Here is a 72089-nt window from a genome sequence, read left to right as displayed (position 1 = left end):
CCTCAATTGTAGATGGTTTTAGAATGGATATCATTAAAATTGCTGTCATTCTATTCTACTGCGCATCATTGATATCCCTGATCTATTGTAAAACATTTAATGACACTTCCTATCTTGCGGGACAACTGAAAAACATTCCGCCTGACGTTCTTCCGAGATTAAACCAAAACGAATTCGTTAATGTTTCCATAACGGCGTTTATTGCTTCAATATTGGACTATAACGAAGTCTCCGGGACACTGCAAGCAGTCGTGACTTACTATTTGACTTGGACAGACGAAATGAGAAGATGGAATAGCTCTGCATATGGGAATGTTAGTTCAATAAATTTACCGATAACAAGCACTTGGATTCCAGAAATAAGCGTGAACAACATGGTTCGTCAAAAAACAATTTTAATGTATCATAATGATATGGAAATACGAAAAGCATATGTTAGCTATAAATCAGACGGCTCCGCAGTTTTTTTATTAGGTGGTGCACAAAAACTTTCATGTTCTTCTGATGTGAAGTATTTTCCGTTTGATTCACACGCATGCTCTATTGAACTGACTACAACGCACGCATTCGACAACGTTATTATTACATCAGCAATAAAAACCATTGACTTGACATACGGTGTGCCGAACCCTAAATGGAGCATAACAGAAAATGTTGTACAAAGCAATGTTTATGTCTATTCATCTAAAGTAAGCTTTAACATTACATTATCAAGAAATCCGAGTTTTCTATTCTTGAACTTAGTTCTCCCTATTGTTCTCCTTAGTTTTGCCAATTTACTGGTGTTTTGTATTCCTGCTGCGTCTGGTGAACGTGGTTCATTGGCGTTTACTATTCTACTCACCTTCGTTGTTTTCATAACTCTAGTTACGGACATTCTTCCAGCATGCAAACCAATTTCATATTTCAATATCTTTCTTGAAGTTCAACTCTTTTGCAGTGTTTTAATAACATTTTGTGCAGTTTGGAGCATCTCTGCACCATAAATTTGTGGAATATGATTCACAAGAAATTTGTCCACGATTCTTACTGCAAATGAGTTGTGCGTATCGTTATTTATGTTCTAAAAACCAACGGAAAGTCGACAACAACCGCATCCTGCCCCCTAGAGGGTTCACAGAAGAACATAGCAATGACACATGTTTAGACAAAAGCGATCAGTTGGAAAAGGAGCAGCAACTACACGAAGATAACAAGAATGAAAGTAAATTTACTACGGACATCCAACAATACTGTTTGAAATTTATAGATTCAATTTGCTTTAGTCTATTCCTTATTATTTTGTGTATACAACTAATTGTTCATGGTATTGTTTTCTCGTATCGACCATAATCACAAATTGAATCCCAGGGGACCTATACAAATTGCTGAATTCCCAAACATCTAGGTAATATATGCGAATACATGTATATTTGTTTGATTCATGTATACTAAATGCTGTATCGACTTTTTGTTTTTATTTATATGAATAACATGAATAAATCACTGCAAGACTACATCATGTCAAATTAACGTATACGAACATAATAGAGAAATGTCAAAGTACAAACACTAAAAACGAAATAAAAGTCAAATTTTTAAATTATAAAGAAAAATCTATGTAATGTTTTTTCTCTCGAAATAATCTGTATCTATATATATAGCAAATTGGAAAAAAAAAAATGAAAAAAAAGATACTTTTATATAAGTTTTTAAATATATTACAAATTATAAGTAACAAACTTAGATTAAGTGAAAATTAGCAGGTCTTTTGTGTTGCACTAAAATTGCAACCATAAGAACAGCTTTTATAAGATACAAAATATATTATCTGACCATCACCAAAAAGAAAGTATAAAGCATAACTTCCTTCATAAATCAGTGAGTAGTGCTACGGGTAGGCGATTGATTAATGAATTTTAAACTTTATATTAAGCATATATACAATTTTCAACTTTTTAAAAACATATTGTATGCATTCTTCTTGTCTTCTATGCTTAAGTTACATATTGTTTGCATTCTTCTTGTCTTTTATGTTTAAGTTACACATTGTATGCATTCCTCTGGTCTTTTATGCTTAAGCTACTATATTCCGATTATTTTGTCACAAACAATAACTAATTAAATAATTTAAATGTTCATGTCAATAAAATTTAATTAACTTGAAGATTGCGTTAATCAACTTTATTCACTCCCTCGTTTCATTGCTCCGAAAATACAATTTGTCTTAACTATATATCGTAGAATAAAACAAAGACAGTATAGGTTGGTGCGTTCGCTACAAGATCACATTGCAAAGGGGGTTATGTAAATATATATCTATATATAAATTATACTAGTTTCTATACAAATGGGTAAAGCTTCAGATGGTGTATATGTGCCAATTCATACTGTAAAAATATGCTTCAAGAACTGATGAAGAGATTTTTTGTTTTAATAAGACCTCCCAGGAATAGCACAACGGCATTTTAACAACGTTTAATGACAACAATTATATTTTACAAACTAATTGTCATATTTCTTGTTTTTAGCAGCAGCTTTCGAACATTTCTACTTAATTTGTTAGGAGCTGATTACACAACCTTCAACGAAAAATCTCCATGATTCCTGAATTATTCAAAACCTTTCCAGTAGCATCAGTCTGTTGTAGTACATATATCTATAAAAAAAAACGCCGGAATAATAAATGATAACGTTTAAGTAGAAACACGTTTCGGAAGAGGGTTTGATTGACTCCTTATACTAAGTATACTTATAAAATCATAATACGATCAGATATCAGTATAGATCGAAACTAACTTTGATCAGTATCAGTACAAAATCTTTATATGAAACCATACGTCCTTATGCACATAATTCATATACTAGAGAGGATAGTTCTATCTAAAGGAGTATAGTCCTCCTCAAAATATTTATATGTGACCATATGTTTTCATGAAAATTATCCATAAACTAGAGAGTAGTCTTCTATAAAGGAGTACAGACTGTCAGTCCTCCTCGAAATATTTATATGTGACAAAACGTCTTCATGCAGGTTATCTATATACTAGAGAGTACAGTCATCCTAATAAGGAGTACATTTCTGCTTAAAAATTATATGTGAACCATGCGTCTTAATGCAATTTAGTCATACACTAGAGAGTACAGTCCTTTCTTTTGGAGTGCAGTCCTCCTTTAAATATCTCTATGAGTAACCATGTGTCTTCATGATAATTATTCATATTCTAGAGAGTACAGTCCTTTCTTTTGGAGTGCAGTCCTCCTTTAAATATCTCTTTTTAAATTCTACTTAAAACATTTATATGTAACTACCCTTCTTCAGGCAAATTAGCCATATACTAGACAGTACAGTCCTCTCTACAGGAGTACAGTTATACTTAGAATATCTGTATTATTTAATCATTCGTCATTATGCAAGTTATTTATGTACTGGAGTTCTCCTTCAAATATTGATGCATGACCAAGCGTCTTCATGCAAAATATCCATCTAAACAAGAAAGTACAGTTCTTTATTAAGAATCAAAGTTCTCCTTAAAATATTTATATGTACATATGTAACCATACGTTTTCAAACAAATAATCCATATACCAGAGAGTAAAATACTCCTTTAAATGTTGATATCACTAAGTTACAATGTTTTCATAAAATAAATCATTATATTATAGCGTCAATTCTGAAAACTATTACCCCAAAGGAAGCACATTTCGGTACTTACAACGTATCTTTAGCTTAACAATAAATAAACAATATGGTTAGTAGTTTTGTTGATAAGATTAACTAGTGGTACAAACCAATTTAAATCAAAAGACAAATTTGACAAATGCACATGCAACAACGTCAGGTGTCCGATAAGGAAAAAATGTAAATTTCAAGTATTTGATAACTGAATTAATTCTCCAAGAAACCCCTAAATTAGTGAATTAATCCGGATATATATACACACGATGTTACCTGCTGGTCAAATTTTAGCCTTCGTTTTTCTATATATTTTTTAACATGATGTTTCTCTAAAATTAACCTAGATTTACTACTGCTTGACATAGCTGCAGATAATATAATGACACAGTGAGGGGGGTTCTGATAATTCAAAAATACGTTTGTTTGGTTGTCGATGATTCTGTAAAACTGCATTGTCTATTGCTGATCTTATATTTTAAAATATATAACTGTCTGTTGTAAGAATAAATTTGCTATTTTTCAATGTATCTTTCCAAAAATAAATGGACTTTTAAGTCTGATTTCAACCGAACAATAGGTTTTGGTTTATTCTGTATCAACATGATCACTTAAAATAAGTAAAGTATAATAAACTTGCTCAATAATTGTCTCAAGGGTTTGGAAACGTCCATGTGGTATCTTGTCTTCTCTAAAGCTGGGCTGAAACGGGACAGTACTAGGCAATGTGTTCTGACAAGCTGTTGAACGATGCTCTGGGATCGGCGTTGAATGGGTTGACGGAGGTTTGATCCTCGTCATCAGCAATATCAGTGTTTATATACTCTCTACCCATCTACCAACCATGTTTGTCTGCTTTCTTTAAGGGGGTCCTATAGCTATATGTAATGAAGTCAGCTTTTAGTTTTTCCTTTTTAATTATATATGATGGAGATGCATAGTTTTTATACAGCGAAGAACATTTGTTGTGTTATACTAAAGAATTTCACCAACAGCGTTGAACTCAGTAAATTCACCATACGTAGCTATAGAACCAGCTCATCCAGTATAAGGGTTACTGTTAGGATGAAAATGGCTTTCTGTATCTGACATATCCAAGAATAGTATACCAAACTAAACTAGTCTGTGTTATCTTGTAACGAACGTCGCATTGGTCAAACACAGCTCAAATCTGCCTTATATTCTGACTGTCAAAATCGTCCGTGCAGAAAGGAATCCAATTGGTAATACCCCATCTCATTTAAATATAGAAAGACCGTTATATACAAAACATAGGACCGTAAAGAAATGTATTAAAATGAATACAAAAAAAAAAATAATTCTGTAATAAATTCATCCAGTTTATTGAATAAGACTTATCACATCATTTGTACATAAATGAGCAACATGCCAGATGCTTTTTGTAGTACAGGATCTGATTATCCTTCCGGATCATCTGTGATTACCCCTGTGTTTGATGGTGTTCGTGTTGCTTCATCTTTAGTTTTCTAAGTTGAATATTTATCAATCTAGTTTTTCTACTGTCGTTTTTTAGCGATGACATTTTCGATTTTGTTTTGTTTTGTTTTGTTTTAAGTTTTAATATTCTTTTGATGTCTTTTGCCTCTGATTTATAGGTTACAAAAACCACAATTATTCTTACCCTTTGCTACAATGCATTTTTTGGTAAAAGTCAAATTAAATTAAAAATTTGCACCGCTTCAACATGTTCAAACATGAAATAAATGAAACTGCTTATAGATCATTATTGTTGTAATAAAATGTGCTTCTAGAACAATCCATCAGTGCTTTTCCTTTTGAGAGCCCTATTAATATGTCAATGGTAGGATTTGAATCTCGTATAAATGACTAAGGCTCATTTGAGGGGTAGTCTGAGGGGCCCTGATCCCGAAATCCCGGGCTTAAAAAACATGAAATCCCGAGAAGCATATTTTAACGAAATTCATATCCCGACATCCCCAAATTAAAAAAAAAAAAATCCCACATCCCGTAAAGATCAATCCCGAGCTTAAAAACACCCAAATCCCGACGTCCCGAATAAGCCCTGCCTCCCTTTAATCTCTACCCTACTTTCATTTTGGCCAAATCACTACTTTCACTTTCAACAATAAATTTGTTTGCCCCATTTATGGGAATAATGTTTTCTAGTCTTTTCGTCCGTTCATTTGTTCTTTCGCCCTTCTGTCCGGCTTCAGGTTAAAGGTTTCACTTTCAACAATAAATTTGTATGCCCCTTTTTAGGAATTATGTTTTCTAGTCTGTTCGTCCGTCCGTCTGTCCCGCTTTAGGTGAAAGTATTTGTCGAGGTATTTTCTGATGAAGTTGAAGTCCAACCAACTCGAATCTTAGTAAATATGTTCCCTATGTTATGATCTTTCTAATTTTAATGCCAAATTAGAGATTTTACCCCATTTCACGGCACACTAAATGATAGTGCCGATGTGGTATCCGTATACTATGGACACATTCTTGTTTCCACATGTTTTATTTATTTCAATATATATGCAACTGGTATGACCCCTTAGATAGTAAATATTTCAGAAAAAAGTAGACAGAATACAGAGTCTCTGTATATTATAGTAGTATAATCGTAGTTTACAGGGGGATAAACGCGAAAACATAATTGTCTCTAAGGATGTATAATAATTGTGGTTCTTGTGATCTAAAAACCATGATATGGAGAACGCTCTGATTGGCTTATTTGTTTTGCTATAGCATACGATTGGTTGTTCTTGTGCATGTTTAAAACCGGAAGTCTGATCTATGACTAAAAGTCAGTCTGATAACGGAAACAATATCCGGACACATATTTTATCGTTTTTCTCCCAAAATAACTTAATCTGAATAATCATAAGAATGGAAGACAAATGCGACTATGCATGTTACCTAAAGAACACAGAGACATGATGATTGATTTCTTGTGGAAGGAAGAGAAGCGACACACAAAATGAGGTCTTCTCGTTTAACAGTATAGATGTGTCCAATTTTCATATAAATTTGATTTTTTTGAAATAATGTCTTATAAAAAAGAATTAAAGCTTTATAATTTGACATGCTGATAATTAATTAAGGTTAATATTTAAATTTCTTATTGTGTGAATTTTAGAACAACATTAAGAATGTTCACCATTTGCGAGTATGGGTTTGAAAAACAATCATGATAGTCCGCCGAAAGGGGACGATAAATGGCTGATACGTGTTGAGCAATATCTCATGCACGTAAAAGACACCCTTGTCAATTTCTTTAAAGGGCAGGCTTTTATACCAATACAAGGCAGCACAAGCACCAGAAAAAAACTAATTAGATGTAGAAAGATGTGGTATGAGTGCCAATGAGACAACTCTCCGCCCAAGTCACAATTAGTAAAGGTGAACCATTATATGTCAACATACTTTCTTCAAAACGGAGCCTTCGCTCACACCGAACGGAAAGTTATAAAAGGCCCAACAAATAACTAGTGTAAAACCATTCAAACGAGAAAACCAACGATCTCATCTATAAAACAAACGAGACATGAATTTATTGCTAGGAACTATATCATGGTTAATGTCAACAGTAATGTATTCATACACAGCGACATTTTATGCTGGGTTTTAATTTCTTTTTGTTTTAAAGTAGACAAAAAAAAATCCAGAGTCATCAAAATAAAAAAAAAGATCGGCTGTTCTTGATGTTGATGCAACCATCAGGCATACTAACATATATAGCCATGCAGTAGTTAAACATGTTAAAGGGGGTTAATATAGAGAAGAAAGGGAAACAATGACATTTTGCAAGTTTAAATGTAAGATTGAAAAGATATTGATTTGCGACTATTTCAAAATTTTATTCTTTTTCAATGTTTTTAAACTTCGTTAATTATTTTTAACGTTACTAATGTTTATTTTAAGTCTTTTGTAGACGAAACACGAATCTGGCGTATAAAACTTTTTAACCTGTAATCTATGGAAAACTTATTAATTCATATATTGTAACAACATGTATCATTATATTGCAGACCGCATGTGTTGCGTTTCATTTCTCATTCAGTATACACATTTAGCGTGTATGATTTTTGTTAACTTAATATGTTTGATGTAGAATTTGACGATTTTTATGGTTGATAATCAAAGTATTTTCAAAGTTTAATCAACAAACTATATAATGACTATGATAGAACTTGAACATTTTAAAATCACAACACAAAGAAGCAGAGCTGTTGAAGGTTTTGAAAATGGATTTTGTAAAAATAGTTTTCATTGTATTCTACATCGCACAATTTATATCCATGATCTGTTGTCAAAATTTTGATAATATTTCCGATCTGAAGAGACAACTGCAAAAGGTTGAACCTGATCTTCACCCAAGATTTGATCAAAACGAAATTGTCAATGTTTCAATATTTGCGTTTCTTTCTTCAATACTGGACTTTGATGAAGTTTCTGGGACACTACAAGTTGTAACATCTTTCATGCTGACGTGGATGGACGAACTAAGACAATGGAATAGCTCTGAATATGGGAATGTCACGTCAGTGAATTTACCGATTACGATCACATGGATTCCAAAAATTCTGGTTGCTAATACGGTTCGTCAAAATAGTATATTTATGTATCATAATGAAATGGAAATAAGGAAATCGTATGTCAACTATAAATTAGGCGGTATGGCAGTTTTCCAAGTAAGTGGTGTACAAGAGCTTTCCTGTTCGTCTAATGTTAAATATTTCCCAATAGACTCACATGCATGTTCCATTCAATTAGGTACAGCACAAGTATTCGATTACACTATTCTTAAACCGGTAATGAAAACGATTGATTTGACATACGGCGTATCAAACCCAAAATGGAGCATAACAGAAAACTTTGTAGAAAGCGATGTTAATGAGTATACCTCGAAGGTTAGCTTTAACATAACATTATCAAGAAATCCTAGTTTTTTATTCTTGAACTTAGTTGTTCCTATAATTCTCCTAAGTTTTGCAAATTTACTTGTGTTTTGTATACCTGCTGCGTCTGGCGAACGTGGTTCATTGGCGTTTACTATTCTTCTCACCTTCGTTGTTTTCATAACTCTTGTAACGGACATACTTCCAGCATGTCAACCAATTTTATATTTCAATATTTTTCTTGCAGTACAACTGTTTTGTAGTGTTTTAATTACTTTTTGCGCAGTTTGGAGCATCATGTTGCATCACAAGTTTGCTGATAATGATACACAAGACAAATTTCCAAATTTGTTACTACAAATGAGTTGTGCGTATCGTAAATCATGTTCTAAACATCATCGGAAAGACAATAAAAACCAAGTTGTGCCTCCAAGAGGGATCATACATGTAGCAGAAAAATGCAATAACACATATGTAGAAAAAAACGTTCATTTGCAAAAGGATCAGGACCTGCATTCAGATATCAAGAGTGGCAATAAATCAACAAAGGACACCCATCAATACTGTTTACAATTTATTGATTTAATTTGTTTTAGACTTTTTCTTTTTATTCTGTGTATACAAATGATGGTTTATTGTATTATTTTTTCATATAAACCTTGATGAAAAAAAATCCCACAAAACGATAAAATGTTTCAAATATTCGGATATTCAACTATCTATAATATAAAGATTGTTAATGATATAGCAATAAACTTCTTTTCGCCTTAAAATTCACATTTCTGTCAACATGAAAAATATCTATCGGAAAATGTATAATGAAAGTAAATTTCTTTTATAAAAAAAACATTGAAATAAATTGGGAAAATACTATTATTGACAATGCAATTGAAAGTATACGTAATTTCACCAATCATAGATTATAGATTGATCTTAAAGTGCTGATTGAAAAAGGGATAAACCTTAAAATTTCAAGACGTAATAGTTTTTGTCATTCTGCAATACAGATTAAAAATGAGAAGGTTTTCATTTGAATTGTTCCGGATCCTCAACTATGAGAACATTTTTTTTTATTGAAAAAACTAATTGTAGGTTATACAAATTGACTTGAAAGGTTGTTCAATGATGTTTTCTGACAATCAGTCAAAACGAAAGAATAAAAGGTATTTTGACTGTTCTTTTTTTTTAATTTAACCGATAGCATTACATGCATTACTCATGTTTATGATTTGAAGCTTGTTTAAATTCATTTTATGCTTTTGTCTTTTCTTTTAGACATACTTTCTTAATTAGGATTTGTTAATTTTGTCACAAATCATAGCTGTTCTGTTGATTTGATTGTCAGTAAAATCAAACTAAGATGAAGATTGAATCAATTTACTTAAAACGAATGCAGATCAAAAGATTTTTGCAGTAGTAAATTTAATCAGTTTAGTGACGTTCGTGTGCTCACCTTTTAGTTTCTTTTATGTGTTTTGTGTTTTTTTGTTTGGCTTTCCATCGTTCTTTGTATTTAGTCATGGCACTGTCAGTTTGTTTTGACGTTTGATTTTGAATTTCCTTTTAGTGTTTTCCCCTTGTTCTACATATATTAAAACTACGAAATCATATCCTTATAAGATCTTGATATGTTTTTTTTCTCTTTCAAATATCGTTTGTAAATTATGTTGTGGATGTTATTCCAAGCCGACATTGTATTTATCATAAAGTTGTAGTCCATTTAGGCTTCTATCAACACTCAGTTGACACAAACAATATCAACTAGAATGTTTCACTTTTGAAAAAGCCAATATAGGAAATGGAAATGAAACACGATCAATGTTTAGTATTGCTATTCCAATATGTAAAGTTAAACACGTGATCAATGAATTATTGCTGGTCTTTTGTAGTTTAATTTCTTGACCTGACTGCATTGTTTCTCCCAAGTTTGACTTGGTTTAGGACCCATTTGACTTAGATCTTGACTTTAGCAGAATTATATAACTTTTTTTTAATTTTCTTTACGTCGGGCACTAAAATTTAAAGTTCATCATACAATTGTTCGCACACTCTCAAGTTTTCATAAAAATCGTTTTGCATTAGAAAGCTGGTGATTGCCTCTGCACACGTTTAATTGATCGTTGACATGTTCTGGTAATTTCGATGTATTGTTTTTATACTGTGGATTCACTTATTTTCGTGGATACCAATTTTCGTAGATTGAACAAACTTTAACTTTCGTGGACATTTGATTTAGTGGTTCAGACATAATCAGCACACAAATCTATGGAAAATTTGTAATTCGTTGAAAATTAAATTCGTGGTTCACCTGTACCAACGAAATTCACCAAAATTGGTATCCAACGAAAAATAATGAATCCCTATTAGTCTATTTAAACACATAAACCCTCTTTTGTAGATACTAGATATTTTATTTTTTTTTTGTTTAAATTTGTATTTTTTCTTAAAACTGTTATGCAGAGCTCATCCATATTTTAACTGTACGTAAATAATTGCTTGAATTGTAGTTACTTTCAGTTCTACAGTGGAAATTTCACAAAACATGTCATTGAGTATTAGCAGCTTAAAAACATCCTTGCCTGTATAAGAGTACAAGTCACATCCAGTTTCTTATTAATAAATGTTTGATAAAAAATGTGATTGTGTTTGAATGACCTAATTAAAATGTTAACAATTCAGAAATATAAATATCTCCACAAAAATTCAAGACTAATTTCCAACCGTCTAAATCAAGAGAATAATTTCTCAGGTTATTTTTATTAACATAAAAAACGAGTGCAACGTACTGATGTTACACCATTGTTCGTGTCTCTGTGTATTCTCGATTAATTATCGTCGTGCAGCTATTTCGACAGTACACCAAAACGCTATTTGAATAACTGATATCATCGCATTTCTTGATCATAGAAAATCCTTTCATTATTTCGAATTTATACCCGAGCATTAGATCTCATGTGCTTTAATATACACAATTTTCCTTTTCCTAATAATTTCAAATTCTTGTAATTGATTTGTATTGTTTATCTCTTAAGTGTTAAAAGTAAAACGAGAGGTAATCTGAACATTGGATTTTTTGTTGTTTAATGGTTATGTGGTAAGGATCGCGGTGAGCGTGGTGCGATCGTGGTCTAGTGGGACCGGGTCTTAACGTGGATATACGGCAACTGTTGATTCATTATCATTCATCCTTTGTTAGTCTTGTACTATTTTAATTTTAGTTTCTTGTGTACAATTTGGAAATTAGTATGGCGTTGATTATCACTGAACTAGTACATATTTGTTTAGGGGCCAGCTGAAGGACGCCTCCGGGTGCGGGAATTTCTCGCTACATTAAAGACCTGTTGGTGACCTTCTGCTGTTGTTTTTTTTCTATGGTCGGGTTGTTGTCTCTTTTGCACATTCCCCATTTCCATTCTCAATTTTATCGAATGCCAGTTATTTGTGAATTTATTAGGTACCGGGAAACTGCTAATTAAAATCTCAAATGAGTTGAGACTTTTTCATAGGTTTGTATGCAGACTTTGTTAAAACCACTTCAAATAACTTATAAGGGAAATCGATGAAATTTGTCGATGATAACAATGATAATAAATATTGCATTCGTTTCCTTTGTTTTTATGTCAACATGTAGCTGTTAGAAGTACTTTATTCTATCACTTACAACAATCTGATATACTTTTTGTAAATAGTATTAATTAAGTACTGCTTAAAGTATATTCTCAAAATCTTTTTTATAGGTTTGTATGCAGACTTTGTTAAAACCACTTCAAATAACTTATAAGGGAAATCGATGAAATTTGTCGATGATAACAATGATAATAAATATTGCATTCGTTTCCTTTGTTTTTATGTCAACATGTAGCTGTTAGAAGTACTTAATTCTATCACTTACAACAATCTGATATACTTTTTGTAAATAGTATTAATTAAGTACTGCTTAAAGTATATTCTCAAAATCAATCTTTCACCAATTTTGTTTTATCAACACATGTACATGTACGGAATCTGATGATTTACACAATAAACATTCAATGATATGTTTTATACATCAATAGTTAGTCTTGTTTATAAAATAAAACTCTTAATTTGATTTTATTGAAGAATGATATCCCTATTATCATCACTTGAACCATCTAAATTACTTAATAGTTTTGTATTGAAGTAATCATACTATCTAAAGATAGACAGCAAATAATTCGAGTTTGCTAGGATTTTATCGAACCTTTGAACAGATTAAAAAGGAAAGTATTTTAGTTAGAATAAATAAAGAATTCTTCACAATGAATGGCATTTGAAATACTAGACAAGATATATAATAGATAGAATTAATCTGTTATAACATTTTACATTTATGAAAAGTCAACGTTTGGAGAATGCTGTTGTAGGAAACACAAATCTGATTGGATGTTCTGTGTTACTTTGGTTGTAGGTGAAAATGTCAATAATTGCGGTACAGCAGTCACCATTACGTTATAATCTAAATCACTATAAAAACAAACAAATATGTCAACAAAGAAAAACAAAAATGCATAAAGACAAAGCTTTTAACCAAAAAAGAAAGACAAGAATACAAAAAGCGCAATAACACAATGAATGTATGTACAAGGACCGAGCCACGTATGATAGATATAAACAGTAAACACAATAATTTCCAGACAAATGAAAGAACACTATAACACGTTAACATGATGATAAACAAGGTCGGCACTCAGAATCTATACTACAAGACTATTATGTATTATTTGAAAAATGATACAGAATATTTATCAATGATGTATTGGTTTACGCCGATGAACCTTTTTTTAATAAGAAGATAACTTCATGACATAAACCTGTTCATCAACTTTTTGCTCCGACACTGGTAGCAGCTGCACGCTCTTGAATACAGAATGAGTTGGGAAATAAATATTCAATATGCTGGTGAAATCGGTATATTGCGAATAAGATGTGTGGAATCAGTAATTTCAAAATTAAAATCGTTTCGTTTGTCATGTACTCTTGTACTTGGATGACCGCTAATGTCAAATTCGAGGTTTAAGTCTAAAAACCGAGACAGAGGAAGTCATGCGTGTTGTTTCTTTAATATTGTAGATCTGGTGGGTATATATTGATGGAACCCAGTAAGAAAAGTTTCGATTGTTAATAGAAAGAATATCAGCAATATCATGATTATACCTGAATGTGAAATTAAATCCGGCTTCTTTGATTTTCTTGTTTTTTTACAAGAGTCTGAAGAAACTCGGACTCATTCGAAAATAAGAAGATGTCGGTAAGGAGAGGCGCACAGTTTGTTTCCATAGGAAAGCCGACAATTTGTTGAAAAAGTCTACCTCCATGTTTAACAAGTATATTGTCAATAAGAATCTCCAGCATACTCATCACTTGTTTCTCTGTGTAGCATGCTTACCTTTTTGTTCTACAGAACATGCCCTACGGTATCCCAGTCCCCCCCCAAAAAAAATTTTTTTTTTATAGCGTATTCTACCATTTTTTTGTTGAAATTTTTTCGACGATTTTTCAATTTCACATGGGGAATGGTGGTGTACAGGAATGAACAAAATCTAAAGTAGGACAATTTTCAGAGAAGGATCGCGATTGGAATATATCCAGGAGGTTTTTTTTATATAGAGTCAACAAATGATTAATACCACTACGCGAGTAAACATATTCAAAGTATATTTGAAGACCCTCTTTTACTGCGGACAGATTTTTTTGTCAATCGAATGGACAATTCCTTCGTCGAACATGCATATAGATGAGCCGTTGTTTGTATGTAATTTGGTTAAGCTAAGATGTCAATTGCAAACAAGGTAAATTCTCCAATTTACGTTTCAATGCTGTTCAATGCAATGTTCATTGACGCCATGAAGGACTTACGATTCGCCAAAATCTCATTCTTATCAAATGATAAATTTTAGTATGTGAGATTACCTGAGTGCTCATTAATTCTTAATTCCTTTACCAGATACCCGTAGTAGTACGATTCACATACACAGACCATAATGTTTGAAGCTTTGTCGGCAGGAACACAACACTTTATCGTGAAGAGATGATAGACATTTCACATTTTCCTTGTCTCTGAAACGGACTTTTGTCGATCATTCACTCAGTTTTTCAACTTATGAATTCGATGTTTTATCAGACAAGTTCTATTAAAAATAGACTTCACCAACAATATCATGAAATATAAAGAAACATTCGGAAACGGTTTAAACCGAATTTATTAACACAACGTTACATGTAGTAGAGATGCGCATGGACACTAAACAAATATATAATGTCTTTATTATAAAAAGAAATTAAACTCTTGAATTGGTAATTTGAGCTGTTGCTAGAAAGGGAATTTGGGGTTTAAAACTTCCTAGCGTAATAACTATAAGTCTGGTATATTTCACCCATTGATCTAGCTCTATTAAGTAAAATACATTGGAATGTAGGGTTCTCAATGCTCCTCATCTTCTCACTAGATTTTGACTGTTATATTCGAGCGTCATCGATGAGTCCTTTATAGACGAAATGTCCATTTGGAGAACGAAATAATAATTCTGGTATCGTTTTTTTTTATAAACATCCGAGTTTGATATAGGATATTTAAATTGAAAAAGGAAATGAATGAATGGAGTCATTTTACCCCGTAAAGTTACCAACTTAACTGGTCTTAAGTTTACAAAAGGAACAATTTATGATTGTCGGCATAATAGACAGACTAGCATTTTCTTGTCTCAATTTTCAAGGAACTATTGCAATGAATCATTGAAATAAATCATGTATGATTTGCTTGAAGAAATCCGAGTGTTCATAGACACATACTATTATAACTAGGTCACAATGTGTTTATCGGATTAATTTACCAGATTTTTAATTTATGATATATAATTTTATATATCTGATAGAAATGCATTCCTGTTGTTAAGTCATGTATATTTGTAAAAGGTTTACATATCTAATTAGTGATTTTCCAAAAGCCCCACCAATATTGAAGGTGAGCTTAACATGTTTAAAAAAAGGCTTTTCTGATATTGTACAAAAGCAGTAAAACGGCTACTGATTTTACAATTTGCTACAGATTTCAAAGATTTTACAAAATCCCTGCTTTCACAAATAAAATGTATAAATATACGCTCGGTATGACCGTAAGTTACACTAAATTGTCATGTTATAAACATTTACGTCTTCATGACAAAATATAGTTTGTAGATGTATCAAATAATTGTAAAGAAAGATTGAATTCTTAAACTGCCTTGACAGTTTGTTTTAATTCGGTTGGATACACATGATACACATTTACATATTCATTTATAACAACAAAGACAATTATCGTTGGTATGTTTACATTTTAGTTTTTAACTTTACTGAAATTAGAATGTTCGGTTAGTCTTTGCAATTTTTGCGGGGTTGCAGCGTTTAATTTCGGTTCCAAATATTATCAGTATACATGGTTTGTTTAAGGCGTGTTGTTTGTTATAGGTTATGCCGTTAATGCTTTTACAAATGTGGAATGCACCAATCACTAAAATCAAAACGTCATTGAACCTTCTTTCTTGTATCCTTCCAGTGGGAAAGCCAGTGACATTGAAGAGCTACTTCCGGTAGTCCCGCGGGAAAGGGGACATAATCTAAAAATTTTGAGGTGGCGCTGTAACCAGCGTGTAAACAAAAACGTAGCCTGTGCTTCAGACAATAAATCTATTAAAACAACTTATCATCCATCAGTATTTGAGTTTAATTTTTCATTAGAATAGATTTTGTCACACGACTGCCAAATTCGGTATTCAATTAAGTGCTCCGTTACTGAAATATGATAATCCAAAAGACTACCTCCGTTGATTTCCAAAAAACCGCGGGTAATCCCCACGACTACCAACAACTGACACAAATGCATCCTAAAGCTTTTCATTGGTCGAGATATAAATAAATGTGACCTAGAAACATATGGGCACATGACTATGTACAGGATTCCCCGTCACTCTGAGTCTTGTTTACATAATAAATACTTCAACCGGAGGTCAATTTTCAACATTTTCCAGACGTTTTGGGAGTTATTTCGGTGCAAAATCAAGCAAATTATGTCATATTTTACAGATTTTAAGCACAAAATTGATTGAGACAACGAAGGGTGATGATGTTTTCAGGATTTTAAATATATTTTTCTTAAAACGTTGAGTGGTTGAAGGCTTTACAACGTCATTTGTTGATGTTTACAATTTGCTCAAACTCCTCGTATCACATTTTCTGTAGTTATTTAATTATGCTGCTGATGTATAACAGATTTATGGGCGAGATTTATGTATTACATTGAAACTGATTTAATCTATGAACGAATTTGTCCATATAAATAACTTCCATTGTCTGGAAGTAGACCTACCCCCCTTTTTTCAACAAAAAAAAATTCAGTTAGTCAAAAGTTGTTGTCTGAATAAGCATGCAAAAGTGCAAAGTGTAAGCACTCAGCTAGTCTTTGTTTTAAGCCAATTTTTAGGGTAATGGTTACAGTCATTCTTTGATTCTGTAAATTATTATAAATCTGAAATGTTTCAACTTGTCAATTTTAAAAAGTACATGTACCAATCAACAAGAATTGCCTGCCTAAACACTCACACATGTTTATAAATGTCTGTCCTTATCATGCTTATCAAGCAAACTGATGTACACTGTGACTAACTATTCATGTTTGAGTGTTTCTGGGCCCTGGGGCATATTTAACTCTTGAGAACTTGAGATTAACATTCAATAGGAATGCCCAATGCCTAGTACATCAAATTCTTAATACATGTTAGAGCTACATGTATATGACCATTTAAAGCATTAACAAAATGCTATATCACTTCCAAGGTCTGGTATATGAATGTCTCACTCTGATTTTGGTGATCCTGTTTTGTTGCATTGATATAACTGCTTGACCCATATTTTTATTTTACACCAGTTTACAAGAAAACAAATCTTGGACACAGGATCTATTCTTTATTAAGAATCATACCATTCCTATATCTGTGTGCTGATTATTCTGCAATAGAATACCCTTTCACACATTTTACTCCATTCTAAAAGCACACAATTGCAATAATTTGCAAAATCATGTGTTTACATATCTAGGAAAAGGGTACATAGACATCTCATTCATAATACTACACAAGGAGCAGGATCTGCTTACTCTTCCAGAGCACCTGAGCTCAATTATATGTTGTGGGTTCAAGTTGATCAGTTTTCTTTTTTCTAATTTGTATATTAGTTTAAACTTTTCATCAAAAAGTCTGAAAAAAGAGATATGTATCTACTGAAAATGATTTATTTAGGTGCAGGGGTTACCACACTTTGAAATCTACATGGAAGCAAAACAGTGAAAAGTCATGTCATGATAGGCTACTTGAGAGACCTCACTATGTCTAGGAGAAGTGAACAATTCTAGAAACTTTCCATTTAAGTCATTCAAACCTTATAAAGAATAAAAGACCATCATTTTGACTTTTTATATCTTTTTTTTTCTTGTCTCAAATACTACAGTACATACATGTATATTTCTGATACCAGTGACAGATCCAGAACTTTTTCTATTTTTTTTTTGGGGGGGGGGGGGGGGGTAAGGGGTTTCTGCTGCTGACTAACTTAGGAGGGACCCGCTCCAGTGATTCCCTATTTAATCAACATTTTTTTCTTATGAAAGGGGGGCCCTATGAATATGCTACATGTAGCTTTGCATCAATGAATCTCAGGTTTTTCAATGACATTAAGTAATATTGTATTGCAACAGTATAGTGTCTCATGTACATTTACCCCACATAATCAATATAAAATGGTGGAGTGTTTCACATTGTATGTATATTTGAAAATACAAAAATGTTTAGAAATAAAAGTTTATTAAATGATGAATAAATACAAAGTCATAAAAATAATGTTAAAATGAAAAATATGTAAAAAGTATTTTAAACATTTAAGGAGAACTATTGTTAAAATTAAAAAGTTTTTAAAGTAAAATCAAGTCAAATAGTCTTCTGTCCCATACATGTAAATCCTCAATATAGAAATCCTGCTCTTCTTATTCCTATTGTTATCTGAAAATATATAATTTATGCAGATGATATTATCAAATGAATATAACTTCAAACTTCTCTAGATTTGCTGCATGTATATGATCGGTAAATTATAATATATTTTAATTGTCTACTGACAAAAACATGATCTTCTGAGGTCCCAATTAAAAAAAAAAATGTTGAAAGGAAATACTGGAATCTGAAGGATCAATCTCGAAATCCTGAGCTATAAAATTACCCAATCCAGACGTCCCGAAAAAGGTTCTCTAGAAAAGGTAATACTTATACACACCAACAGATGTTCGGTAAAATTTTCTACTTATAAATTCATTTACTTAGTATTTAAAATTCATCACCATAATAACATATCAACCTTTTTAAAAGATATAAAAAATGTTTTAATAAAGTATAACGTAATATGCAACATTAAATTATCTTACAGGTATCTGTTATATAAAAGATAACTTTTCATTCAATCATTCATATCTTTAATTCTTCATACCAGTAATTGATAATAAATGTATCCAACGCCAATAAAACCTGGCCACAACACCAAGCCAATACTGAAGGTGGCAATAAAATTCAACAATAAATCACATAATTTTTTTTAGCATGGAAGGAGGGACAGAATTTATACTTTCCTACTGGTGAATATATCTGAAATCTTTAAAAGATATTTTACATGCCCATATGCACTATTCAGCAAAAATAATAGTACTGTTGTTCACATAGACAAGGGTCTGGATGGGGTGTTCTGCATTTCTTTATCATTTAATCTTTTAGTTCATTGGTCTCTATTTTTTTATACTTTTTGTCCATAATTTCTCTTTCCTCAATATATAAATTAGCACATCAATACTGTAAATTCAGAAATTATTGCGAGGTTTTTATTATTGTTAAAAATGCGACAGAGTTGTAAACGCAATAATTAAAACTTGCATTTTGTAATATTTTAACTGAATTAAGCATGACTTTTCTCAAAATCGTAAAAATCAAAATTGCATTCAAGTTTAAAATGACAAAATCGCAATAATAAGTGCACGCAATAATTTCTGAATTTACAGTAGTTCAAAATGATTATGACCAGACCTAAGGCTTGCTGCTAAGAATATTATGATTTTTTTCTGGGATGCATAGGAAGTCGTCCCAGAAAAAAAGTAGTCTTGTCAGACTTCATAATAAATTGGACTAGCATGTCATTTGCTCTATTTTTTACTTATTTTATGGTAATTTTTCTCTATTCTTGTTCCTATAGTAATAATTCTCTAATTCTTTATACGTTTTAATAATCATAGTTCCCAGTGGCAGATCCAGGGATAGGGTTCCAGGGATTGGAATCTCCCTTTTTGAGGACGATCAATGCATTTGAATGGGGACATATAGTTGGAACCCCCCTTTGTCCTGGGGTAGTTATTTTTTTCATATATTTTTATGTTGTTTGTTTTTTGTGTTTTTTGTCACACTTTTTGGGTTCAAAAATAAAAATATTCACCTTTTTACTATTCGAGACAACCAAACAAATCAGCACATGTGCATTACACAACTGCAAAACTTTAATTAAAATTCAAATGCTAACATTGACCTGCCAAAATTGAAGTTTTATTCAAATTGAAGTCTCACGCTGGAAAAGGGGCGTTTATTTACATGTGGTCTTCGGAAATTTACTGGATTTAAGAATCGAAAAGAGGCAAACATATAGCCATAACCCGATCAGATCAATAAATTATGTTATGGATAGTATTAATATCTTTCTACTAACCATTAAAAGTAATAATACTAGGATTTCGTGAGCTCAGAAACCTTAATCTGTTGAAAAATGGCGTCGATTTGTGTGCTTCCTTTTCGCAGCCTCAGTTACAATTTGACACGGAGTGATGGGTATTTATGCAAATATTTAGTGACTCCTATCATCATAGATACTATTTTTGGTCATTTTATATTTAAATAGCCAATAGGATGCAAATGTGTCAGTTATTTTCAGAAGGGGAAAACACCCGCCATATTTTTATCTCCCAAATTAACAACGTCATTTGCCACTTTCAGATGTTCGTTTCTTGTAAATTAAAATCTTCTAAGAAGAAAAAATAGCATGGTCACCTGTAAAACTTACCTATATAACTAATTGATGATGAAATGACACAAGTTTAATTGTCTTTAATGATAAATTTCTCGAAAAATCACACGTACACGATGTAAACAAATTGCCGCGATGGCGCGATACTGTCGCCCTCTATGAAAAATCGCGATTGTCGCCCTTGATTTTCTGGCCTTTACGTCATATGGAAGGAGGCGCAGAATCGATCCGTGGCTTTCCCACTGTTCTATTTAAATTATTGTTTAGAAAAAATGAAAAATAATAAAGTTCAATTAGATTTCATTATTCATCGAATACACAGTTCAAACTATTACAGTTTCGAAGCTGAGCTCTGCTTCGTCGGAACTTTTCCTCCAGTGCCCATGTATAATGTTGGTGTCCAGTCAGGGTTTGTGATCGCTTCTCTGTCTATATTAAACTTCGAAATATCATACTTGGTTTTGCCATTTATTGCCATTTCACTTAGTATTTTTCCTAAAAGACTGGCAAATCTGAAAAAAAAATATTAAATAATATGAAGTGTACACTTTCCATAGGTTTCGTCCATATCACGTAGGCAATTAAATAAACAAAAGACGAAAACCAAAATGGCACACAAATTATAAAAACATACTGGACAGTACAGGAACAACATCAATCATCAATTATTGACTCATTCAAAACAAACTATAAACATACAACAACAAAACAATAACGAAAAGCACGGATGATTCAGATAAACTGGCACTAGCGCAACATGTTATACTAGTAAGTTTTTGTTTTATTTTCATGTGCAGAAACCTCACCCTATTTGAGGACATGTAATAAGAGTAAAAGCAAAATTCTATAAAATAAAATCACAGTTCGTTGGTGACCTTCTGCTGGTGTCTTCTCTATGGTCGGGTTGTTGTCTCTTTGACACATTTCCCATTTCCATTCTCAATTTTATACATATATTACAAGGATGATATGTTTAGTTCACACTATTATGGTGTTTACTGTTGTCCTTTCCTACAGTCTTGTGGTATTTGTGCTATTGAGTAAATACAAATTTTTCTATAGTCTTTCTTCAATTTATTAGATGATTATTGTATGCTGACGGCTTATAGTTCAATCATCATGGGAGACCATCATGTGACTTTGTGGGGCTTGTTTCAATTATCTCTCGTCATATTCTTGATATTAATAATACTTCGCAGTATCTTTTCTTTTTTAATTCGCTATGTGATGTTATTATGACGGAAAATAACGAATGATTTTTTTCCCGCATAAATGGCCCTATTTTCCTACTTATTCTAATAATTCTACATAATCACATAGTATACCGCGTACTTAAACGCATGACCAGCTCCACAGCAGACGATCACATTATCCCATCCATTCTTAGAACAATCATCCACAACAAAATGACGGTCCGGTGTCATTGTGTAGAGACATGTCTTAGTGTACATTATAGGTCCTAAGGACTAACAAAATTTATTTATTTGTAAAGAGGAGGAAAAAAAAATATACATTAAATATAAATAGATTCTTATGTTCGATTCTTAAATATACATGATTGCATGTACTTATTATACAACATGTACAATGTGTAATACTATATTTTTTTTAGAACATACTGTGCAATAGCTATTTCAAATGTCTAATCTTTTGATTAAAAGTAAGTTTTGATTGTCTTTCTTCATTTGTTTTTCTTCGGTCGTTTTTCGGGTGTTATTATTTTATTTTCTAATTTCTTTTCTGATCAGATTTGTCTATACTGTGATTTTGGTCTCTTGTGGTGAGTTGTCTCATTGGCAATCTTATCACATCTTCTTTTTTATAGTATCATTTTTTACATTCGATAAAAGGATAGAAATCATGTGTTTGACGGTTTGTCTAATAGATAAACAATATTACCCTTGGTATTGTTCTCTCCAGATGTTTTATACAAGCTTGTTCTCTTGTCTTGTCTGGTTCATAATTCCGTGTGTCAACGGAAACAACTGGACCACCAGCGTCTATCCCAATTTTGCTTCCTGAATTCCCATGCATTGGCATCCCATAAAAGTCGTATTTAGCTGAGTGATAAATCCATATCGGGTACCTTCAAATAAATGAGAAATAAAGGATGAAAGGATATAAATGGCACGGATTGTGCTCAAGTTAAGATACACAGAACATGAATTGTGAGAGCGAAATTTTAAAGATATCAAACCAAAGGATAAATTTCACATGTATGTAATATTTTTGTAAGTAAAGTATTCAGCAATTGTTGTTTAATCTACAACAAGAACTCAACTAACGTATATACTTTATAATGTTAATGCGTACTGGTTACATGTACCTCGTATACCATTTTGACTACGTTCTGACATCATACGGATACAGTATAACCAGTCTACATAAATACCAATAGATTGCAGTGCGATCTCGGGATATTAAATGTTCTCTTATATTCAAAATTGATTATAATTTCAACCTACTTTGCCTTTGTAAAATCTTTTACGTTTGGTGTAGCAAAATATGTGACTTGTTCTTGCGTAACATAAACTGGTATATGGACACCAATAGATCCAAGAACATGGTTTATCCAAGCACCAGCAGTGACTATTAGACGACGACACTGAAATACTCCTTTTGGGGTATGTACCTGGAAAGGATAAGTGATATATTTGACAAATTATCTAATCCAATGCGAATTACACAACACAAGACGACTTGCTTTATTTCTATTTGTTTTTCTATAATCAAATATTATAAGATAACAATGTACACCTTTGAAATACTTCAAAACAACATTCTTATTGGCAACCCTACCATCAGGACTAGGTAAAGTAGAAACTTACATGTATCTTTACATATTTGCCCTATATTTATATGTTTAAGGGGCTCGCGGGACTAAATCATTTTTTTTTCTTAATATAAGATTTCGCTTTATTTTTTTTATAAATGAACTCTATCATATCCTTAATAGAAAAATGAAATAAAAAAAATGGGGTCGCCGTTCATTTCAGCTCACAATCTGCCACCGAAAGAAGCATACATTTTTGTTAATGTCCTTTTTTTCCCCTGTTGAACTAATAGGAGAAATAGAGCTAATATCGAAACAAACAAAAAAAGAACTAAATTACAGAAATCGCTTAAATTTTACAAATATTTAGTTTATGTACAGCTTATTTGAAAACAATAATAAAAAGTATAGGTCACCGATGAGTTAAAAAAGCTATTTCAATTTTAAAGCCAAAAAATGCCATTTTTGCACCAAAGGAAGATAATTTAGAGCTTTTTTTAATGCTATAAACATTTTAAAAGTCATCCGGGCCAAACCGAATCGATTTTTCTGGTTGAATTTTGTACCATGTCATAAAGTTATATCTAATAGTGTAATAAATCAAATTTATAATGCAAGTAAAAACAAATGTTTAATTTTTGGCCGAAATTTTTGTATCCGCGAGCCTCCTTAAATTGTCAAATATATGTCATCAATATGATTTTCGTTTCCTTCTTAAACAAAATGTCCGTTAATAAAATATAAATTACTAATGACTATTAAAAATTATTTTTACAAACAAGTATGTTTTTTGATACATTGAAACATTTTCTGTAAAGTAAACATCTATTTTAGGTTTTCAATTCCGCTTCTTATATTTTAAACGGACTTAAACTGAGTTTAATTGTTATTACTGTTGCCTTTATTTAAACTGAGTTGCACCTAAAATGGAATAAAGATACTTCTCTTATACATGTATATAGTAAAGACGCTGAGACTTATTGGACCAATTAGATTTTGAAACAAAAATAATTAGTTGGTTCTCCTACCAAATTGTATGATTCAGTAGATTAACGTTATCTTATTGATGCTGCATTAACGCAAATATCTCAATAATACAGTTACTTGATCAGAAGGAAAAAACATTAGCAACCCCGCCCCCTAAAAACAATAACATTTAATTATATTTTTTATTAAGACAACTCGCTTACTGCAAATGTTATCATCATCAACATACCAGTACTCTTCCATTAGGCAACTTTTCAATTTTCTGGACAGGACAGTGTTCTAAAACAGTAGCTCCATTGGCTCTAGCAAGTTGAATATGAACAGAGTTTGCAAGAGCTGCATCTACGAGTCCAGCTATTGGTTGATAAATTGTATCGTAAGTATCATCTATTTCAAACTGTGGAAATTTAGCTCTGAGCTGGCTTCCCGTTAGTCTTTCAAAACTGACAAAATATAGATTAAATAGATATGCTTAAAGAAATCTCATCATATAGCAAATTTTTGTCTCAGACACTCGGTTATTTGATTGCATTTGTTACTTGGAGTTTAACACCACTTTCAGGACTATTGTGTTATTTCTTTATGGTGGTCGTCAGTTTATTTTGGTGGAGGAAGCTTGTCCGAACCACCGACCTTCAGTGGAACACTGATAATCCATGTAATCCTAACCTATTGATATTAGAATCGAGCAAACTGCAACCGGCAGGATTCGAACTCACTAAATCAATGGGCAGAGTCTAGAGATACAGTAATTCATTTCTTAGATTCGGCCATCAAGCTTCCGGGAAAATAAATACATGTATTTGGTAGTGTCTCTGCGGCAAGGTTCTTTGTCTTTTTTAATATGATGATAACAACGAAAACGTTTTTGTAACTAAGGTCTCAAAAGTAAGGTTAAAGGTTCGATACTCTCTCCAAATACGTACATTTGAATTATTCGCATATTAAATAAAAAAACAACAACAATATAATAATTACTTGTATAAACGTTAAAAAATACCTGATATTATTTTCGGCCATTGCTTTAGCATAAGCGTCGATGACATGAGACATTTCGTCTTTTCTGGTAAATTGAACTCCTCCTGTGTTGTACACTAACTGTACACCGGCTTCCTTCTCTACTGCTTCCCATCTTTGTAAATTAAAGGTAAGTAGGTAAATGAAATGAGAAAAGATTGACACCCTCCCCCCTTTCCCCAAACAAACACAACACTGTGGTTTTCTTCTATACACATCGCGTCATGAAATTAATGTCCAGACTTTATTTTTTTTGTTTACTCATTAACCGTGTTGTTTAGTGAAAATTTTCTCAAATTGCCATGATATACGATTGTCTTGATAGGGGTTTTAGAATAGAGAATAACGGATCATTACTACAGAAAGCTGGGCCAAAAGATATACAATAGAGAAAACAAAAGAATACTTCAGAGGCTAAAAGAGAGAAATAATGAGATAAAAATCGAGGGAAGGGAGGGGGGGGGGGGGTGAATAGCGGGACTAAAAAAATTGAGAAATACTTACCTTAAAATAATTAAAAATTAAAGAAATCCATGATAAATATAAAAACAAATGTTACTTCTATGAAGAAAAAAAATATAACCCGATGGAACAACGAAAGTCACTACGTTAAGGCCCCAATCCAGACCCTCCTTTGGGTCATCAAACAAACCGATGTTTATCAATATACACTAAAAAGAAATAGAATGTACTCCTTTTCTCTTTTTAACAGCTCAGGGAATGACCAATTAACTTGCCGGGGGAGGGGGACTTATGTTTTTTTCCAAAAAAAAAATAAAAAAAATATTCTGATCCCGAATTTGATGGAGGAAAAAAATGCTGGTCAAGTAGATAACAATCAAAATTATTATGAATGCAAATTCACCCTTTCCCCCTACGTTTTACTGTTAAATAATGGAAAAAGAATAGCCTGATTGATCGCGTCAAAAAACTAAATAAATGTGTGACTAAGAACCCAAGCCCCCCTCTCCCTTTGAAGTTAAACGGTTGCTCCATTACTTATATTAACATGCACGTCTATTTTGCGCATACCAATTGTTGTTTATAAAGTACTTACACTTTGTAGGTATCTGGTGTAAGTTTAGTATATCTGTTATCGTGGTAAGCTAGTCGTCTGTAAATAAAGATGATGAAAAATCACGAATTTTTACATTGCGCATCACTGTTGCAAACTAAACAAATTGATGATTAATAACATTTTGGTTTGCGTTTTCCTGATGAAATTACATGTTAACCAGGGAAAGCTTTATATAAGTATTTGTACGCACCACATGTATAAAAGATTTTGATTTACTTTTCAAAAGTATACTCAAGATCTAAGACACTCACAAATCAAACTATATGACAATTACACTCTGCGAATATTAGTTCAAGATGAATTTCATTAACAATGTCAAAGTTCTTATCTAATATGATGAAAGCCTATTAAAACAGTTATCGGTTGAATATTAGTTGTAATAAAATATTATGTGCTTACAATATTTCATATGGTACACACAAAAAAACCCAACAAAGAAAAAAAAAACTAAAGCATTCAATTAAATGAAAAACTAGTGAAGTTGCTGGTTGCATACTTTGTTTTAGCTTCAATAATCAGTTTAGAAGTTTTCCCTCTATATATTTTCTTTTTCTCATTTTATCTTTCTGTGACCGTTTATGGTTAAATATACGGAATGGAGTTTGCCTATTGTTGATAGCCGTACGAAGACCTATGGTGACTTAAATTTACATCCTTCGGTCTCTGGTAAAATATTGTTATCTCATTAACAATCATATCACATCTTCATACATTTATAATGGAAACCTTCAAAATAAAATATTTACATGATCCTTGAGTGATCCTGTGAACCTCCATTATGGTGTCCAAGTTCAAACTGTTCAAGACCGAGAACATCTATTAAAATCATACAATAGATATACATTATAGAAATATTTACCACAGTTTTAAGTAACGATGGTCCATGGTCGCTGCTGTATATATTTACTGGTATATTTAATCTATGCCAGTGGCGGATCCAAGAGGTTGATGAGGGCGTATTCCCCCTTTGCATCGCCAAAAAAGGTTCATGTTTCGAACCATTTATGGAATCTTTTTAGCGTTAAAATCATTAACATAAAAAATTGCATCCCTCCAGTCAGCAGTTTTTATAGACTTTGTCTAGAATTACACCCTTTTAAAAAGTATGCATCCATCCCATGATCTTTCATTAGACAAGTAAATAACATCAATCGGGTACACATCAATCGTCCAATAGGTTTAGTGTAAACACGGCATTAACAGTAAGAGAAAAAAAAACATGACCTTGTGAAATGCCAATAAACAGGTATCCACATTTTGTAGACCCATGTATATACACATCATATTTCATATTGACATGCATGTTTTTTGGCTATAAACATATTAGCCCTAATGGATATTACACCGTAGTGGAATAACACAGTTTCGCTGGAGACAAAAAGAAATATTTTTACTATGATAACTGGGCTTACACGGTTCATACAAATATCTATGCATTGTCAGCTGGGATAAGATATTCCCGAATTCGTGGTGCACAAAACCATGGGCGAATCACCTCTATTACACTATAAGTTTAATCCGTCTAAAGTGATTTGTTTGGTTTGCCTTAATTCAACAGGGTCGCTCTAATAAAAGCCGAGGATGTACAAGTACCGAAACACGCATAGATGTTATACCCAATTTCATCTGAGGTAAACTTTTCCTGCGGGAGATAGAACATTGCTCGCCATCACCTGAACTAGCGTATAAATTAAAAAACTATGACTGATTATCAAAATATTAACGTCATAATCGCCAAACAACAACTACATTGCCTTATTTGGTTATGTGTGACGTAGTATTGTACATCAATCATAAAAAATATTTAAACAGATTCTAAAAGGGATTGCTTATATAGAAGTTTCTTGTCAAAAAGAAATAGACACAATGAAAGAAACATTTTTTTATCCAGAGGACAATAGCTGCTAATATGGTCCGAGACCACCATTGTCGTCCCTTGATTTTCGTACAAATATAGTCCCTAGTGTTGACAGTGGGTTACTTGCCATTAATTTTTATACCCCTTCCAAATTTATTTCTCCATGTTTAATGCCTCAAATTGCAAGTAGGGGGGGGGGGGGGGGGTGAAATTACACTGTAAAAAAATTTGGGTCCAGAATTTTAAAGGAAAGTAGTGATTTGGTGCAGCTGAAAAAAGGTTTAAAATCACCACTTCGGAAGCTGTCAAATGATTTCAAGACACCCTAAACATAAAATTGTCCATATTTTGAGTTAGAGACGATAAAGTTTTCTATAATTTTAATATAATTTGTCCCAAAAGTAGTACAACACACTAAACATTTCTTTGAAAAAGCGCAGGTGGGATTTTTTTTATTTTCATTTATGTTCTAAAAGAAATGCACTACGAAATAATTGTGGTCTCGGACCTTATGACTCTCGTGTCCAAATAAAAACAAGAACCAAATTGAATGCTTTTTATTTTATATTTACCCCTTATACATGTTATACTAAGTGCTTAATTTTTTTTCCAAATTTAACATCAATTGATATCAATACCAGTTGAAAAAACAGAGGTTGAACATTATTCTGTTATCTCTGGACACCTACTCCCCGTTGTGAAATCGTTTTTCGAAAAATGGGTCAGTAAAAAAAAACTTTATAATACTACAATAGATATGTCCTTTCAATAATTTTGACCGTCATGACGGATTGACATTTTTACTGTCAGTAACAAAATGGGAGCATTTTTGACACAGAAGAATTGTATCCACCATAAATATCTACACCTATCTCACCCTCTGTAGTTAACTTGTTACAAGGGTTCATTTTAATGTGGCTATCTTTAATCCCGCTTCAATTGTTTGCACTTATCTTAAGTCAGGAATCGGATGTTCAGTGGTTATCGTCTGTTTATGTGGTTCATAAGGGTTTCTCGTTTTTATATACATTAGACCGTTGGGTTTCCCGTCTTCAGGAATGGTTATTCTAGTTGTTATTTTTGATTTGGGGGGGGGGGGGGGGGCGGCTTTAAAGCTTACTGTTCGGTGTGAGCCAATGTACCGTGTTGAATGCCGGAAATTGACCTATACTGGTTTACTTTTATAAAGTGTTATTTGGATGAAGAGTTGTCGCATTGGCACGCATACCACATCGTCTTATATCTATTAATTAAAGAAATAATTCGTGGTAACGTCAATTTCTAACGCATGTGATTGCATATACTATGAGATAAGAACATGCTTATCTGTACAGCATACACTGGTATATGCATAGTGTGATATGCATGCATATACTTAAATGAATGTTTAAGTGTCTATCACTTGAAATTGAATTGAAAATATATAGAAACGTACCTATACCGGCTTTTTTCGAGAGCCAATATAATGTCCCACTACCAACTCCACCACAGCCGACAACAATGTACTCAAAATACCTTCTTCCGTCCATAATGTTGTTTCTATAATTTACTTATACAGACCTCACGAGATTAATAAACCTGACATACTTATTTTAAGATAAAATTGTCAAGGTTAAATAAAACTATACCTGTACAAAACCATTCGTTCGTGTCAATGAATATACTGAATTATAATGAAAACACACTAGATAAAAATAGATAATTAAGGACACCAGATCTGAATATGAATGCACACTGTTTATATTTGTTAGAATCTACGTTATTGAATTGGAAAAAAATATCTCAATGGTACTAACTTTTCAGAATTTAAACTTTTTAAAACAAAACTTTTATTAATCCTAAACACTAAAAAAACGTAATTTTGAAAAACCTTGAAGAACCTTTTTCCAAAAAAGTTATTCGAACTGAAAAATTGAAAATCATTTCATCTACAGTTGGAATGAACGTCCTTTTTGACTTGAAGTACTTGCTTATCTAATATTAATTTTCATTATTTTTTACTTATTTTTTTTTACAAACTTACTTATTGGGTTCAATTTTTTTTTTTTTTACAGCAATTAACAATGTTAACAAAAGGCTGTGTTGTAAGGTTTTCCGTTTTGAAAGCATTTCTGGTTTAGCAGTTAGCACCATAATTTAATTCAAATAAAACAATTAAAATGAGAGGATTTAAAAAAAGAGGTGCAATTAACCCTTTCCCTTTTAACAGGCTTACTATTTTAATTGGGTTCGTGTTGTATATAATTTTGTAAGGACTAAGTCTTATCTGTCCTTTCGTTATCTTTCTCTTTGAATTAAAAGTTTTGAATATCACATTGATATCTTGACCAGTTACATGATAAAAATAACATATGAACCCTCACTCTTGATTTTAAAGTGTTTGTTGATCAAACCTTGACGTGGACACTTCTGTATTTGTTGTATCGTTTATTTAAAGTTCAACTTGGTAATGATTAGAACATGTAGAATAACACAGAAGTTGTTCACTTTGTGTTATTGAATTAGAGGTTCACCATCTTTGAATAATCAGAGATATATTTTAATGAGACAGCTGGCCCACAATAATAAAAAACTGACATCCTAAGGTAAATAATTGACATGCGGCTATATAATGTCACGCTTAAAATTTCCTCAAATATGTAGAAAAACGTGAATCTAAAGCCCTGGTCACAACGAACCAACGACACATTTATGCAGCGCCACGACATGAAAATTGGTCAAATCATGGGTCATTCGTGATCATCGTACGACAGTCGCACGATATGTTGAGCATCGTGGCGCTGTCGTATGTCGAAAATTAGACATGCACCTTTTTTGCTCTACGATTTTTTGTCGTGTCACTGTCTTGTGGCTGTCGTGATAGTGTCTTACCACTGTCGTGCGATAAACACATTGTCGTGGGTATCAATATAAACCATTTTAATAAAGAAAATACTTACAACTGCTGCACGACTGTCGTACTACAATCCAACGACTGTCGTAAGACACTCGTGATACAGTCGCACGATTGTCTCACGAATACCAAATTTCGTACGATGCTCGCACAACATTGATTATCTGTAGTACGACAGTGGTTTGTTCGGCGTGCAACATATTTTTGTTTTATTCAGAAGGATACAATTCGGCGGGAATGAATGTTTGGAAAAACATAACGTCTGCCGTTTAAAGAGGATGACTATTCAATCAGAACGATTACACTTGGTCCTGCTAAATAGGCGCATTGCCGGACTCCAACAAGAGCAAAATATGGTCCTGTTAGCGTTAATTTAAGCCCGTGAATAGTATAGGAACCAGCGAAACGCCCGACTTTGGTGGGTTAGGCCACAGATCGAACGGAACATGATGTCTGGGAAGAATAGTATACACTGATGCAAGAGTTGGAGCGAGAATCTTCCGGTGATTTCGTTGGATTCATGAAGATGGAGCCTGGCATGTTTCAAGACAGTGGCACGACAGTGACACGACAGTAACACGCGCATTCTATGACACGAAAACCTGAAAAATAGACCTAAAAAAAACCACGACTGTCACACGACCGACTTGCGAGTTACCTACGACAGCACAATTACAATTCTTTTTTCTCTGTCGTGTACCCATCATAAACATGTGACCACTCGAAATGTTTTTTTGACATTTTGCACGACAGTGCCACGACAACTATTTTATATATCTTCCACGACAAAAAAATCGTACGATCTGTTGTTACCGGGGCTTAAAAGAAACGGAAATACGGATTCCATAATTAACTCCACAAAATTGGTCAAGAGAGTAATTGACATAACGATTTCTACAATCAAACATTTATTAATCTAATTATGTACAATTTTCAAACAGTTATTAATCTAATTATGTACAATTTTCAAACATTTATTAATCTAATTATGTACAATTTTCAAAAGCAAAATATCTATAATGTTTTAACAGTCTCTTTTATTTGCATGCAGTGGCGGATCCAGAAGTTTTCATAAGCGGGGGGGAAAGGGGGGGCTGACTGACCTAGGCTAAGGGGGAGGTGCCGCTCCAGTCATGCTTCAGTGATTCCTTATATAATCAACCAAATTTTCCCCACGAAATGGGCCCCCAGATCCGCCTAATTGCATGGATAATATGATTATCTCATTTAGTTTAAGTCTATTTTACAGTTGATTAACATGCATTTTTTTTATTTTTTCAATCGGCACTACAAGTTTCTGTAATTTTTTAATTACCAGTAAGTATTAAAAAAAGGGAGAACGTATTTATCGTGGGGCAACAGATAAAAATAAATGGGGAATGTGTCCATTGGACACAAATGCCCCGCTTGCATGTAACGTTATACGGGGACAGAACTAAAGAACAGCAAAACAAATGCTGCTACCCAAATTCGAACTTGATTTGAATGTTGTGGCAATAAGCATTGTGTAAACGTTTCATAAAAGTTGGTTGGGGCATTTGGTTGGAATGGAATCGAATTATTTAACAAATTTTGTATTTGTAAAGAGGCATACTTCTAGAACGTAAACGTGACGCCACCAAAATTTCAAAACTTAATCTGTGTTTTGCTGTAGCAAGCATTATTAATAAGATTTATAGCATTTGGTTGAGGTAAAGTAATATATTTGATAGAGGGTTAACTTACTTCTTACAAGGAATTCGAAGCTATTAAACCAAGAGTTCTTACATTTTACGGACGCCATCTCGAGTTGGTTGATCGTTATGGTATAACGCTTCACAGATGATATCGGATATGTTCCTTATGTCGTAACTACAATCCAATCCCTTTTTACCACTAATGTGACCTACGGAATTAGATTATTTACTGGGTTTGTAATACCATGAGCAACACCACGGGTGCTTACCCTTCCGGAGTACCTGATATTACCCCTCTTTTTGGTGGGGTTGGTGTTCCTTATTCTTTAGTTTTCTATGTTATGCCTTGAATATATACTATTATTTGTCTGTTTGTCTTTTTATTTTTTAGCCATGGCGTTTATTTTCGATCTATGAAAGAGGGACGAAATATACCAAAGGGACAGTCAAACTCATAAATCTAAAACAAACTGACAACTCCATGGCTAAAAATGAAAAAGACAAACAGAAAAACAATAGTACACACGACACAACATAGAAAACTAAAGAATAAACAACACGAACCCCACCAAAAACTAGGGGTGATCTCAGGTGCTCCGGAAGGGTAAGCAGATCCTGCTCCACATGTGGCACCCGTCGTGTTGCTTATGTGATTACAAATCCGGTAAATAGTCTAATTCGGTAGGTCATATTCATGAAAGGAAGGGGATTGTAGTTACGACGTAAGGAACATATCCGATATCATTTGTGAAACGGTTATTCCATAACGGTCAACCAACTCGTGATGGCGTCCGTAAAATTTACGAAGGGATGATTTCAACTTCACTATTTGGAACTCTTGGTTTAATAGCTTCCTTGTGAGCAGCAAACCTCTATCAAGAAAATCATGATAGGAAATGCAAGCACGGGAATATCGTATCAATTGGGAGATATATACCCCGTATGCAGGTGCTGCTGGAATGTTGCTACTTAGAAATGGAAAGTTCACAATTGGAAAGCTGAAATCATCTCTTTTGTCGTAAAGTTTTGTTTTCAACCGACCCTCATTGTCAATTTCTAGATGTAAGTCAAGATATGAAGCCGACTTAATTGTATCTGTAGTATCCTTTATCTCTAGTTCGATTGGATAGATGCGTTCCACATAGTCACCAAATTTTGAATTGTTTAGTGAAAGAACATCATCTATATAGCGGAAAGTAGAGTTAAAGGATATTGCTAACTTCTTGTCTTTCTTCCTAAGAAGTTCCTGCATGAAGTCAGCCTCATAATAATAAAGAAACAAGTCGGCGAGTAGAGGGGCACAGTTTGTTCCCATTGGAATACCGACAGTCTGTTGAAAAACACGTCCTCCGAACGTAACAAATATGTTGTCAATCAAGAAATCAAGCATCTTGATAATATCAGTTTCAGAGAATTTTTTGTTTGAATCAGAGTGATTCTTTACAAAGTAGGATTTATCCCTCCCTAAGACAAGATACTTGTATCTACGTTGGCCATTCTTTTTTATGAAGCAAAGTAATACCAACTCTTTCAATTTGTCTTTTAGTTTGGAATGTGGAATACTTGTGTACAGAGTAGAAAAGTCAAATGTTTTAATACTGTTACAAGATGAAAGAGAGTTAGATTGTATGTACTCTAAAAGATCTTTTGAATTTTTAAGTATCCACATCTGATTCACGCCACCTCTAGAATAGGCAGTTTCACAATAACTTTGAAGCCCGTCTTTGATTGCTGATAAAATAGATGTTAATAATTTAGAAAGAGGTTTCGTGGAGCACTTGGAAGACCCAGCAATATGGCGTCCGTAAAATATATGAGTGTGACTGTCCCTTTGATATCTTTCGTCCCTCTTTTTCAGTAGGACAACGCCCGTTGTCACGTGGCACACATTTCGTTAAACTTTTTTGAGAACAATCACATTCGTGAGTTACCATGGCAAGCAAATGAATCCAGCTTTATCGCCAATCGAACATCTGTGGGATGAACTTGGACAACGTCTCAGAAATAGCCCAAATCTACCGGAAACGCTCGCTCAGCTCCGAATAGAACTTTCCAGGGAATGGGACAACATCCCTCAAGACTTCATTCGACGTCTAATTGATTCAATGCGACGGAGGTATCAGGCGGCCATAAATGCAAGAGGTTCACATATTACACAGTTTTGTCACGTTAACTTGAATTTCTAATTCGTCCTGTTAAAATTGTCCGAAAATGTGCAATATTGTTTCAAATAGAGAAAACTCGTAATTATTTTCTTCAAAATGATGTTAGCCAACTGTTCCATTAACTTATTTTGTTATTATACATATAAATGATCTTACAAACTTGTAATTTAGCCTAGTATATATATCTTTACAACATTAAATTTCCTTAGTTTCAAAATTTTAAATATCATATAGACATCACATTGAAAAATATTTTAAATGTATTTTAAAGTATTACAAAGTAGTATGCGTTTCTTATCGTTATCCAAAAAGATAATATATAGTTAATAACAACAAACTTTTGTTTTTGGTTATTCAATTTTTTGTTTATAAATTCTGAATAATTTCCAAAATCGGTATAAAAAATGCTATTTTTTTTATAATCAACTTGGTCATCTCTTACGGAAAATAATTTAAATTGAACACAATGACGAATATAAAATTACCTTGTGTAAAGCTTCGAAAACCTGAAATAGAAGTTGACATTTAGACAGTTTGTAAAGGCCCTGATGTGAAATTAATTCAGAGAAAATTGACCCAACAAAACTAATATAAAATACTAATTTTAAAACTGACAATCTACACTCTTAGAGTAAATATCTTACGTTAGTAATGTCAATAATGTTTTTGCACTGTTTACATTGAAAATTTGTTTGTTAGTCTACAGAATGTTTCAAACTGTTTGATTTCTGACTTTTTAGCCGATCATTTAACTCCATACAAACTGGCTAGTCCATAGAAATTCGTTACCATTAAAATATTTCTTCCTTTGTCAAAATAGATACCATGAGGGTATTGTATCCCATTCTCGTTTGTTAACAATCGACGCACGTGCTGTCCATCTGGTGAAAGTACGACGATACTGTCATGCCCAAAGCATACCACGTACACGTTGGAATCATTATCAACTGCTACTCCACGAACAGATTTAAAAAAAGATTCGTCTTTGTATTCCCAAACCTTGTGTCCCGTGACTGTGTAGCATGTTACGGTACCTGATTTACATTTTGTGTGGTATATCCTGTCATTTGATGTTGCAACATAGCTCCAGACCCCTTCATCGACTTTAACTACTGTAGTAACAGTACTTCCGCTATTGACGTCTTGTGTTTGAATACCCCTTCCTCTTTCACAATATAGTAATCTTCCTTTTTCATTTGTAATGCCGTAGCACTGATTGGACGTTTTAATCTGTCTTACAGTTTTTCTATTGACAATGTTGATTATTTCTATGTTATAAGGCTCTGCCTTATGGGTGACAGCGACCGTGTTTTCATCAATACATGTAACATCTATAGGGCGATGTGATACAGGTATTGCACAAACAAATATACCATTGTCGTTGTGGATTACAAGCCGATCATTAGATTGATCTACGAAAATAATTTTACCAGACGGCATGATAGTACAACCCGTGATTCCAATTCTGTTTTCTCCTTTCGATATCTCAAATTGTTTTAGTAAAGTAAGATTAATGTCATTGATTGTTTTGGATATCGTTGGTATCCTTTTCTGAGCTTGTTTTTCTCTATCCGTCGTCATGGAGATCGTTGACGGTTTTGTTGTAACGGATATCTCTCCGATCTTTGTCATGGACAGTATGTCTGACATCTTGTTGTCTAGTTTATATTGTAAGTGTATTTGTTGTAAGCCACTATCTTCTATTAAAGACGGCATGAACTTCTCTTCCTCTTGGATCTTGGCCTCAAATATTTTACCGCCAAAAAATGTCTGAAGGTCAGTTGCAAAACGTGTAGTCGGAGCTATATTGTTCTGTAGCTCATCTATTGTTTTCTCATGGTCAGAAACTTTTTGCACAAATCTGTTTATTTGTGACATGACCTTTTGTTCCGCAGCTTGTAAATCCTGTTGTATTTCTTGTTCAAGTTTATCTAAATGTATGTTTATTTTAGCACGCATTTCTTTTATATCTTTCTGAAATCCTTGCCTCTGCTGTTTGATTATCTCTAGATTCTGCCTTCGATCTTCCACTATTCTGTCTATATTGTTCTTCATTTCTTTTAAATTTTGTTCCATAATTTCAAATAATGCTGAATTCCTCGCGGTTTTGACAACTTCATCAATTGCTAACAAATCACATTTCAAATCACATTTCTTGTGATTTGTTGTGATGCAAAGCGGACAACAAAGTTGTTCATGTTGAGAACAGTAGAGCTGATATTTTTTGTCATGTTCTGAGCAGTATTGGTTTATACTTGCTATTATGGGCGGTATTTGTTTATAATCATCCATTGAAGTTATCTCATGCTTTCTTGTACCTCTTGAAGCTCGATGGTGTTTTTCACACGATGTACATATCCCTTCGTTGCATTCCGGACACCAAAAGGCAGCTGCTTTAACCACGTCCTGAGCTTCACACACGCCACAATATGATTCACTAGCTGAAGCCATTCAAATCTTCAAAACAAAATTGATAATTATATAGCTACTGACTTTAAAACGAGCTTGAAAGTACTAAAAGTCCGTTTCATTTTATTTGTATTCCTCAATTTTGGACATACATTATCGAAACAAGAGGCCCTCAAGAGCCTGAATCACTCACTATGACATTTTGTATTCATTTGTACTGCGTTCAGGCCTGGACTGAGTCGGTGTGTCTATTCTGTGTTCGTCTTTGCATTATGTATTCGTGTTTGTTTTCTGTAATGAGTTAATACAGTTTCATTATGTATATCTGTTATATTCATTTGATAAAATCTACTGTTTGCAATAGCATTAATTGTTTTAAATAATAAGGATGTTCTTATCCCAAGCATAAAAACATAGCCGTATTTGACACAGCCTTTTTCAACTTTTGATCTTCAGTGCTGTACAACTTTTTACTTTTTTTCGCTTTCGATCTTTTATATCTGGGCGTCGGTGGTGAGTTTTGTGTGGACGAGGCGCGTTTTTGACGTATTGAATTTTAAACCTGATGCTTTTTGTTATTCATTAATCATGTGTTTCTTTGTCTAATACGTTCTCCTATTTATTTGTATTGTAGTCCTGTAATATTATGTTGTCATGTCAATGTTATATTTAACATTGCCATTAAAGTGCGAGGTTTCAAATTAGCATGCCACAAAACCAGGTTCAAACCACCATTTTTTCCTTTAAAAATGTCCTGTACCAAATCAGGAATATGGCCATTGTTATGTTTTTGTTCGTTTCTGTGTGTTTTACATTTTAACGTTGCGTCGTTTGTTTTCTCTTATTTTTGAGTGTAATTTCACATTGCGATAAGACTTTGGTTTTGATGTTATATTTGTTATTCTCGTGGGATTTTGTCTGATGCTTGGTCCGTTTCTGTGTGTGTTACATTTAAGTGTTGTGTCGTTGTTCTCCTCTTATATTTAATGCGTTTCCCTCGGTTTTAGTTTGTTACCCCGTTTTTGTTTTTTGTCCATGGATTTATGAGTTTTGAACAGCGGTATACTACTGTTGCCTTTATTTGGCCTCAAATTTCAGGTTCATCTGACGAAAGATTTTGACCACTTTTTAAACACTTAAATGTCTATTTCATTAGATTCAATTAGTTAAGGTGAAAGATTTTAACTAATTTAGTCATTAAAAACGATTCGATTCAAGCTCTAATATGAAAAATCTACCAAATATGCCGGAAAATGTCGTTTTTCAGATGGCTTTTGTCAAAAATGAAAGTGGCCGCATCCGTGTTCATCCTACACCTTTATATATGTTATGTATTATCATCAAATACAACTTACATTCATAAAGGATGAACACGAATGCGGCCAGTTTCGTTTTACACGGAAAACGTCTAAAATTTAACTAAAATGCTAGAATTGTGAAGATTTCAGTAGTTTAGCATGACTTAATCAGTGGCGGATCCAGAAGGGGGGGGGGGGGGTTTCGGGGGTTGGAACCCCCCCCTTTTTTTGGCCGATCAATGCATTTGAATGGGAGCATATAGTTGGAACCCCCCTTTACTCTAGGTTGGGACCCCCCCCCTTTTTTTAAAATGGCTGGATCCGCCACTGCTTAATGGTGCTAGTACCGGCCTGATATATGTGCATTGCATTGCAAAAAACAGCCCACATTTATCTAGCAGAAGCTTTTAACTAGCCAATAAATAACTAAGTTCACATTTCAACAATTTTGTAAAACTGCTATATTTTGGGGCCAAAAAGGGGTCTTACTGGACCTACTCCTTTGGTTGATTATATAGGGAATCACTGAATCATGACTGGAGCGGGGCCCCTCTCAGGCAGTCAGTGGTCCCCAACTTATGAAAATTTCTGGATCCGCCAATGGTCTAGTCTCGATCATCCAGCCGCTTTATTTTTCAAAGTAGAGCGTCTGCGAGTGGATGAGAAGTGATATAAAAATGGTAATTAATGACATTCGGAATAGTATCGGCTTTTTTAACTTGTTGTTAGAGATAATGTCCAAGACGAATAACCAAGAAGTTGGTTATTGACTTCGGAAGAAATGACATTACGATAATTTTATTGCAACGCCCGAGTGTACCGATTGTTGTTGAACGCTATTTATATATTTTTGTGACGACATTCATTTCATGGAAAACACCATACAGCATGGCTTGCATGGGCATGGACGCGAAGGAAAAACCAGCACATCCAACCTTGATCAACCTTGGTAAGATGTTATAACAACACACACTGTAACATAAATTGCAATGCAACCTGATACACCGAGTAGTTATATTCTTTCATTCGTGTCCAGTTTATAATTATACAATAAATGTCAATTGTTATGTTGACTGGGACCACTCGAACAGTCGTATACGTTATAAATACATTTTTGGGTTGATGTGTAGTATCGTTCACTTTATAAATACTTCATGGAAAACTGCCATGACGCCGAAATATCACCTTCATCCAAGATAAGTTCGTTGTATCTATCTAAATAAGGGGATTTGCATCTTGATATGTGTTAAAAAAAAGGGGGGAGAGGAAAGATGCACAATGATGTACACATTCAAAGTAAAACAAAGTGTATCTAGAAGATGCCATTTTATACATAGTAGTACAATAAACGGTCAAAATGATTTATACATTCGATTTTCTGCAAAACAAAAGACAGTTAAACAATATATGCAGCATCGATCAGCATCAATGAAAAGAGGTGTCAATGAGGCAGCAAACAGTGAACCCAATGACACAAATTACGAAAAGTATACATCGTCATGATTTAGAGTTTATCATGTAGACTAAAACAAAAATTGAAGATAAAATTGACAAAAGCTCAACATTTCACAAATAAGGAGATGCGGTATGAATACCAATGAGAACTATCCACCCAAGTTCAAATGAATTGAATGTGAGCAATTATAAGCATTTGTATGGCCTTCAACAATGAGAAAAATCCATGCATGGTTTGGATAGAGAATACAAACAGGGAATGTGTCGAAGAGACACTGGGCATCCCGACCAAAGAGCAGTAAACAGCACAATGCCACCAATGGGTCGGGTCTTCAACGCAGCGAGATAATCTTGCACCCTGAAGCCGGATTCTGCTTGCCCCAAGACAATAATTTATACAATATATTTCTATGATGTTTTTTTTAAACAATTTATTTTTCGTATAAATGCTATGCTGGTGACTAAAAATTTATATAGTTTTGATATTTACTTTCTTTTGTAGACAAATCAATGATGATTTATGGACACAAATTTTATGTGTAAAATGTGAAGAATTGAAATAAAAATACTCAGGATTTTCATTGTATCATAAACATAAACAATATTCAAACTGAAAGATTTTTTTTTTAATTACAGTATAAATAGATCACAGTACTAAAAATGTTGTGTATACATTATTTTGACAGCCGCAACAAAGCGAAAAAATACACAGACGTATATTTATTAAATGAAACAAATATCAAGAAACACATTGTTGTCAGATATGTTATGGAAATTAGATTTGTTTTAAAAAATAAAAAATCATATGAACAATTAATCAGTTAGTTTTTACGGTTGAATCGATCTCATTTTCATGTCGGGCCCTTTTATAGTTGACTATATGGTTGGGAGTTTTCTTAATATTGAAGGCCATGCAGTGATCACATTTGCGTATATCCATGTTCTTTGAACTCTGCTTGGTTGTTGCCTCGTTAGCAATCATACCAATTTCCATATTTTTATATAAAAGGTTCACAGCAGAAGTTATTGTTCTTGTGAAGCTGTCCTTTATTGCATGCTTATACGTACATGATGGAAATTATAAGTGTTGGAGAAGTAGAATACACTTTTGAGTTATTATTTTTTGTTTACAAGTTACTATGCAGAATGGGATAAATCCAATTCCATCTTTTTCATGTGCGTGATTCAAACATGCATATTCAAAGAACATTGGGTTTCATGACTGACTGGTTAAGTTCTGTATTTCCCCATGGACACGGGCTACACTGGCAAAGTGGTTTTGTGTGAAGGTTGGTTCCTAAATATTTTCTTCCCAAAAGGATAGGCAAGTATTGGTGTAACAGCTAAGAAACATTCAGACTATTCTGTCGTTTGCAGTTTTAAGATCAGTTGATTTTGTAAATGGAAATTGAGTTGGTTCATTGTGTGATCTCGCTGATCTGCCAGTTATACTTGTTACGGAATTAAAGAAGTTTTTCTACATATGCAATCTGGTATTTGTATGAGATGTTTTTCTTTACATAGACGTAACTTGATGTGTGTTTTTTGTAAGGTAAGTGCATCAGATATATATATATTTATTAAAAAGGAACTAAGAATAATGAGACAAAACAAGGCAAAATGGATAAAAAAATAAAGAATAGAGACTGACGGGGATACAATATAATGATGGTTGGTTGCTTATTTATGTCCAGTGACAAATATTTCATGCATGTTTAGGACGATGTGATACAATACAAAAAAATAGAGAATAGTGGTATTTTATAGTATGAAGATAAGAGAAAAAGTGGACAGGTTTGCAATATGATAAGAATAGTTTGCTTTTTTTATCGTCTTGTGGTAAATAATGGTAATGTTCAGGATGCAAATAAATTAACAATAATTGTAAAAAGGAGGTCCTAATTTATAGTCCGTTCAGGATACAGGTTTGAGAAATTACGACTCTCTAAAAAAATAAGGGTATATTGTATTTTAGTATAACGGTCCACCTCGGGACTCCTTTTTAAGCGTGCAGAAAGCTTGGTATCATCTATACACGAACAGTGGCGGATCCATAACTTGTTATTAGGAAGGGGAACTACACTCACTCCTGCTACAGTGTTTCCCTATATATATAAAATCAACCACATTTTTCCTACGAAAAAAATGGGGGGAGGGGGGGGGGGGGGGGGGCGCCTATGATGAGTGCTATAATATTTACACAGGGCCGTAACTAGGCCTCACAATAAAACGAGGCAGGCGTTTGGTTGCCGCCGTCTGCGGTACCCAGGTAATGAGAAAACCAGGGGTGTCACAACCGGTCGAAAACTAGAAAAGTAGTTAATGACGAGTCAATTAAGACTTAGATAAAAACCATAACAAAACAAAAGTGTAAATTAAGCTTATATAAAGTACTTTTAATCAACGAAAATAATATCCGAAATCTGATGGTACGGCCAAAAAGCTTAATTTTGACTTTTAGATCTTTATTACATTTTTTAAATCATTCAATAACAGACATAAAAACTCTTAGAACATGAATACAGTCATGTGAAATGGTTTGTGTAAGCAGTTCTATTCATTTGACTTCACGTTTGTATTAAAATTTCCCATCAGCAAGTTTGCCAAAATAGAGAGAGCTACAAGAATGTCATACATACATGTACATTTTCTACTACACTGTTTAATACTGTTGTTTTTTTTTTAAAATATATTGGGGATAACGGAAGTGTTATTTATAGATATGTTCTATATTTAATTATTTGTTACGCCCCCTATAAATATTTGACAGTCCGGTTAATCACCCCAAACGCTATGTTTAAATATGCGTCTGGGTTATCGAGACTACCAATGGTCATGGTGTTTCTATAGAAACTATATATAAATCTGTGGTTACACAAAGAACTAAAAGTACTAAGGCTTTTGGCTTACTCTGCAAATCTAAAATTAAAGACATGACATTGGCTAATGCATTGATAAGTAGATGATATAAAAAAATATAAGTGGTTTTACCTTAAATGTTTATGTCATTCAAAATTTTTTATCAAAACATTTCATGTCTTCTCACAAGGTCAATAAATCAACCCGGATGTTTAAATGTCACACTACACGTAATGCATGTATACTTTTCATCAAAAGAAACACAGCACTTATACAAAATTGACTGCTCAGGGGCGGATCCAGCCATTTTAAAAAGGGGGGTTCCTAACCCAGGACAAAGGGGGGGGGGGGGTCCAATTACATGTCCCCATTCAAATGCATTGATCGTCAAAAAAAAGGGGGGTTCCAACCCCCGGAACCCCCCTCTGGATCCGCGCCTGCAAACGTCATTCTGTAGTTGTCGTATGTCATATATCTGTGGCGGAACATGAAATCCTCCGACTGCACCAATGTTTCCTTAAATAATCAATATAAAATTTCCTGCAAAAAGGAGATGGACTATTCGGAAAAATGTGGAGCTTGTAATAAATGGTGTCAGCAATACATACTTTTTTTTATATATATAAAACTTGAAAATAACATCGTGTTTGTCTCTATTCCATTCGAATGATCAGCTCAGTTATATCTACATCAATGTCAATCTTGAAGAAAAAAAAACACAATTGGCATATATTTGTAGCTTAAGTGCGTTTTCAAGTACTTGTACTTATGCTTTAAAACTATCTGGCATGTTTCTGTTATCGTGGTAAGATAATTGTTTGTAACAATCTTTTCAAGAATGACAAAAGGACTCGTATTTTAACATTGTGCATCACTGTCGTGAAGAATCAGTACATCTACCATGTATATCCAGATGATAAATTGTATTTGAGTTTGGCTGTTCCTGATGAAAGTAAATGTTATCACGGAAAAGCTTCTCGAACGCACCATTATCAGATTATGTCATCCTTCTGTTTCAAAGTCGTCAATGAACATTTATCATACTATTAACTGAATTAAAAACACCTATTGTTTATTCTTAATTTATCTTATGTTTGCATTGACAATCACATCCGATATCTTTGTATATCTGAAGGAACCCGTCTCAGTGATATAGTATTTACATGATCCTTGATTGGCCTTCAAACCGCCTTAAAGGTGTCCTAGTTTAAACTATTCGAGACCGAAAACATCTAATAAATAATACAATATATATTTATAACAGCAGTACTTAACACAGATTCACCATAATTAAACGACGAGAAACAGTGGTAACTATTTCATCCATATTAGGGGACGAGAAACAGTGGCAAATATTTCATGGAGATGGTAAAGATCTTGAAACAGTGGCAACTATTGTATCAATATTAATGACCGATAAACAGTGGCCACTATTTCATGAATATTTAAGGACGTGAAACATACGCTTATAGTCCATCCGTATTGAATACCGATAAACAGTAGCAAATATAACATTCATTTTAAAGGACAAGAACAATTTCGCAATACTTCATATAATGTGTTCTGTCATTTAGTTCGACAAAAAGAAGGACGTGACACTTATATTGTCAATTATAAGAGAGAGCCTGTTTGACAGGGCAGAAATGTATCTTGCATCAGACAACTTGCACGGACCAATCACATACACTGTAGTTGAGAAATTATCTGAAAAAGTATAATTTTCCATGTTCTATATTGCATCCGCAATATTTCTTCAAAAGTTCAGGCAAATTTTTTGGAGAATTTTAAGTTTCAGTAATAACTAGAGTATATAATGCACCAAATATTGTGACCATTGAACACTCTTTCTTATATTTCTTCTAATAAAATAATGTTCATCCCCCCCCCCCCCCCAAAAAAAAAAAATCATGTTGTCCGGTGTTGTTTTCTGACAACTAAATCATTCAAAGAACATCTGAGTTAAGTAAACAGGCTTCCGATTTATTTCTACAAATATGATAGATTATATAGAAAACTTGTTCTTAATGGTCTGATTATATTACATCTAAAGCATGTGATAAAATTTTGCATTTTAAGGGTCTTTTAAAGTTTGTCCCAAAGGATTATTTCCCTCCTGTTACAACTGGTTTTTTGTCACCTTTGGAAACGTTTAAAGCTAGGTTCACACTGCCGATCAGATCAACTCGATGATCCCGATTGTACAAATTTCCACGACCAATTTGGTCTGGGCGATTCCCGTCAATGTCTGCCGGCAATAGGATTCTATTTGCTATACACATATTATGTAAAACAGCCAAAGCAATAAAAGTGACACAGCATTTTAATGGTCTGTAAGGCAATGTGCCAGCACTTGAATCTATGCAACGGAAACGTGATTTTAAAACTCCAAAACTTCTTTCGACAACGCTCCTCGTCTTCATATGGGAAACATTATATCTTTGTTGATTTCTCGTTGTTGGGTTTAGCACAGGAGTGAGAAGCCATGGTCGAAGTGGATACCCACTATCTCCTATCAGCCATCCTTGATCTATTGTTCCGTCCTCAATCATTTCACTTAAGCTAGAGATAGCCCAAATGAAGGCGTCGTGAGTTGCACCTGGCCATTTAGCTACAATGTTCAGAAATTTCATGTTAGAGTCACAAACTCCTTGAACATTAATAGAGTTGTAGTTTTTTCTGTTCACATATAAATGTTCATCTTCTAATGGAGATTTTATCCTTATGTGCGTCCCGTCTAATGCTCCGACGATATTTGGGAAGTCAACAAGGCTATAAAAACCTTCCTTCATGTTATGCAGCTGTGCTCGATCAGTTGGCATCCTAAAATAATGATTGCATACTCTTTTCAAACACGCATTCACATCGCGAGTAATTCATGAAACACTCGAGATTGAAATGTTGTGTACATTGGCATTGACGAGCCGAAAACTTCCAGTTGCAAAAAATCTCGAAGCAACCATGACTTGTAAAGACGCAGGGAAAGCGCGAGATCTCCTCGTTGGTTTTTGAAGATCAAATTTAAACATTCTGCAAATATCTATTATCATAGGACGTGATAGTCTGTATTTTCTTACTATTTCTGTGTAATCAAAGGAATCTAAAGGATTGTAAGGGTCTCGGAAAATTCTATTTCTGCGTATGTTTTGTTGTTGTCGTCTGAGGTGCATGAAAACTACTGCCGCCATATTTCTTTACAACTCATGTTAGGACATCGTAAGACATGTCTTAGTCCTAAGACAGCTTCGTGAAACTGGCTCCCTGATTTACAAATAATCGATTACCAGTCGAAATTTCAATCGAATGTACAGCACAAGCAAACACGTGAAAATAACTCTAATTAGCAACCCACAACACTTCTCTGACATTGACACATAAATGTAATGAGAGCTAGGACGAGAACAAAAAACAAAGACAAGACTTTACATGTACATGTACGAATCTATTATGTATCTTTTCATAAAAAAAAGTGGGAAACATGAATCCGGCCTTGTCCACCTATACGACCAGATTATCATGTCTCCATGGTTCGCCTTATCACAAAGTAAAATCTAAAAACACTTTGACCAGCATATACGAAGAAAATTGTGCTTCATTTCTTGAAAAAAAAATGTTTTCTGTGTCAGAGCTGTTTGGGTCCATTCCTGTACAAATAATTTTTAATTCTATCCTTGATATTGCATTATATTATATATAATTTATGTTTATAAGACAGTTCTGTTAAATACATTTATTTTTCATTTGTCTTTTTCCAAAAAATGTCTATTCACAGTATACGCGTTTTTTCTGAATCTGAAACTAACTTAATTTCTTACTGATTCTACCCTAACAATCAAGTTTATTTTAGAATAGATATTTAGTTAAATAAACATTTCCTCGTTAACGATTTTGTATAATATAGAATAAATATAATTTATCGGATATTAAGGTGTATTTCACATTGTATTTCCGACATTGTTGTCAGAAAAGCAACAGATACCATTTTTAAAGCATTTTGTTGTTCTCTATCGTCTTTTTCCCGTGCAGTAATTATCCTGCGGCATAATTTTATTATATTTCTACGAAGATTTAATATTTGGCAAGTGGATCTATGTATGTCACAATAACTGATGTATACACAGGCACTTATCTCTAAAAACAAGTTGCTTTCTTTAAAAAATAGAAAAGCAATACGTGAACCCAAGACCGCAGACTGGTCACCAAAAAATTGTTGCTGAATTTTTGTTTGCTTTTGAATTGAAATAATTGACTGTGAATAGAATAAGATAATGGTGATGTTAAAACACCTTTATTAAAATATGTAATTGTGTGAAGATTCTTGCACAAGTCAGTTGAAAGCAATGATGGATAGTTGTGAAGAGAAAAGTGTATAATACAGTTACTATTGAAATATTCGTTTCAAGGCTCGACTATTATATTTATTACTTGGGGTTGTACATATTTTTGTCATAACACTTTTGCAAATCCAAGTTTTTACAAACCTGACGTTTAATGCAAATTGAACAATCCGATCGCAAGATAAATTTAGGCACTCAGATTGCTTTATAATCTGGATGTATTTATTTTATCTATCATATCTTCATATTTTGTTTCCTGGATGCCTTTAATTATTCTCAACTTGTTAATGAAGTTGTGTGTATTTAGGGTTGATGTTGTATAGATAAATTTAAAGTCCAATTTCCATGTGAAGTGAAAACACTGTGGCATGCAACTTATAAGAAGGTTTCGTATATTTTTCTTGAGAGTAACACACCAGCTTCATTGGAACCTCTTATATATATATAGAAACTTGTTTTGGTCTCATAAAACATCTCAAATTTTCAAAAGAACCGATTCATATAAAAAGATGTGTAGATATAAAAAGATACCGGGATTGAAATGTTGTACGCCAGACGCGAGTAAAGTCTACAAAGAATCATCAGTGACGCTCGAATAAAAAAGTTGAAAACGCTAAATAAAGTACGAAGTTACGTTATCTATTCCTTTGATAGAAAATCCTTAGCATTTCGAAAATGTCAAAGTTTATAACAGGACAGTGACTCGAAAAAAGAAAACAAAAGAGAAACAGCTAGAGGTAACTTTAATTATACCGTAAGTAATGATGATCGTACTTGAAGACACATGTCAAGCTCTTACTGCCGTGTTCTGAATTTAGATAAGAAAAGTTAAAATTCGCATTCACGAATGAAATTAATATTTATGCATGCACGTGGTTTTTTTGCTCAAGAAATAGAAAATAAAAAGCATACGCACTGATACTCTGGATAAGAATACGCATTTGCGTCATCACATTATTAATCTAATAGTTGAATTCGGATGTCAAACTACCTAACTCGAGTGTTTTGACTCCAGATTCATTGACATTTCATCCGGAATTTTTGTGAACGCAAACCGATAGTGTGCGTGTGAACAGGGTGATATATAATGTGAATGATTATAAGCTGGTCAACACAATGAATACAATTTTCAAAACCGTGCCATAGTACAGATATTTAGATGCTATAAGGTTGAATCATAGATGTTTATGGGTTTATACATATATGGTTGAACTAATAGAACAAAACAAAACAAAACAAGAATGTGTCCAAAGTACACGGATGCCCCACTCGCACTATCCTTTACCATGTTCCATGGACCGTGAAATTGGGTAATAATCTAATTTGGCATTAAAATTAGAAAGATTATACTATAGCAAACATATGTACTCAGTTTCAAGTTGATTGGACTTCAATTTCATCAAAAACTACCTTGACCAAAAACTTTAACCTGAAACTCCCACTTTCATTTTCTGTGTTCAGTGGACGGTGAAATTGGGATCAAAAGTCTAATTTGGCTTAGAATTAGAAAGATCATATCATAAGCAACAAGTGTACTAAGTTTCAAGTTGATTAGACTTCAGCTTCATCAAAAACTACCTTGACCAAAAACTTTAACCTGAAACTCCCACTTTCATTTTCTATGTTCAGTGGACCGTTAAATTGGGGTCAAAAGTCTAATTTGGCTTTAAATTTAGAAAGATCATGTCATAAGCAACAAGTGTACTAAGTTTTAAGTTGATTGGACTTCAGCTTCATCAAAAACTACCTTGACCAAAAACTTTAACCTGAACGGACGCACAGACGGACGGACAAACGGACGCACAGACGGACGGACGAACGGAGCCACAGACCAGAAAACATAATGCTTCTCTACTATCGTAGGTGGGGCATAAAAAAAAAGAATTGAAATTTTATAATTAACATACATTCCTGTTAGTGACTTTTTTCCGAAAACATATAATATAATATCAATAAACACGAACGTCAAGTATCTACGGATGGAAATTTATTTATCAAATCAATCTCTCTTTAAAGTCTAACATTCCACTATGTGAAAATATTGCTATACAAAAATTAAGCAGAATCTTATAAATCCATACTAAAACAGTATAAAATAAATTACATTATGATAGTTATTAAATTTTGTTATGATTCTTGTAAAATATTAATTACGCTTTTTCAATGATTTAAAATCCTTGTGAATTGAAACCATGCAAGAATTTTTTTATTCACGACCGTTTAAAATTTAGATATTCAGCTAACTTTGGGTACGCATCCCTGCTCATTGGTGCTCATTCGTTGCATATAATTTTCATGAAAAATAAATGTAATGAATGTTCAAACCTGTGAGACATAATGCACGTATATATATATGACAATTTTATTTATATTCTATTTACAATAAATTCAGTCTCAGTTTAAACTTAATAATGAATATTCCTTTGGTCTGGTAGTATCTACTAATGAAGTTAGATATTTTTGACAGAAAAATCATTTTGTTTGATTATCTTTCTGCTTTCCGAGAACTGCGTTTCCGACCTAATATAAATATTTTTAACAGTAATATCGTTTTCTTAATTTTCTTCATGCTTTCCGACATTTTTCCATACTATGATTGAAATACAAAATATCAAATGATAAACGTTCAAAAATAATCAGTTTATTTAAGAATTGAATGCTCTTTTTTGTAAATTTATTGGGGTGTAAAAGCGTTGACCGAAGTACATTTTAAAATGTGCGCACGGTCAACGCTTTTACAACCCTATAAAGTTACAAAAAAAAGCATTCAATACTTATAATTACATTTTTACCTATAGGATCATGAAAACACGCCTTTTATCAAGTTTTTATTTCATTTACCTGTGCACTTTATTGTGGGACCTCGTGTCATCATGAATGAAAAGTCTTATTGAGTGATACAACTGCTTAAGGAATAACACATGATGTGCAGTTAGCCAATCAGAATAACGTATTGTAATGAAACATACATCTAATGTAATTATTCTAGGATATTATATATCAATAAACTATTTCAAGGTTTTTTGTCACAATGTACAACAGCTGTATTAAGTACTTCACACACAACGCGTACAGGGACCGTCTCAAAGCATGAATTATATAATTGCGTTATCATTATACTTGATATTTAATAAACATTCACATGATTACAAACACATATGTTATCTCAAAAGGCAAAAAGGTTCTAACATATAAATGATTTTTTGACTGCCTAGTCTTTACTGTTTTACTTTCCACTTTAACTGTTGAAATATACAATGTCAAGTGGTTAAAAGACGTTACGAGAATCTTGATTTCGAGGATATCGAATGGCCCATAGACACTTCCAAAACTAACCAATACATAAGCGTGAACCCCTCAGGGGCTCTCAGGGGGTTCACGCAAAAAAAAAAAAAAAACCTATATGCATTAGGTAATTTCTTGTAGATACAAGTGTCGGTGGATGTATAGCCTTTTATCTTACCTCCTATACATTTCTAAGAATATGATTGGTTAAAAAGCAACCACGTGGAGACCGTGTATATTTCGTATGGGGTTTGTAGGCAGGCCTTATTTCAATACACGGTTGCATTGGTAGTGGTGTTACGTCCCAGCATAAAAAAAAACACCGTGCTGAAGAAAAATCTAAAAGGTTTCAACAGATGAAAAAATTGACGATTGCTTTCCTATTCTTTGTGCATATCAAAATAAAATTTCTTTGAATGTGCCCTAGTGCCCTAATTACAAAAGAGTTAGCCTTTGCTTCATATCATTTATTTTTTTCTAAACTTACTGCTCTAGCTCTAGAAACAGTGCAAACCGACATGTTCCTATGACATATAGAATCACTAGAAAAACAAATAGAGGTTGGTCTGATAGGATCAGAAGTGGTTTATTGCATAGCAACACACGGAGTTCATACAAAACTCCATGACCATCTAATCTCCCCATTTGTTAGATGTCTAGAAAATGATGAAATTGTTAGACATTTAATTGTTGTTTTCATCATTAATATTTACCAGCTCGTATGTTGAGCACTCGTATAGTCAAACAGATTCCTTGGTATACGGAAAACTTTGTAGAGTTCTTTTTGGAAGGCATTATATATAGCCTTAACTTTCTTAATTTTCTGCTTTGGGAGAGATACACAGAATTACGAATCTGCATGAAAGTATTTTGACAAAACTTCACAAATTATATTCTAGTTTGACAAAATGTTTACTGTAGTTAAAATATTAATAGTACTCGTTTTTTAGTCAAAGAAGACAACGAGGTCCTAATCTCGATCATTCTATTGGTGAATATATCCCAATATTTTAACAAATACATATCTACCAACCTACCCTGATAACTTGGTCCAGTCGATTCTAAACGCATTATAATATTAAATAAACACGTCACTAGGCTTTCTAATATAAAAAGATAATAACTACTGTTCAATTATTTGGTGTCGGACTACTGGGGGTCGGACCAATGGGGTGTCGGACTAAAGGGGTGTCGGATCAATGGGGTGTCGGACCACTGGGGTGTCGGAATATCGGGGCTGTCCCATGTTAACTTTAATGAGACAGCAGTCCCACATAGAAAATTACATCTTAAGGTAAACAATTGACAATGCTAAGCTCTAAATTTGCCTCAAATCTGTAGCAAAACGTGAACCGAAACAGGCGGAAACCCAGTTGAAATTAAACAAAAGAAATGGAACCATTTGTTAGAGAAGGTTAAAAAGGCGAAGTTAGTAAATTTGAATTGTTAACATCTGTTTCTATGGGGGTTAAAAGTTTAATGAATGTGCCTAATTTAGGATTTTATGCATCTTATGCATGTGATTTACTTATATTATCGAACTGAGCTTCGAGATATTTGTAAAATTTCAAATAAGGCAGCCACCATTTGATTTTCTGGGGGGGGGGGGGGGGGGGGGGGCTATGTTTCAATTTGAGCATTACATATAGTGGCAGCTGAGGGTGAAACAAACATTTTTTCTTCTTCTCAGAATCAAAAACAAATTATTTTTTTCAAAAAAAAAACATAGCCCCCCCCCCCAGAAAATCAAATGGTTGCTGCCTAATAGACAAATTTTCACAAAACAGTCGATTGTGGTAGGTGCAAATTCACGTGGATCGTTTTTGTGTGTAAAAATATTTTCCGCCGAAAAAAAAAGAAAGATAATAGATTTATCCTTTTTTAAAAAGCATCAATTTGCATCTCTGCCCGCGGTCGCATTTTTTTGGGGGAAAAAATCTTCGAAAAAGGCAATAATTTCATCGAACAGAGAAAGTCGAGTACACCTTCATAGGTTCAGGCGTGTTCGAGTTGACTATTCTGTCTTGAAAATGTATAAAAGAAAAATATTCGATATATCATCTCGCTTCAGATTCTATTATTTTTATATATTTAGGCTGAAGGTTGATACAAAAACATTGAAAATTAACAGTGTACTAAAAGATAAAATATATAGGTCAAATGAAATACCTTTCTAATGAGCAATAACAACAGAGTAGGTGTGTTCGAATAACAATTTTTTTTACTAAACGTACTTGACTACAAACTTTTCTGGTGGATCTTAAAAATGCATAACTTAAAAAAAAATCTTCATTTTGTGTGTTATCTAGGGTAATTAGTCTTCAACCTCTGAAAATTTTTTGTCTGCCCTTCCACGAAATATTTAATTATATTTTTTAAAAATACTTTTGAACTTTCGAGAAATTCCCCCTGACAACCGATCAGACAATAGTTTTAAGTTGACCAAATGCATAAACGTACATTGAATGATGCTCAGTAGCTAGTAGATACATTTGTCTTTTAAAAAACAACTGGCATATATTAAAGGATTGTAATGATACTATGTGGATAAATTTATCGGTTTTCAAGAGCTAAATTGACAGCGCGTTATCACTATAATGGCTTTCATTTTTACGATTATAAAAATAAGGTGGCGTAATTGGGAGATAATTTTGACGAAGTAGAATTCTGACTGTAAAGTAACTGAAATATTGTTTCTGTAATAATTTCCACAAATTAGTCACGAGAGTAATGGACATTGAGATTTTTACAACCAAAAATTTGTTAACCTAATTATGTACAATTTTCCTAAGCTAATTATGTATATTTAAACGTCTTTAACAGTCCCTTTGATTTGCATGGATGATATGGTCGTCTCATACAGTTCAAGGTATAAACTGACAGTCCCGTCCCTTTTTCCCGAATATGACTTACCGAATTAGACTTATTACCAGGTTTGTACTAACATGAGCACCACGACGGGTGCCAGATGTGGAGCAGGATCTGATTACCTTTCTAGAGCATCTGAGATCCCCCCCGCCAGTTTTTGGTGGGGTTCGTGTTGTTCAGTCTTTAGTTTTCTATGTTGTGTTTTGAGTACTTTCGTTTGTCTGTTAGTCTTTTTTTCTTTTTTAGCCTTGGCGTTGTCACTTTATGTTCGACTTATGAGTTCAAATATTCATCTGGTATCTTTCTCCTCTCTATAATATTACTGTTGTTTTGTTTGCCGCAAAATACGACTTTGTTTACAAACATTGCAACTTCAATGTCCACCTTGTCGCTTTTCTTGTGATCGCTATCTTCAAATTGTAGACAAAAGTAAAAACATTGAGTCTGTATTACGCTAAATTAATAAGAACACTACAACACATTGTTTTTCTTCAATTTTTCTTAAGGTAGATCGGTTGTCTTCCACCATCTTTGATTGTAAATAGCAGGAAACAATCGGTCTAGATCTTTATTGAAATAGGTAAATGTCAGCAGAAGAATGTTAATCATTTGTACATCTTTTCAAGTAAATGAAGAACATTGTTTGTTTCATAATATTTTTAGAATATTTCTTACAAATACAGAATATTTTTTTGTTTAATTAAATTTTTTCAACTCTGTCATTTAAGGAGAGATAACTCATATAAAGGTATTTTGATATAAGAATGTGCTATGAATTAACATGTTGTTTTTGTAGCAGGAAGACGAGTCCCGTGACCTCAATTCTTCTATTTTATTTTTGAAAAGCACATTATAAGAGTTATCTTCTCATATTTTTTGTTTTTATCACACACAGTAGAAGTTTTCATAAATAATCTATGCAAAACATTACAATTTTGCACAACCTGTAGCTTGAAAAGAAGCCTCGTGACCCATACTTTTATTATATCTTGATAAAGCATGATAAAGACTACATCTTGCCAAATTATTGAAAACGAATCTATGGATTTCAATTAAGACCCCCCGTTTACCTTTAAGATGAAAACGTTTAGACATTTACATTAAACTAATCTAAAGTTGATTAAGATGGTTTAACTTTTCAATCGGTACAACAATTTTCCATTTAATTGTATTTTTAAATTAATTAAAAGTAAGGATTTGAAATGAGGGAGAAGATATTTATCAAGGGGCAAGGAGCAATAAATAAAAAAAAAACACTATGCGTGATGCGTGGAAATGCCACGGTAAATAGAAAACAACTTGTGTATGACGTTTTTTTTAAGGACATCCTCTACTCTTCAATTTATCTAAACGTAGATTGGACATAATATTTTAAATATTTCCTTTACAACATTTAATTTTTCTTGCAAGTATCAAAAATTCTAATTTTCTTACACTTTGTTTGCAAGAATTATCATTGACTGATTGTTGGATTTTTAAGTCCATTGGCAAATATTTCATGCATATTCAGGACCAGAACAAATTAACATATAATACAATAGGTATGTCCTGCCATAGAGGCCGACCGGCATGAAGGCCGGGGAAATTTGGACTGCCACGAATAAAATGATGGTATATTGGATAGGACAGAAATTTAGCCTTGCAACAGGCCACCTACGGACCCCTCAACGATTTGTTCCCAAGGGTCTTACCGTGCAGAGAGCATGGCACTCTCTTTCCACAAGGCATCGGATTGTATGTCCCGATTTTTACCGGACGTTGCTGCGTACTTGTACATCCCGGACAGCCAAACGGAAGCCCCACTTTGGCGAGGGTTTTTATTGCCGGTCAACGAAAGACCAATGGTGACCATATTTCCCATTCCCCACTCAACCTTGGGGGTCCATGCAAATAAATCACTTTGTAGAATGTTTAACTGGAAACGTATTACACAGTTAATGTGATTTCTTTCGTTGTCTCAAAAAAGTCCCATTGTTTCGTATCAACCAATAGTATAAACTTAACAAGCAGGGTCGCAGTGAAACATTTTTTTATAGCAGTAAAATTAAAAAAAAAAGTCTATATCTTAATTATCCCGTATAAAAACCCAATAAATGCCGTGATGTCTTTTCATGTTTTTGACAGGTTGCTGTTTCATTGTGCTCTCCAAATTTTCTTTTATTTTCACATAGATATAAATAAGGAATTATTTGAATACATTTACTACATAAACTAATATAAAAGAAGAAGATGTGGTATGATTGCCAATGAGAGAAACGACCAAATGGCACAGAAATTTACAATAAAATGTCACCGTACGGCCTTAAACAACGAGTAAAACCCATACAGCATAGTCAGCTATAAAATAATACATGTAATTCCAATGGGTCAAATTTTAACTGTTTTATTTTCTTTTTAAATTTGAAGATACTAGGAGTTCATCTCATAAGTGGAGCTGGCAAACTTATGTATTCAATCAATGTGATTTTTCCACGGCATTTATAATAATTCAAAATCCTTCTCAATGCAACCAACAACCACTGATGTTATAAAAATGAATTACAAAAATAACAATGATTAATGGTTTGATTGTTGGCGTTTAACATTACTTTCTGCGCTCTTTGTTTTATCGTGGCAGCCTACATGGGCAACTAGGCCCTTTCTCATTACAAACCTAATTTCCACTATACTTTTATTAGTTCATACATAGAGTGGCGTTATGAAAGGCTTTACAAAATCTTTTCAATGATTTTTGTTTGCCAAAATCTATCTTTTTCAGTATTTGTCTGAAAATACATATATTTAAATCATAATCTTCATAAATATGTAAAAATCGGAAATATGAGATTGCTTTTTAGAAAAACAAAATTAACAAAATGCGGTTTTGAGCTATTTTTCAGGGACGCTGATAATTTACTAGGTCGTCTTTTCAGAAATAAGCCAATGTTCGAATCTCAAAGTAAATTAAAAACCAATTGTTCAGAGAACCATTGATGGTCTTTCCACCACTTACAACATATTTTGATGTGAAAATATTAAAAATTCAGTTGATATGTCAGTTCCTATGACTTTATGATGTCTAAATATGAATTTGGAGCAAAGGTCAAAATCTAGAACGTCCAATTAACCTATGACCTTGATCTCAATTTCAAGATCATAGACTAAGGATCTCAAACCTAAAGACACTAGTTCCTTAATATGTATGGTTTATGAGTAATATCACTTTACGCATAATTTTAAACATAAGAGGGGCTAAAACTCCCATTTATTGACTACGCACCCTTTCAACCAAAATTTATAAGTTACGACATGTCGCAACTAACAATTTAGTAAAAATAATTTGTCGATAAGTTATACGGCTTTTGAAAATAAGTGAAAATAAGCCAAAATCAAAATTTATAATATGACCTTGACCTTTGACCTTGACCTTACTTTAATTTTTTTGGACCAAGGACCTCAAATCAAAAGACCCTAGGTCTCTATCACTTATGGTTTACCAGTTAGAAATGCAAATTCTTATATCAAACATAAAAGGGGGGATAACTCTCATATGGAATCTATATACGGCTTCGGTCAAAATAAAACAGAACATCCTGAGGATATAACGAGCAATTTGGAAAAATAAATTTGTCGGTTTCTTATACGGTTGCGAAGCCTTAGAGATAACAAGAAAAACAGTGTTCGGGGAGATAACTCTTTTTTGGGAAAGTATTCGGTTAAGCAGAGTTGGTTTCAAAAGCGTATAAACTGTTCGATATCATATTCCAAAAATCTAAGCGACATCTTGCGAAACAAAAAAACAGCGAAGGAAAAAAATTAGGCGGAAGAAAAAAAAAAAAAATTAAAAACCAATTGTTCAGAGAACAATTGAAGGTCTTTCCATCAAAACAATGTATTTTGATATGAAAAGTTGTGAAACTAAGTTTAAAATGTCATTTCAATCGTCAAATGATAGCTTCTAGTAAGCTGATTCCAAAAATATATTGTTTCCATACATTTTTTTTAAATAAGGGAGATAATTTGTTACTTCCGGTTTGAAAAATGTTACTTCCGATTATATTTGAATATTTACTTGACACTGATTCCAAAAATATCTGGTTCTATATACTTTTATATTAGTAAAGTACACAAAATAGCTACTTCCGGTTTACAAAAAGTCACTTCCGGTTGTTTTTTTCAAGGTTAAATGGTTTGATACCTTTTTCTAAAAGTTGTATATCTTTATCATATATACATATAGAATAAAAGCAAAGGTCAAAATCTAGAACGTCAAATTAAGCTATGACCTTGAGATCAATTTCAAGGTCATAAACCAAGGACCTCAAATCAAAAGACCATAGGCCTTAATTATATTTAGTTAATGAGTTATATCACCAAACGCGTATTTTTAAATACAAGAGGGGAGAAAACTCCCTTTTACATTCAACGTACGCTTGCAATCAAAATTTACATCTTACGACATGTCGCAACTAACAATTTAGTAAAAATAATTTGTTGATATCTTATACAGTCTTTGGATATAAGTGAAAATAAGCCAAATTCAAATATTAGAATATGACCTTGACCTTTGACCTTGACCTAATTTTCATTTTTTGGGACCAAGGACCTCAAATTAAAAGATCCTAGGTCTCTATCACTTATGGTTTATAAGATAGAAATTCATATCACTTATATCAGATGCATAAGGGGAAATAACTCTCATATGGAGCGGTCATATTGCTTCGGTCAAAATAGGACAAATCATGCGAAGGATATAACGAGCAATTTTGTAAAATAAATTTGTCATAATCTTTAACGGTTGCGAAGGAGATGTGATAACAAGGAAAACAGTGTTTGGGGAGATAACTCCTACAAAGAAAAGTATTCCTTTACGCAGGGTAAATTTCAAAAGCGCATAAACTGTTCGATATCATATACAAAATATCTAAGCGACATATTGCGAAACAAATGTTTATCGCAAGAACAAAATTAGGCGGAAGAAAAAAAAAAAAATAATCAGAAGAAAAACAATAGGTCTTTCCACAGAAAAGTGGAAAGACCTAATAATAATCAGAAGAAAACCAATAGGTCTTTCCACGGAAAAGTGGAAAGACCTAATTAAGTTTACCTACGAAAATGTGAATTTTAGTAAAGATTGAAAGTCTTTCTGAAAATGGCCCTGGTGTGAAATAAATTCTGAGGAAATTGACTCTACAAATTTAATTAAGTATACTCAATTGGACACTGACAATTAACAGAGTAAACATGTTATTGTAGTAATGTCAATAATATTTTTACACTATTTACATAAATCATATTTTTTAAAGTCTACAGACAGTTTCAAACTTTTCGATTTCTGACTTTTTAGCTGATCATTTAATATTATACAAAAAGGCTGGTCCACGTGAATTCGTTACCAGTAGAACATTTCTATCTTTGTCAAAATAGATACCACTAGGGTATTGAATCCCATTTTCTTCTGCTAACAATCGACGCGCTTGCTTTCCATCTGGTGAAAGAACAACGATACTGTTATTTCCAATGGATACCACGTACACGTTGGAATCGTTATCAACTGCTACTCCATTAATATATTTCAAAATTGATTCGTCTTTGTATTCCCAAACCTTCTGTCCCGTGACTGTGTAGCATGTAACGGTACCTGATTTATATTCTGTAAGGTATATCTTGTCTTTTGATGTTGTAACATAGTTCCAGTGATGCTCGCCATCGACTTTAACAAATGTGGTGGCTGTACTTTCACTATTGACGTCTGTTGTTTGAATACCACTTCCGTTTTCATGATATATTAATCTTCTTTTTTCATTTGTAATGCCGTAGCACTGATTGGACGTTTTAATCTGGTTTACAATCTCTTTATTGGCGATGTTGATGATTTCTATCTGATAAGGCTCTCCAACATGGGTGACAGCAACCGTGTTTTCATCAATATATGTAACATCTAAAGGGAAATGTGATACAGGTATTTCATAAACAAATAATCCATTGTCGCTATGGATTACAAGCCGATGATTGTTTACATCTACGAAGAAAATTTTCCCGGAAGGCATGATAGTGCAGCCCGTAATTCCTATTCCTTTATTTCCTTCCGATATCTCAATTTTTTTTATTAAGGTAAGATTAATGTCATTGATTGTTTTTGATATCGTCGGTACCATTTGCTGAGCTTGTTTTCCTCTATCAGTTCCACTAGCTGAAGCCATTCTAATCTTAAAACAAAATTCAAAAGTACATAGCTACTGACTTTAAAACGAGCTAAGAGTATTTCAATATAAATAAGAAGATGTGGTATGAGTGCCATTGAGACAATTCTCCAGAAAAGTCACAATGTGTAAACAGTAAACACTTTTAGGTCAAAGTACGACCTTCAACACGGAGCCTTGGCTTACGCCGAACAGCTAGCTATAAAGAACCCCATAATGACTATTGTAAAACAATTCAAACAGGCAACCACAAGTCTAATCTATTTAAAAAACTAGAAACGACATGTACTTAATGGAAAAAATGGTTATTCAGGGTCAATAACTCCCATAAGGGGTCATTGAACAATTTCGGCTATGTTGACTTACTTGAGGATCTAACGATACAATTTCCTAATCAATGGACGTTTACATGTAAAGCCTTTTTGAATTATTTGTAGATTTCTTTGCTAACCTTTTTTTTATTTACAGTTTCCCTCTATCGATTATTTTTTTGCAAAAATAGTAAAAACTGTCTTTCCAAGGCAGTAACTCCTGAAAGATGTTAACTGACGATTTCATTCATGTTGACTTAGTAGATCTCATTTTGTTCAAAATTGTTGCTATTTACAGTTTTTCTCTATTATGGTTTCTGCTATATTGAAAAAAATCATCTTCCAATGGCAAGAAATCAATTGCAATTTCAGCCATGTTGACTTATTTGTAGATTTTTTTGCCTACTATTTTGCTATTCGCTATTTGCAGTTTCTGTGTATCTATCATGGTTTCTGCCAAAAAATGGTAAAAATCATCTGTCAAGGACAAGTTAAGGACAGGGTTAAAAAATGGGTTGTCAAATTTTTCTGAAATTGCAATAAGAAAAAGACATTGACCTTTTGATCATTTGAACCCTGTCAGGTGTTTCTCATATAATTGCTTTATTTTTTTAGGTTTAAGCCAAAAACTGTTTTTTATCAATATGTTCAGTTTTTGCAGCATCACCCATGTTTGTTCATGGATGAAATTCATGATTACATTTTGTTGAACTAGATTTCCTAAAGAACATTGTTTTCATGTATACAGTTTGGTAGCATTTGTCTCAGTAGTTTAAGAGGAGGAGCATTTTAATCTTACAAGCCTTAGGATGAATACGACAGACGAAGGACGACGACGACAGATGAAGGACGACGACGACAGAGGAAGGACAACGGACGACAAGTGACGACAAAAAAAGAAAAACGAGAGTTATGTAACTTTTATACATCTACACGCTTTATGTCATAAACTTCATACAGGAGGATACTATTGGGTTTGTCTGTATATAGAAAATAATCAAGGTGTAAATATGGTCATTTTTCCCAAATGTTTCGATAAACTATTGTATTTATTTCGTAGTTTTGTAAGTTACAAACAACAATAAACCATGTCTCCTTTATTTACCTGATCACAAAAGAAGTATTGGTATACGTTAATACGCTTTATTTATTATACCTTTAATTATGCAAACCATTCTCAAACATTATATAACTTACCTGTATGAATATTTGTGTGATGCAAGATGTATGAGAAATGTTTTTGAGAAACACTTTTTAAAGAATAATATTCTGGTACAAGAAACCGAAGGTGTCATAATATTTAATTTCTAATTATTGTGCTGATTATGTATGTGATTATACTTAAAAACATTGCCTTGTGATATTTTTGTGTAATATGTAATATATCTGTTGTATATATATGTTGAAGAATTGAATAAAGATAAAAAAAAAACATTACAAAATGTATGTCATGGTGTTTCTAAAGCATGTATAGAAGGTCATAAAAATTAAAGAATTGGAAAGTAATATATATATATACTTTTGGTTTACTCTGCAATACCCAAATAAAAGTCTTTGCTAACATATTGATTTGTAGGTAAATAAAAATAATATTAGTGACTTTACCTTAAAATGTGTATATTCTCATATACATATCCCTATCAAAACATGTCAAAAAGTCAATAAATCAACCCGGATGTATAAAGGTAGCACAAACACGTAATGTATGTATACTTGCCAACAAAGCAAACGCAGCACATATACCAAAACTAACTGCTGCTTTCTTTTTATATATATAGTATATTCCAGCTGTAAAAAGAAGACTGTTATCGCGAATAAAAAAGAGACTACAAAAGTACAAATTCGTATATAATAAAACAAAAATTATAAATAGACAATTAACAATAAACAAATGATAAAATTGGGCGACCTACATTTGCGCTAAGAAGTGGTATTACGTTTGTGTGAATTAACCTGTAAATTTACCCTAGTTGTTACATGTGATTTAATCCTGCGAATGACCTGAATTTTAAACTTTTGTTTTAGGAAAATGCGTTATCTCGTTGGTTGTTTTTCGCTTTGTTTTGAACTTAAATTAGCAATCAAACCACATCTTATTTCTTATATTGAAAATATTAATCTATATTACGAATTACAAATGTGTCGAGTTTTGTGATTGGATAACAACACAGAGATATCAGTATATATTCAGGAAACTGCCGGGGTATATACGATTTTTTTTTTATCCTAATTGGAACCTCAACAAAGTCTTCATAACGAACGTTACTATGTGACGTAGTTGTCAGGTATACAGAACACTTAAAAAATGTCAGAGGCTCACGGAGGGACAATTATGACGTACATTCGTCAATAATACGTTTATAATTTAAAAGCCCGCGATTTACATATCAAATGCTTAATTAATGTCTTAAAGTGTTATTATACATTATTACATACACAATAAAATTATTTTCACAGCAAATTACAAAAATATTCACATATGCGGAAATCATTAGGTTGTGGTTTTCAATATATTTTTAAAAAAAGTTATAAAACATAAAACGTCACACAACATACAAAAAGTATACACGAAATCTAAAAACTTTTTGAACTAGTTGAAAAAATATTCAAAAGGAAAAACAAATATTTGTCAAGATGAAACAAGTCCATTTAAATGAATAACTCAAAAGAAACAATAAATATGTAATGCATATATATAAACTGCATTGTGAATGTTTAACAAATACTTGGTACTGGAAAAATCATTAAGACAGGGGTAATCCGTAATATATGTGTAATTCAGGTTTCAGACAGAATATATAATATGACATTCCCGGCTTAGAGTTTATATCCCCTTCGTCTTCGGCTCAGGGAATATAAACCGTAGCCGGGATTGTCAAATTATATACCCTGTCTTAGACCTGAATAACATAATATTAGAAAAGTCTTTATTCGTTTATATATATAACATTTACAGAGGCATTAGCTGTCAAATTCATGTTTACCGATTTGACTCAAATTATCATATTTGATTCATAACATATTAAAACGTGTATCCAAATTATAAAAAAAATTCTAAAATAAAAAATTTACAATGCATGAGCATGATAATATGTATCCGCATTCTGTGTGTATTTAAGTCTAGACGCCATCTAATTAACCATCGAGGTGACATCCAAATATTGCCGACAGTCATATAACCCGACATAAACATAAATATAGATATAAATAGATAGCGAACTCTTGCAATTGGATTTTTCTAGGTCTGTTGGATTTCATATTGTAGGCTGAAAATATATATTAATCGTCGTCGTTTTAACTTGTAAAAGAATGAGTTTTTGTGGATCGAATCAGTCAATAAAATGGTTTACCCTTGTCCCACATAAGCTTTCAAGGTTGACATTCTATTCCTTTCAATAATTGAACACGCCTAATTCATGTGCAATACAATTCTAGCTAAGGGGTTAAATTGAAGGGCACATGCATATTGACTCAATGAGGTCGAATTATTCAGTTGCAAGTGAATAATTCATTAGCGATGTTTACTAGCTTATTTTGACAAAATGGAACAAAACTTGCTGCTAAAAACGAATTATTATTTCACTATTTCACTTCCATTAATGATGATGGAAAACAAATCAGATTTTATTATTATTTATATCTCGTAGCTAGCCTTTAAAAGCCCTGCATTTATGCACAAGACAAGTTTTGAACATAATAACCTGAATATCCCGGAGAGAAACATTCAAAGTGTACAATTATGAATAAAACACAGTAAACATAAATATGATATCTATGGGAAACATCTATCAACCAGTCCCTGCCTGTTACTTGTATGCTAGAGATTTCAGATAACATTGGCGGGTAATTTCCCGTTTGAAATTTCAAAAATTTGTTTACAGTGAACTGAGTTTTATCTTTGTGCGCTATCGCTTATTTGGTTATCGCTACCGAGAATTGTAATGTAAGGCGTTGCCTGGAGTTGCAGTATAATCTCAATATAGGTGTAGATGGTTGGATGAGTAGAATAAAACTGTTCATTGTAATGGCTGTGAAGACTCTCTGGTCCTTTGTTGGTATGGTTTGTTGTTTTCGTTGGGCGTTAGAAATTAGTTTTGACTTTCGTTTAGTTTCGGAAATCATAATTTAACGTGGATTAACTTCGCTCAAACGTAATACGACTTCCATTAGCGTAAACGTAACGCTCCGATATTATTGAACATTAGACTGTCTCAAGTCCGACCGTGCGAGGTCTTGATAGAAGATCTGTGACTAGTTCTGAAACTGTTATAAACTAGGAATGATTTGTAGTTTGTCATACTGTAAAGACAACTGTCCATTGTTGAAGACTACGTTTTTGTCCTTAGATGTCTTTTTGGATAATTTGTGTTGGAAGTCGTTGTAGTTTATAGCTGTGGTCACACATTACCGGATAGCACAAACGGACGACTAGCGGATTAACAAAAAGTTTTCCTTTGGGAGTCCGTTGATGTACTGACCAAATAAAACAGACGCGTAATTAACAAATGCATAACTGACATAACTGACAAACACAGGATATGCAACATATACGTACGAGAAACGGAAACGTACCGGACAGAACGGATGTCGAACGTACATCCAACGGACGAGTACCGCATAAAACTGACACCTAACGGAAGCGTACCGAACAAAACGGACGAACAAGATATGCGAAAAAACTAAAGAAGACAATAATAAAACATGTAAAAGTTTCCGTGTAACTGGTTTTGGTGTTTTCTTCAAAATGCCGCAAAAGGGTAGTTTCTGGCCTGAATAAGAGCTGCTTAATAGTGAAGCCGTGCTCTTACTCCAAGATCAATTATGAATGATAAGCATTCATAACACTCAAGGTATCTGATATACCAATTTTTGGCATATCTGACATTGTCTGACGCGAATTTTTCAAATTGGCATTTATCCGTTTCAGATCCGTTCATCGTCCGTTTTTTCCGTTATACGCACAGGCACTTGTCTCAGATTATTTTCTCCCCTATATACCTTAATATAACACAAGGTACATTGTACTTAACTCGTATTTTTTTTTAAATGTCAGCCGGTCGCGAAATTTCGTTTTATACCGATTTCTCGGTTGTCAACCCAAATAAAATTTGTCGTAAATCTAAATTGATTTTTCTACACAATGTTGTATAACACGCCTTATTTTGTTGTCGGAATCATCCGTAGCAATCCTACCCAAGTATATCAATCGTAATTAATTCGTGAACCGACACTAAATTGGAATGTTACTGATATTACTGAAACATCAATGAGTACACCTAGATACACGTGGTATATCAAAATCTTGAATATTTTGCAAATCATATGTTGGGATATTTCGTGATAATATAGTTCATATAGTTATTGCATAGAGATGTAGTACTTGTTGTTATAAAAAAAAAGTAAAATATGAAAATGTATTTGTTTCAGAAAAAGTGCATCATACTTATAGTCTGCTCTTTGTTGTCGGGTCAGAAATAAGCCATAGGCTTCTACAGACCTCTGAAATGTTCTAATAAGAATACAAACAGAATCAAACAGTATGGTGATTTTAACTGTAATATGCACTAACAAAAGCGATCTGTATAGCGAATACAACGTTGGGAAGTAAAAAATCAAAAACAGAAGCAAACTGTATTGTGATCACTGTGGAAAGTTAAAAAAATCAAGAACGATCTAATAGGTGATTATAACTGTGGGAATTAAAAAAATAGAACAATATGTATGCTTAGTTCAAATTTGGAATGTACAATAAGAGGAAAAATTGATTTTTTTGTTCAACGATCATGTTACGTTTATGTGGTACTTGGAGTAAAGCTTTATATATATGAACTATTGACATTAGCTTATAATTTTTTGAATTGGTCTTGAAACATTAAAAAGTTAAAAAGTTAAAAACATTTATCATATACTTAGCATTGATATGATAGCTTTTGCATATGTGTAATGAGCGGAAGTACACAAGCCATAATTTCCCACCCGGGCTGATAACCCATATCAGGTGCATCTCGTGCAAGTTACTTCCGATGTTTTCGGTATCGGTTGTTTACTTTTCCATTGTGACGTCAGATGTTTTTTATGACGACGTCAAAATTTACGGGAACTTTTGTTGGGATAGTTCAATACTTGCTAACAAATGCCATTGACAATTATGAATCATTTTATAGTACAACAAACATGGAGTAGTAATGATCGTAAAACTCTTCCAAATTTTCAATGTTTCAAAATGCCTCTATAGGAAATGTTTCCATAAATATATAAGGAGTTAATGATGCTGTTGTTGGACAACTATAGTATATTTAATTCATAATTTTAATTTTCTTTATAAAATGTTTGACTGTTTTAGTTATTGCATAAGTTTATTTGCCTTACATAAAACTATTGTCGGAAGTATATGATAAAGCGATTAATACATGGCCTTTTCCATATCAGCCTGGGTATCATCCCTCGACCCATATCAGCACCTCGACTTCGTCTCGGGATGATACCCAGGCTGATATGGAAAAGGCCATGTATTAATCTCTATATATCACTAAACTATTTCCAACAAGACCCACTTTTCTCATTGTTTCTAACTATTTGTACAAATTCTGACTTTGATTGAGAGATGTCTCATTGGCAGCTACAATACATCATTCTTTTTATATCTATTTTACCCTAATGACCGATAGATGATTGCATTTTGTGTTTCCATATTTCAATGTATGCCTATTTCATGTACATATACACTGTCGATTACCTATAACAAATATTCATAAAAAAAATTTCATGTGGTATTATTCAAATTAAATTCCAACAATCAATATAACAATTATTCGTTAAATTCTATTAGTATTCTAATGTTGCCCCGACACGTTTGAAATGTTCATATGCATCAATTTCTTTCCTGTTTTTAATCCTACGGTGAACAAAAGCCTGCTAAAGGATATTTACTTAAGGACAGTATTACAACTGTCACCATTAATACCATATATGGAGTACTTAATGGCAATTTATTGACATATGTATACTATCTAGAGAAAGACAACACATATTCATGTACTTACATATAGATCTTTTCAGTTTTCGGTTGAAAGTCTCTGTCTTGAACTGATTCTGATTTCTGATTTTTTTTTCAGATAAAAGATTTTTTTGGTCGCGTTACAACGATTAGATTTTTAGCACAAAAAATCGTATTACGGTATTACAATTACCCTGTGTAACCAAACTGTAAATTCTATATCGTCGATGGGCTATCAAAATTTTGTAAATTATCATTTTTTCCTAAGAAAAAACAGGATTTAAAATTTTTGTTGAAATGAATGCTTCAAAAATGTAGTAAGTGAACTTGAATATTTTTGTAAAAAGTAGCAGTGAATGATGTCTGTAAATTACATAAAACTTAACTTATTTTATCCGAAATAAAGAAATATACATTAGTTGATTCCCGAATCTATTAATAAACACCGTTTAAATTTACATACAACACTTTGGAAGCAAACGTTCACTTTACAAGCAATTGATATTTTGACCTTTGTCTAATGTTTTAATTGGTCCAACTGTATGTTAATTTGGAGTATCAATGACTGCCTTCCGCCACGACGATTGGTGTGAAAAGGTAATTTTGCCAAAAAAAACCTCATATACGACATTTTGGAAGCCCAACGACGATATGAGTTATTTCTCCGTACACTTTTGTTGTTGGTATTCATTCATAACCGTAAACAGCATATCACATGTTTTAAACAATTTTAACCGAAACCATTCGGTAAAATATATAATGAAAGTTATTATCCTTTTCACATTTAACTTTCGTGATATGTCGAATTGACTCATCAACTGTTCTACCATACATATTACAGACCTAAACTCTTTAAATTCAAATATTAAAATAATAAATAAAAAACAATGATACACATACCGGAAGTAATATATTTTTTCATATAGAACGTCTATATAGCTACAAACTTTATATTTTTTTTTGAATGAGGGAATGGTAGTCTATCTGTCGACACAAAAAGATCTTATAACAATTTTATTGCATATTGCATGTGTCGCATTCAGTTTGTTAATCAGTATATGCACTTAAAAGCAATGCGAATTTCAACACATACTTGATTTACGTAGGGAATGAAATTTTGGTTTCGCTTGTTATGTAATAATAATCTCCTGAAAAAAACAAACCAATCAGCTTAATAACGACTACTTATAATCAGCGATGCCATTTTATCAGATTACCACACAAGAAAAAACTCAATTGGAGAAGGTGTGGTAAAATGGATATCTTTAAAATTTCTGTCATTTTATTCTACTGCGCATCATTGAGATCCCTGATATATTGTTAAACATTCGATGACACATCTCAACTTGCGAGACAACTGAAAAAGATTGCATCAGATGTTCATCCGAGATTAAACCAAAACGAATTCGTTAATGTTTCCAGATCGGCGTTTATTACTTCAATATTGGACTATAACGAAGTTTCCGGAACACTGCAAGCAGTAATGTCTTACGTTTTAGCTTGGACGGACAAAATAAGAAGATGGAATAGCTCTGAATATGGTAATGTCCGCTCAATAAATTTACCGATAACTAACACTTGGATTCCAGAAATAAGCATGAATAACATGGTTCGTCAAAAAACCATATTAATGTATCATAATGATATGGAAATAAGAAAAGCATATGTTAACTATAATTCAAACGGCTACGCAGTTTTTCATTTAGGTGGTGCGCAATAACTTTCATGTTCTTCTGATGTGAAGTATTTTCCTTTCGATTCACATGCATGCTCTATTGAACTCATTACAACGCACGCATTCGACAACGTTATAATTACATCAGCAATAAAAACCATTGACTTGACATACGGTGTGTCAAACCCTAAATGGAGCATAACAGAAAATGTTGTACAAAGCAATGTTTATGTCTATTCATCTAAAGTAAGCTTTAACATTACATTATCAAGAAATCCGAGTTTTCTATTCTTGAACTTAGTTGTCCCTATTGTTCTCCTTAGTTTTGCTAATTTACTGGTGTTTTGTATTCCGGCTGCGTCTGGCGAACGTGGTTCATTTACTATTCTACTCACCTTCGTTGTTTTCATAACTCTAGTTACGGACATACTTCCAGCATGCAAACCAATTTCATATTTCAATATCTTTCTTGAAGTTCAACTCTTTTGCAGTGTTTTAATAACATTTTGTGCAGTGTGGAGCATCTCTTTGCACCATAAATTTGTGGAAAATGATACACAAGAAATTTTTCCAAGATTCGTACTGCAAATGAGTTGTGCGTATCGTAATTTATGTTCTAAAAAGCAACGTAAAATCGATAACAAACGTATCCTGCCTCCTAGAGGGTTCATAGAAGAACATGACAATGACACATGCTTACACAAAAGCGCTCAATTGCAAAAGGAGTAGCAACTACATGATGATAACAAAGACGAAGGTAAATTTACAAAGGACATTCATCAATACTGTTTGAAGTTTATAGATTCAATTTGTTTTAGTCTATTCCTTATTATTCTGTGTATACAACTGATTGTTCATGGTATTATTTTCTCGTAAAGATCTTGATCACAAATATGATCTCACGGAAACAATTAAATGTTTCGATTGACAAACAAATTAGCTAATATGATTAAATATATTTATATTTGTGTGATACATGTAAATCAAATAAAATTCTTTTTTTTAATTAACATTGAAAAAGTCTACTGCAAGACAACATCCTGTTAAATTAAAGCATGTATACATATACATGATAACGGAATGACAAAATACAAACTTTAAGGAATCTGATGTACAATAGTTGTCTTTTGCTTGTGTAATTTATTCGTGTTTCTCGTTGCTCGTTTTTTTATATAGATTAGAACGTTGGTTTTCCGGTTGAATGGTGGTTTACACTAGTAATTTTGGGGCCCTTTACAGCTTGTTTTTCGGTGTGAGCCAAGACATTGATACATTTGATATTGACTGAGGACGAAGTCCAAGATTAATATTCTTCTTTGGGTCGATATATCATCAATGAATAACACAAATTTACTTTTCTTAAAAATTCGTTATCATCACATTTCCTCTTAAACTCTTTTAAGTCAATCTTCTTTTTCAATATTTCTTTAAGATTAAGTATAAATCAAATTCTGAAATGTTATTGCTAAATCATTATAATTTATTATGTTTCATCCGTAATCGATACTAAGTATTGCATTGACATACATTGAAAATTTGACAAACAGCCAATGTTGATAGCTCTTGCTTACAAATTGAAAGATTTTGTCGACAGTAACTAGAAATAAATTTTAGGTCAACATGTAGATGTTAGAAGTTCATTACTCTACCACTTATACAAAAACACAAGTAACATAATTTTTTAAGTAGTATTAATTCATTATGATCTAGATAGTATTATTAAAATCAATATTACGATTTCATACTACTTTGGTCATTACATTTGAGTAATCTATTGTTTTACACAATACATTTGTTAAGATTTGTTTACATCAATCGATATTTCTGTTTGTGTACAATAAATAAAGCTTCCAATGTAATATATTAAAGGATAACATCCCTATTGTCAACAATTAAAACATTCGAAAAACTTAATGATTTTGTATTGACATATTCATATCAACTATCATTTGTCTATTGAAAGGCATTACAAAATTTTGAATTGATGATTTGATTTTATAAAACCTCTGAACAAAGAGATTCTGAAGATCAGTATATCATATTTTTATCGGAAAGTGTGTTAGTTGAAATAAATAACGAATTTCTCACACTCAATCACATTTTTGTACTTTATTTTTGTATTTTTGAACAAAAGAAATAAAAATAAAGTGTTCCCTATTGAACATTTTAAAATTGTGAAGGCAAAACAAACAAAATGTCAACAAATAATCAACGTTTGGCGAATGCTGTCGAGTATAAAAACAATCAAATGGGATATCGATGTGCTTGCTTTGTTTTGTTTTTTTTTATTCTGTAGCTGCTTTTAGATAGCACAAATCATATACATATTACATTGATATTACATTTGAAATGCAATCTAGTTTCATATAGACATTGCTTATTTTCCCGAATGTCTTTTTATTAAAAAAAATCTCTTCATAAATCAACTTTTCTACGACGAACAAAGTGACTTTGCTGATCATAACACAAACATACTCCGTTATGAAAGGTGTTGAAGATATATTTGTTTAAATAGTTCTTCTTTACTTTAACCTTGCACAATTTAGGTCCTTCATCTATAGTCAGACTTTTGTTGATATGTATTATCTTGAAGGACAACTTATAAAACAAACCCATTAATGTTTCCTTAAGGATGTACTTAGGTGAGGTTTTGACATTTGTGTTCTTCCATACAATATAAGATAAACTATTTTGACCCATAACACCCATTTATTTTTTCACCCATAACACCCATTTATTTTTTCACATAAGATTTTTAAAATAGCTCGTAAAAGGTCATTTACCAAAATCATAGCAGATCGTTGATTTTCTTTCTTTTCATTTGAGACCCAAGTAATACCAACCCAAATATAAGGTAAAAGTCCGAGTCAGCCTTTTTCCGCCATATTTTATATCTCAAATATCTTGAAAAGAAGGTCCATGACATATCAATATTTTTTGCTAATTTTGATTCTTAACCAATGCTCTTTTGACTTATAGTATCAATTTTAAATTCTTGATTTTTTGAATTTCACAAACCCTCACCTAAGTACATCCTTACTTAAAGATGATTATTACTGCAATTCTGTGCTACAATGCAGTTTCAGTGATATTGTAAGCAGTTATGTGTACATATTGATGCAGATTGACGAGACCACCATTATCTTATGTTAGTTATAATTAAAGTTGATTTCTGATTCGTGATTTTTCAGTCATGCCGACTATGACATTTTATATCATTATTTTAGAAGTGCAGATATCGTGTATAGTCCAGTTAATAACATAACTTGATTTAAACTCTGCGAAACTGTTTGAGTGATATTTGACAAATACTTTCCCTATTTCCATTCCATTATTTATATATA

General features: G+C 32.9%; 4 protein-coding genes across 5 annotated transcripts; all 4 read right to left on the bottom strand.

Moving 5' to 3' along the window:
- Nucleotides 1–15342: 15342 nt before the first annotated feature.
- On the bottom strand, nucleotides 15343–29944 carry LOC139523803 (monomeric sarcosine oxidase-like). Its single transcript, XM_071318086.1, has 10 exons — nucleotides 29774–29944; nucleotides 27227–27296; nucleotides 26460–26516; nucleotides 25386–25517; nucleotides 24615–24828; nucleotides 23091–23257; nucleotides 22525–22711; nucleotides 21958–22091; nucleotides 20869–21137; nucleotides 15343–16071 (listed from the first exon to the last, which is right to left on the bottom strand). The coding sequence occupies exons 1-9, from the start codon at nucleotides 29865–29867 to the stop codon at nucleotides 20957–20959; spliced, it is 1236 nt and encodes a 411-aa protein (XP_071174187.1). The 5' UTR covers nucleotides 29868–29944; the 3' UTR covers nucleotides 15343–16071; nucleotides 20869–20956.
- Nucleotides 29945–35309: 5365 nt separating this feature from the next.
- On the bottom strand, nucleotides 35310–61753 carry LOC139523802 (uncharacterized). 2 transcript variants are annotated; one of them, XM_071318084.1, is made up of 2 exons: nucleotides 61679–61753; nucleotides 35310–37529 (listed from the first exon to the last, which is right to left on the bottom strand). In XM_071318084.1, the coding sequence occupies exon 2, from the start codon at nucleotides 37521–37523 to the stop codon at nucleotides 35817–35819; it is 1707 nt and encodes a 568-aa protein (XP_071174185.1). In that variant the 5' UTR covers nucleotides 37524–37529; nucleotides 61679–61753; the 3' UTR covers nucleotides 35310–35816. The 2 variants fall into 2 exon arrangements, with proteins under 2 accessions (XP_071174185.1, XP_071174184.1); XM_071318083.1 differs by lacking the exon at nucleotides 61679–61753 and adding an exon at nucleotides 43226–43329.
- Nucleotides 45196–45912, bottom strand: LOC139525110 (putative nuclease HARBI1). The gene has a single exon (XM_071320295.1). It carries the CDS (start codon nucleotides 45910–45912, stop codon nucleotides 45196–45198), a length of 717 nt encoding a protein of 238 aa, XP_071176396.1.
- On the bottom strand, nucleotides 58911–59762 carry LOC139525109 (uncharacterized). The gene has a single exon (XM_071320294.1). It carries the CDS (start codon nucleotides 59760–59762, stop codon nucleotides 58911–58913), a length of 852 nt encoding a protein of 283 aa, XP_071176395.1.
- Nucleotides 61754–72089: the final 10336 nt, after the last annotated feature.

Source organism: Mytilus edulis, chromosome 5 (assembly GCF_963676685.1).
Source record: "Mytilus edulis chromosome 5, xbMytEdul2.2, whole genome shotgun sequence".
NCBI lineage: Eukaryota > Metazoa > Mollusca > Bivalvia > Mytilida > Mytilidae > Mytilus > Mytilus edulis.
Note: the sequence above shows the minus strand (reverse complement) of the source record. Positions and strands in the feature narration are given on the sequence as shown.

Coding starts and splice junctions, on each gene's coding strand:
- LOC139523803 (XM_071318086.1), bottom strand. CDS start 29,867: ATGGACGGAAGAAGGTATTTTGAGTACATTGTTGTCGGCTGTGGTGGA. Junction 23,258..24,614: donor TGCCTAATGGAAGAGTACTG/GTATGTTGATGA, acceptor TATCCTTTCCAG/GTACATACCCCAAAAGGAGT. Junction 21,138..21,957: donor GGAGCTGGTCATGCGTTTAA/GTACGCGGTATA, acceptor TTTTTTTTTCAG/ATTTGCCAGTCTTTTAGGAA.
- LOC139523802 (XM_071318084.1), bottom strand. CDS start 37,523: ATGGCTTCAGCTAGTGAATCATATTGTGGCGTGTGTGAAGCTCAGGAC.
- LOC139525110 (XM_071320295.1), bottom strand. CDS start 45,912: ATGCCAACTGATCGAGCACAGCTGCATAACATGAAGGAAGGTTTTTAT.
- LOC139525109 (XM_071320294.1), bottom strand. CDS start 59,762: ATGGCTTCAGCTAGTGGAACTGATAGAGGAAAACAAGCTCAGCAAATG.